Source organism: Nelusetta ayraudi, unplaced genomic scaffold (assembly GCF_046127955.1).
Source record: "Nelusetta ayraudi isolate G7.1 ecotype Tasmania unplaced genomic scaffold, CSIRO-AGI_Nayr_v1 ptg000101l, whole genome shotgun sequence".
Classification (NCBI taxonomy): Eukaryota; Metazoa; Chordata; class Actinopteri; order Tetraodontiformes; family Monacanthidae; genus Nelusetta; species Nelusetta ayraudi.
The window spans coordinates 161,089-233,177 of NW_027466151.1; positions in this window are offsets into that span (position 1 = coordinate 161,089).

Consider the following 72,089-nt stretch of genomic DNA (forward strand, 5'->3'; position numbering starts at 1 on the left):
AACAGACAAAGAGAGAGAGGGAGTGAAGGGGAACAGCGGTGGCAGCTTTTATGCGTCAACAAAATGAGAATAAATTGCGAGGGTAAGCTGCCCTTCACAACTCAGCCCGGGGGGGGGGGGTGGCACTGTGATGAGGAGGTCAGAAGCACCAAAGACAGGAAGTGTCCAACTTCAGGACAGGAAGGAAAAGAGACAGTGACTGAATCCATCAGGCTTTTCACCACCTCCATCAACTGCCGTCTGCTTTTCTGACCAATAAACATCAACCACAACAGCGATGAATAATGATGATAGATGGCCAGCAAAATACATTTTTACTCTCTCTCGCGCATAACCCCCCCCCCCCCCTCCCCACACACACCCCCAACTATGACTTCACATTGAACGAGGATCAATCCTGGAGAGATGGAGAGAAAGAGAAAGAGAAAGAGAGAGAGAGAGAGAGGGAGAGGGAGAGGGAAAAAAAATGGAACGACAAGCTCTTTCATCCCGCAGCCGGCTCGTTATTATGTTTAAATCAAAGACGTGAGACTTAGTTATCTGATATGAGATTAGAAAGTACTGCTGCCCTCAGGTGGAGGGATCATTTACTACAAAAATGATTACGCCCATCATCCGCCGTGTCTTCGCAGCGCGCGGCACGATGAGAGAGCAGCCAGTGTGGCAGACAGGTTGCGCAGCGCCAGTTACGTGCACTCTCGCACGTGCACGCACGCACACACACACACACACACACACACACACACACACACACATTGAGAGGGCAGATCTTTCTTCAAAGCTGCCCCTTCTTCAAAATGGAAAAAAACCTGATATATATATATAACTATATATATATATATGTATATATATATATATAGTTATATATTTACTTACACATACAGACACACGCACACACACACACACACACACACACACACACACACACACAGATATATATATATATATATATACATATATATATATATATTTATTTAAATGCAATACGGGTTTGTTTTTTCTCCAAATCTGCAGGTAAGTGGCTCTAACTACAAAGAGCAGACTTGAGTGGAGGGGGAAATAATATAAAAATAGAACAGAATTAACCTTCAGCCACAGAAGAATGAAAAATGTGACGCAAAAGTGCCATCAAGTAATGTAATCCTTGAAAAACAACAATAAAAAAAAAAAAAAAAAAATCCCCCCCCCCCAGCCCCCCTACCTCCTCTTCAAAATCAGGATGAAACAAAAGCTCTCATTTCAAAGGAGACGCTGACCCTGTAAAATGACACCGCAGCGTCTGGAGTCGCATTTCTATGCCTCATTTCACATTCGCCAGTTAATTTACCACAAATACAAAAAAAGGGAAAAGTCGCAGCTCTTTTTTTAGACTGTTAGCAGACTTCATCTGAGGACGACAAAGAGCACTCGTGCGGCTTGTTTTCACAGCGATCTCCCCTTTCAATCTTAAAATCTTAAAATGACATTTTACTGTGTTTTTTATTATTATTATTGTTCCTAAACAGTCACAAGTTGACTCTAGGGAAAGACGAAGCCGTGCCACCGCTGTCACTTAGCTCTGATATTCCACTTGAAAGCTGTGCAGCAGCAGCAGCAGCGACTCTGGGGTAGCGACTGGAACCCTGTGTTCTACCCTTCAGGTTAAGGCGTCGCACCACGCGCACTCACAAAAACCATGAATTGAGGCAGGAGCTGCATGAGGCCTGGAAACAAGTCGCCAGAGCAGCAATGCCCTAATGAGTGAGAGGGGAAGAGAGGCGGGGACGTGGGGGGGGGGAGATGATGAAATGCTGGAGGTGTTTCAAAGGGGTTGCCATGCCGATGGTGGTGCAGCCACAATGGCCAACATTCCTAATGTTAAGATGCAGTTATGAGCCGGCATCCCTGCTGGGAGATTAAGGGCAAAATAACATGAATACAGAGTGAGATGAGATGCATCAATGACAACACACACACACCCTGTGACCTTGGAGCTACTGGATCCCAATGCTATAAGGTGCGGCTATAAGGTGCGGTATTCGCCCATTAACGTCAAGTTGATGGATCCCATTCCATTTGGGTGCAAACCCCCCCCACAAAAAAAAAAATAAAAAAAAATAAACCAGCTAATAAATTACAGATGAACCTAAACTGTATGTAGACCACAAGAGAAAAGAGATCAAGCTCAAATAAACCTCAGGTTTCCACCACTGTCACTCAGCTCAACTCCTTGCAGAAACTTTAGCGTTGCTATAAATGTAAAACATTTCGGGGTGCAACCCAATAAAAGCCAAACAAAAAGTTTTATTATTGTCAATGCAGCATTTTGCTATGCTAATGTGCAGTGTGAGCCTTGAGTGCACAAAGCAGCAGCTGATTTCTCCAGGGGGACGGGGACGGGGGGGGGTTTAAGTCCAGCAGGTTAGGTCAACCTGCTGGACTTAAACCCAGCAGGTTGATCCTCCGGCACAACACAAAAATTGCTACACAAAGTTTGGAAAAAGCCTTAAATGGAAGCTGCCCCGGGGGCTCAGAAAGGTTTTTGAGGTTGACTTGGCAACAAATAGCATCCTGTCACACCTTCGTGTTGCACCATGTGCCGGTGTTCAGGTGGTGATGGTCCTTCAGGTGGATCATTAACCTGCAGGTGCAAAGCTGCCGTGTCTGCCGTCCGCTGGCCAAACAAACACCAAAGCAACCGTCGGAATTGTCGCACTGCGCCAGAAGACTTTCAGAGACCTCAAGAGGTGTTGGTGAGAAGATACTGCACCATGCTAAATACTGCAAAATATCTTCCAGTCGCTGTGGTACAATGGTGACGGCAAAATGAAAAGCGGCCAAAGAGTTTAGTGCTGTATTAATGGAAAAAAAAAAAAATATATATATATATATATATATATATATATATAAAAAACAAAAATAAAGGGCGGAGTTATTTTCCCAACTCCAAGCCACAGCGTCTGGCGTGATAGAGGCGCACCCAGCGGACGAGCTCTGGGAAGACAACGGTCGCCGGGGCTCCATTAGGTCCACGGCGCGGCCTGCTGAGTGCCGTTGAAAGGGAAATGAAATGAAGCCAAGACTCGTGTGAACTCCCAGCTGAGAGAGTAATTTTCAGTTGAAAAGGGGGGGGACGGCGTCGCTTTCAGATGGGTCCAAATTGATTGAAACAGGAAGTGGACGGACTCGGGGGGGTAATAAATGCCCCCGCCAGGGAGCGTTTCTCGCTCATTCAGCCACGGCTGCATAACAATAGCAGGTATTTATGACACAGAGGACAACAGCGGCGCGGTTAAAAGATTTCTGACTTTTGAGCAACATTAAACAATTACGGGGTCGACCACATGGGGAGAAATGAAGCATCGCTTTCAATTTGTGGCCTGCTGCTTGTACATGTAGACGCTGATTTCCATAATGATTGGGTTGATTGCTAGAATGCTTGAAAAATGAAAAAGAGACAAAGCTTCCATCAGTGTGTGCGTCACACGCTGTCTGCATTCACACCCGCATGTTGCGGGAAAACGGGATTCCGGGCTGCAAGGTACGAGTTAAATCTGAACGACGACATGCAAATACAACCTTTAGCGTCTGTTTGACATTTTTGAGAATAAACTAAAATTGACGTTGTGGCTCATAAAGACCGATCAGGAAAGCCTTTGTTGTCGGCCACAGACCAACGCGGCGACTCCTCTGGCGACTCCACTCTCCGCTGCAGCTTCCTCCTTAGCAGGAAACCAATATGTTTAGGCAATGAATATTTCATTCCGATGCAGAATCCAGACAATACGATTCCCCGGATGCTCTCTCACAGCCACATAAATTAAACTTGATTTCACTCCGTCACTACTGAGACCTTATAAGTGCTCAATTTCACGGCTGATCAGCTCTTGCACTTGTTTAAATCCAATGTAAGCGAATGTGAATATGAGAGAGGGGAGGAAAAGAAAAAAAAAATCTCGCTTTTCGCGGAGAGTGGAAATGCTAATGAGGCCTAGAGTGTGTCCGATGAAAAGGTTAATGGCAACGCTAACTCTCCTGCTGGGTGACATTTTTGGTAATGCAAATGCCGAAATCGCTATACAAAAGATTTGCTGACCTGTAAATCTTTCAGATCAAACACATCGCCGCTGCCATTCAGCAGATTATAAGGTTGTTAAAGTTTTCCTGCCGACTTGTTACGATTAACAGGCATCACGCTGCACTCGCTGCTGGACTTTTGAGCTCTCCAAATGGGTCTCGGCTTAAACTTCCCACTACGAGGCATACATAAAAAAATAACATCTGTGAATTTCAAGTTGATGCTAATTTCTTTCAAAAGTGTTGAGAGGAGCCTGAAATGATCTTCGTCCTGGGATTAAAATGTGCAGGGATGTTGGCTAATCTCGAGCTCACAGAGCAGGAGCGGCAACAATAGGAGGGTCAGTTGTCAACTCGCTTTGAGTTGGATCTGCACTCATTTTGTTTTTCTTCTCCATTTCACACCTTCCCCTACCGCCAGCACTATGAAAAGCAAGACATTTTGAACACTGTAAAGACGTCTGGTTTTATAAAATCTATACATTCAAATCCGACAAAGGTTTTGGTTTGATAAAATGTCAGATTTTTCCTACTATCATGAGCAGCTGTTTCATTCCCCAAAGTTCGCATTAGGGGAAAAAAAGCATTCTACAGGGACATGAGTGCTTGCCGTCATGGTGTACGACCACGTGTTTGCCACTAGGGGAAAATGCTAATTGGAGAGTTCTGCGCCTAAATCCAGAAACACTAATTAATCACCATTCACCATATAGCTAATATCACCTTTATTAACACACTTGCATTAATCTAGAACTAGAACACAGATGACACGTCCAGGTCCACAAGTCGGTTTGTTCACCAGAACACATACACGACGGACATCCTGAGGCCGACACCGGCCTTTCTTTTCCCCAACAGCTGCACAACGCTTTGGAGAGGACGCCTCTCACTCCTGGAGTTGTTTTCAAGGACCACGAAAAGTGAAATCAAATGCTCTCTGACAGAAAGAATTGTAGAAAGTCGGCTTTTCAATGAGTTTAGCACACGGCTGTGTGGTATAAACGGGATATCAGCTCGAGTGCAGTCCACCAACAGTCCGAGCGGCCAAATGATGTGAGAAACTTAAAGTGATCAGGGTTTCAGAACTCGGTCGTCTCCCCGCTGGTGGAGCTTTTCTACGGCAGCAGCTGTGTGAGAGGTGTGCAGCAGATGACGGTCGATGGCGGCACCAGAACACAGAGGTTCCCAATTACCCAGCAGTGGACGCAGAGGGAACGCAGAAACAGGTGGCACCTTTAATTGCTTTCTGTAACCCCGGTAGCATGCAGTTGGAAGGCTTTGTCTTTGTAATTGGTTTATTTATTTTTATTTCATACATACATACACACATATATATATATACACACATCCATGTTTTTTGTTTTTTTGTCGTAATCCTGCAACCAAGAAAACCACAAAACTGTGCACACACACACTTGGAAGGTTAACCGCTCCAGGATTAGCCTCCAACTGTATGGCTTGGTTACATCTAATTAGGCCTGATGTGTGAGGGCAGCGACATCAACTGTAGCGCCTGCAAAATGGCACAAAAGTCCAATAGACTTGGCAGACGTGTACATTTCTTTTGTCTTACATGCTTCTGGCTGTCACGTCAGCAGCTGAAACTAAAGAAGAAATAAAAGAGAAGAAGAAGAATAGCAGGAACAGGAGTACAGATGTCGTCAGTGTCCCTGGCTTAACTTCTTAATCAGTGTTAACCCCTTGTGATAGCTTAGCTGGATAAGCTCCAACCGGGAGTCAAAGCATAAAAAGAAAGTGCCTCAACGTCTATCCCTCTTTTTTTAAGTCTCTTTGGAAGCCGACATCTGTAACTTCTGCTTGGCACAGTGTCGGGAAAAGAAAAGAGCGATCGTGATTTGAGCACGACCCCGATACTTAATGTAAGAGGTGCAGATGAAAAAGATGGCTTTGGCGGCTCCGTGTGCTGATACAGTGCAGACTACAGCACGGGGCTGAAAACGGCAGCAAAGGATAAGCCGTGGCTATGTGTGTGTGTGTGTGCGTGTGTGTGTGTGTGTGTGTGCGTGCCAGTGTTTTTTTGGGAAATTGTGCATCGTGTTTGCGTTTCATCTTCAAGGCCTGTCGGAGGCTTGTGGGAGTCCCGCAGTCGTTTTCAATATCAAGGAGGAAGGACTGGTGGGGATATGCTGATTTACAAGGTTAGAAACAAGTGAGGGGGGGGATGCATATTCATACGCTGAGTTTACAGGAAACAAAGTGGTGAAAACAGCACTTTACGTAACCTCGCTCATTCTCCAGCAGCAGCAGCGGCGGCGGCGGCGGCACCAATACGTCTCGCATTGGCGGTAATAATGTAGGATCCATCTTTCCCTTTGCAAAGCCAATGACGCCATGGTTTATTTGTGCCGAGGCAGATGTACGTGCGTGTGTGTGTGCGTGTTTGTGTGTGCCAGTCCATGTTCGTCTGAAGTCGGACTGCTGGCAGCGATTGCCCTGTTTTCCCATTTCCCCTCTGGCTAATCACTAGAGTCCCAGTAAATCCTTGGTATCACCACAGGATCAAGAGAAGGCCTCCGAGCCCCAGGGAGCCTATTTCCTCCGAGAGGACAGAACACAAACTGGAAAAGCTCCCATATATATAAAAATATGTGTTTGTATTTTTTTTTTTTTGCCAGCCCAGGGATGGTCAAGACTTCAGGGCTGAGAGATGCTGCATGACATGGGCCAGGTCCCTGCATCCTCTCTGACAGAACGACTATCACTGGATGTGCACAAGTGGTTTTGGAGAAAGAAGAAAAAAAATATTAATAATATGTACGTTTCTGGGTATAATGGTTAGAAAAACGGCCTGAGAGAGAGGATCAGATTGTAATGCTTCATCTCAGACCTGCATTATCCGGCAGCGGTGGGCCGCGTTCCAGCTAGTGTGGCTACACAGAATAATTAGTTTGGTTGGAACAGAACCTCTGGGGGCTGGATTAGCTCTTGGAGGGCAGTTTCTCTGGCAGCCACCGCCGATGTTCTGATGAGAGGCCGAGATATACTGTCACGCAGCCGCCGCCGAGACGCCTTTTGAAGGCTTTAAAAGCCTTGAGCGCAGTGACAATTACAGCCTGAATGGCAAAATGCCGTCAAAAGGGAATGAGCAGCTCAGGACTCAGAAGCTGAAGGTCAAACATGGGGGTGGGTGGGCGGGTTTGAAGCTGTGAATGAGGCGGTGGGGGGAAAAAAACAAACAAAAAAAAAAAAAACATGGTCAAGCGAAGAAGAAAAAAACAAAAGAAAACAAAATGCAGCAGCAGCAGCAGCAGCAGCAGCAGCAGCAGCAGCAGCAGCAGCAGCAGCAGCAGCAAAACAAATCTGGCACATGTACTTGCAGCTGTATCGCAGTCTGCAGAGATTACAGTCAAAGGGGCTGCTTGTCTTAATCTGCAAAAGCAAGCTGTTTGGCATGAGTGTGCCGCCGGAGCAGAGAATCCATTTCAAGGAATTAAGGAAATTTGTTCTTGTACAACATCGAGTATAACAAGTGAATTAAAGTGTGCAGCGGCGCAGCTTTAAGTCCGAGACAAGCAACGACAAGATGGGGGGGGAGATAATGGGGTCAGTGTCCTTAAAAGGCAGTCTGCTGAGCGTTGTCCATTAAGTCAGATTGCTTTGGAGCCAGCGAGCAGCTGTTGTCGCAGCTCTCCAGAGCCCCGGGATGTTGTGGTTGAATCAGGGCTCCGCAGACCACAACAGAAGAGTCGGGTGCTTTTGAATTAAAAGCCACTTTTGGATGTTTTTGCCAGTAGACACGGTGAAGGGGTCCGCCACTTCCAGCACCGGCTACCGGTCCCACCAACTCCAGGTCGAGTTCGCGGAACCAGGTGTGACCCGTTCCCAAACAGGAATGCATATGTAACGCTCTACAACATCCAGAGTGAGTTGACGACTCCTGGAGACACACAGTATTGTTCACGTACGTCCCCACGATCCTGATAAACAGCTCGTGTTCAGATGCTTGTTTGAGCCACTTTGCTCTTCTTCCAGCCACACCTGACTGCTGTGAGTGCAAAGACAAGATGAAAGCCGAGGCAGAGCTCATATTGCTGCCGACCCTATCAGGCGATGGAGGACCACTGTGCAATACTGAGACTGAAACCTCCTCCACTCTTCAATCTTCAGCATTTCCTGTTTTCTCCCGCAGACGTCTTAAATGATGCTTTCCTCAGACAGCAGCGGTCCCTCTCATGTGCGTTCAGGAAACCCAACACTCAGAAGAGGAGGGGCGGAAAAATAAGACGGGACTGAAAAGTGTCATTCGTGATTTCCGAGATCAAATGCATTATTTTTCCTGAGGAGGAAACACAGAGTGGAGATCCGCTGCTTTTACAGTAGGAATGTGTCCAGAGAGAGCAAAGAATCATACGGAGCATCAGAGAGAAATCTTAAAGCGTACTGACGGCTGAGAGGCTCTTCCTTCAACGCTCACTAATTGCAGCCAGAGTTTCTGTCACATTGCTTTTTTTGTGAGAAAGATGACTATTTCATGGCGTGCACGGAATGTGCTCTGATGTGAAAAGAGCAAAGTCATACAGTGAAATGATCAAAGCTTGTCTTCATGATTTTTTTTTTAAAATTTGTTTTCAATGAAATATATCAAAGGTGGTTGGACTTAAAAATCAGCAGGGTCGGCCGTCGAGACCAGAGGACGGAGGGCAACATTGATACTTGGCGGTTCATTTACCGCAGCTCTGACCTTACGGTGACCAGTGAAAGTGTGTCATCAGCACTTCCGGTGTGACAAATATTCTTTCTTAAGCAGTCCTGCCAGTGACAGATATGTCTGACAATCATGGCAGAGGAAGAACTACATCACTCTCTCCGCCGGGCTTCCTGAGCGGAAATTACACTTAAATTATTGTGTTTTGTTCTCTGTCTCCCACACTTCCTCTTCCATCCACCTCCATTCTCACCCCCTCCCCCCTCCCACCAGAAGAGTGACACGGTAGAAGGCGGCGGGGTGGCGGCGCCAAATGAAAGGAAGAGGGTAAAAAGAAAATGACTCGACCGATACGAAGCCCCGGGGGGAGTCAATAAGACACAGGTCTGCAAGCGGCCGCTCCTGACAGCAACATGATGCACAGCAGACAGCAGACAAGGTGGCGGACGTAGGATGACTCAGAGGCAGTGGGTGTTAGCGACGGGGTCAGGAGGTTTCGGACTGAGCGTGTGTGTGTGTGTGTGTGTGTGTGTTGACGTGGATTTATACCAGGAGCCTTGTTGTGAATAACTCAGTTTTCAGTCCGTTTTATTTTTCAGGGCGACTGGAACAAAGTCACAGCGTATTTGAAGACACGCTGTCGTGCAGTTCACCACCACTAATCTCCACAGATGGTTAACCGTGCAAATACAAAAACAATAAAAGACAAAAATGCACTTTAAACACGAAAAAAAAAAAAAAACAACCCTCAAAGTCTGACAAACACCACGATGACGGGGTTCACTGGAGCGGCAGCCCGTTGCAGCTTCATCCCTGGTTTACGGCGGCTGCAATGTGCGGGTGAGTGCAGTGAGTTTTGTGCCTACGGTTGTGGTGATTTATCGTCATTTGCCGTCAATCAATCAGGGGCTCTGGCGTAGCTGCAACGATAGGAGAAGAGGAAGCGGTGCCTCTGTCCCCTCTTTTGTCTCTGACAGTGCTGAAGACACTTGTCACTCCACTGCGGGCCGCACGCAATCATCTTGGAGTATCTTGTCATTAGATGTGCTTACATGGACACAAATAACCGCAAAAAGAAAAAAAAAGAAAGAGGACAAGAGGAGAATGAAAATGCCTCGTGTCAAACATGTGAGTGGGAAGATTCTGTTTTGCAGCCCAAACCGCAGCCGTGAACACGTTTATTCCACATTTGGATGCATGCAGGCGCTCTATTTAGCGCCAACGTGGAAACTGGAAACTGACTACCGGCTGCAGTCTGACTGAAGTGTAAGGAAGAACTCACGCAGCCCATACGTGATTCTGTTGGGGCTTTCAATTTTGAATGTACAGGCACATCTCCAGCAATCCCCAATTAGCCGGCCGGACGCAGCCTTCAGCTTTCTAGAAGAACATTACAGCCGCGACTCAGTTTACCGCTCCATTTCATCACACTCACCGCTAACAAGGTTTTAACCGCAGCCGCGCTCTGACACACACGGCCGAATCCCTCCATAGCAGCCCCGCTTCGATGTATAGTCATCATTTGCGGGCAAAGCTTTTGCCAGAAGAGGCAACCGCCATGTTTTCTGGACCCGCAGGGAATTCACTCTGCGTCAATTAAATCAGCGGGAAGAGCGTTTCAAGTCCTGCAGGCTTCCGAGCCGCTGTGAGCCATTTTCTGCATGGCGCACGTTATTCCCAGACACACAAAGGGCGGGAGCCCGGCTCGCCTCGCACGCTCAAGTCTACAGTTTATCGTAGCATATTCACATGGGAGCAAACAGCCAGCGCAGCTCATCACACAAATAATAGAGCTGGGCAAAAGAGTTGTGGAGAAATGAAAAGGTGTGAGACATGAACCGTGGCGACTGCGGCCTCTTTTACTGCGAGCGCTGGAATGACTGAGTCTGAAGTTAAGTCGAGGTTAATTTCCCACTCAGGTGAGTTCTTCTTTGGTGACCTTCCTGGCTGGGAAGGCTGTTTAACCTGGAACAAGGAGCTCTTCAAACGATGGTTGTGTTTCCGCAGTGCACTTCAGCAAAGCTCTTTACTTCCTGTCTTCGGAAAACCTTGACAGTAGCTCATTTGCCCCAGCTGTTTTATCCACTGCGTGTTAGTTTTTTTTCCTTGCAAAGGAATTGAGAAACGTAATGTTGGCAAAGCCGTTCGACAACAGGAATAGCTAACAGCTTCCTTTGCCGATTGAATTGTTCGCCATTACCGCTGCAGGAGGGCACAATAGCCGATGGGTAATCTCATTTGCCAACTTCCAGAGAGGAGCGGATCCATTTTTTCCCTTGTTTCCTTTCATAGTTTGTTTGCAGGAAGCTTGTTCGCTCTGTATGGATTAGAATACCCACAACCAACAACCGGGAAATAGGAATATAAACTCCCTGCAGAAACAAATGCTTCCCTTGCTGCATTGGACTTGCGTACAGGGTCTAAAAATATACAATTGCTTGTTTCTTTTTTAAACTCTAATAATAATATAAGAACACAATGTTCCAAAGCACTTGGCAAATATGTATGTATACAGCAATTGTGTAAAAAAGGAAAAAAACAAAAAGAACAGGAGAGTTTGATTTATGGCCGCGGGGCTAGCATGCAGATAAGTACAGTGAACAGGAAAATATCATTGGCGGAGAGAAGATGAATAGAATAGAGAAAAGATGCATTTCTTCAGCACCATCCTCCTCCATGGCCCTCTAAAGAAACGGCAGGGGCGTCGGTGACAAACACAAGTGAAGTTGAATAATGGCTCCTCGGCTCCGAGCAGCCGAGCATACATCTCCGCTTCATGGATTATTCATGTACTGCATACCTGCCACACTCTTATCAACGTGACATACATCTAACAGAAAAATCACGGCCGTTCCAGGCTAAAAGGAAATGATCAACCCGCCACCCGCGCTGAAAATCCTCACAGATCAATAACACAGCGGCTGCATTTTGGCCGACACCGCTTCAATCAATCAACTGGAATGAAATTGAAGAAACAAACAAAAAAATAAATGTGTGTAAATATGTGTGTATATATATATATATATGTATGTATATATATATATATATATATATATATATATATATATATATATATATATATATATATATATATATATATATATATATACATAGGATGAGACCATGAACATGAACAGTTGCACAATCGAGAAAATAAAAAAGTAACAAAAACAAGATGGAAATAACAGTAAAATGACCTCCTTCTCATTTTCTGTGCTACTTCTTCTTAAATCCGATGCGCTCACACAAGAATTTTACTGCCACGAAGAGACAAAAAAAAAAAAAAATGAAGTAGCTCGTTCTCCTTCTCCAAATAACTTCCCACACGTTGAGTCTGGGTACTGCTGAGTGCTGATCTTTTTCTAAAAAAAAAAAAACAATATATGTACAAGTAAGCAGAAAGTTGTGAGGAGGCCGTACATTAAGTCATGCTGCGTGGAGTTTCTTCTCGCTCAGTCACTGCATTGTAATCAAGCAGAGCCTTCTCTTGCATGAACTTCAGAATACATCACCGCGCAGCAGTCACAGTCACACTCTGTGTTTTTTGCTGCGTTGCATAAAGGCTCTCGGGCCAATTTCAAGGCGTCTCTTGCACACTTTCATGGGAAAGACGTGCAGGCCTGACCCAAGACGCTGCCTTCTGTTCTCCGCTGCCTGGCGAGTGTCAAGCACCTGCAGCATGAAGCCGACACATCAGCTCGACAGGCGACACCGCGCTCTCCCGCCTCGCTTATGAGGAGGACGACGCTGGAGATTGACGTTCATACTTGAGAGCAGACAGTCTCACGAGTCTTCCCACTGGAATCTCACCTCGCCCACCTGACCTCCGACCCAATGTTCTCTTTCTTCTTCTTCCGACGTGTTTACCACCAAAATAAAAAAAGTTTACGGTTGCTTGGAAACTGCAATTACAGAGCTGACACATTTCCACGGGACCTCATTAGTCCTCGTGACCGCATTGGGAATGAAGAAAAACAGAAAGGCTAGAAGGTAAATTGGTGCCTCCGCTGCATCCTTTGGAGTCGGAATGGGCGATAAGCAACACATCCACAGGTGGAGGGTTGCCGCTCGGAATCACGAGTTAAGCCACAAAGGAGGCTGCGGGGGTGGGGTTAAAAAATTGATGGCAACAGCAAACAGGGCAACGGTGGAGGGGAGCTATTACTAATGTATCGACGAAGAAAGAGGGGAAATCAGAGGCAGCAGCGCTCGGCCAGCGAGGACGTTTAATACTTGATGACGTGCGGGCAGCGCACGCCTCCTACGGAACGCCAGGATGTCCGTCAGGGTTCGGCTCGACAACCACAGGGATTAAATTTCATCAGCGCTCCTTTTAATTTCTGGTGGTGTCGCAGCGCTGGGGTTGTATCACAAGCATAAGCGTCTACAAGATGGACAGAAATACAGAGGCGCTGAGCCGCAGAGTACGTGATGTTCACACCCAGCACGGAACACAAAGCAGCCTTTAGTTGGAGAGCATTTAAATCTGCTTTTCTGTAGGCGTCCTACCCGCAATGAGATGCTGTTGCTGCTTATGACGAACCTGAAAGCGCAAGTGAGGGAGAATAAAAGAGACGCGACTTCCCGTCTAACGCCGCCGTTCACTGAGGCGCATTTACAGCCGGTCTGATTCTCAGTCTTTTCATGTCTGACCGTCAGCGTTCCAGACGGCATCTTATCAGACAGCGTCTCGAGCTATGGCTAATCTTACGAGACCATCAGCTGGGGTTGCGGCCACTGTTGGAAATGTTTCATCTTTATATAAAGAAAAAAAAAAAACAAAGGAATACAAAAACAATTATTGTGTTGAACCAAAGTTGTACTTTCTTTGAAGGAAAAAAAAAAGACTCCCTGCAATAACAGTAATAACTTTCAATATAATGCTCTGTCCAGTGAGATATCCCACTTTCCTGGAGATAATAATGTCCAGTTTTTTTTTCTTCTTTTTTTGTGTGACAGGTTTGGATTCAGCTGTGAGGGTTTTTTTCTCCTCTTCCCTCAGCTGATATATATGGGGCTGTTATTATTGCTTTATATTGCCAGGTCCTTCTGTTACTTTGTCCGGCCCCTGCAGATTGTGCGGCCTGCTCTTCCCACTGTAGATGATGCGGATCTGCTGCCCATATTTAATTAAAAGCAACAATTGGTGATACACACAGCTTTATCAGCCCCGATCCTTCTGGACACACTCATTACCTAACAGCAGGCGTGTTGGCCTTGGCTTTCCTGAGACTGTCCTGCAAACAGATGGCCACAGGTTTGGATTATTATTATTATTTTTTTTTTTTAAAAACCCGCCAACTCGCAATGTCATGATGTCCTTTAGGAAATAACCGCTCCTCACCTGCGCCGGTTGAAGCCGGTGAGCATTCTACAGCGACTGAAGCGCGTGGCCTTTTGGACGGAGCTCGGCGTCTGTGGTGTAAAACGGGGCTCTGCTTTATTGTGTACCATGTGACGGGCCGACCAGCAGCAGTGGCACCGGCAACCGCCACATGGCCGCTGTTAGTGCCACGGCAGCTTGAAGTTATTCCCTCGGCTTTTTGTGGAGAGAGTCGTCCTGCCAGCCGCGGTCGACGCTGAAATTCCACAAGCATTTTCATTTTTCGATGCGAGCGCCACGTCTAATTAAACACATTCATCACATCAACTGCAAAAAAACACGCGCGAGCAGAAGTGTGTTTAGATTTTTCACGATGACATATTGCAATCAGCTGTTTGTGTTTGCTATTAAGCTCTGAAAACCGCACGCGCATGAAATAAATCCTCCAGGGGGCAGCGGCTGTTAATAAACTTGGCTGGCGAGCGCGGCAGCACGTAGAGCGTTAAACGCTGACGAGACGCGGTAGTTTTCTTGCACGTCCACAAGTGTAACCGTACAATTTAAGACGCGAGGTGTCGCAGCCGCGGCCGCCTTTGCCAAGCAAGCGGTGCACGGAGAACAAATTAAAAACGACAACGCAAAATAATCTCCGCCGGAGCGTGCACGCCTCCCTCGTCCCATTTTGAAATAATAACAAGAACAATAATACTACAAGCAGCAAATTCATTTCGACACTTTTATGGTGCACTCAGCCCCTCGTTCAGTCACAGAGTCGGAGCGCTAAGTTAGCTCGATTGTTCCCGTCACGCCGTTCATTCACATTCCGCTGAACCGCCCCACGTCTCCCACACTGGCTCCTCGCTCGGGTGTGTGGGGTGACCTATGGCCCCACAAAAATAAATAGTAAATAAATAAAGTAAAGGAGTCAGAGAGAGGGAGTTTGGCTTGAGACGCGTGTGTTTGCCCAGCCTTCATCAGGCGGTTGGGTAGAGTAAATCTGGACGCCTCTTCGGCGCCTTCACTTTGGCTGAAATGCAACGTCACAGGGCAAAGTCCTCTAGCGCTGACCACTGTACAGCACTGAGCAGCGGGATTGTGCACCTGAAGCATGCTAATGATTACAGGGACAAGGGGTGTGTGTGTGTGTGTGTGGCTTGGCTCCTGGACCTCCTCCTGTCTGAATGTTAAAGCGTCCTTGTGCTAAACACCCAACCCTGGCCTTGATCCCGAGCCATTTGGGGTGGCACGTGCCAAGTGCATTCCTAATTACCACACAACCTCGGTCCCGGCTGACAGTGGCACGGAGAGAGCAGCATGAAATGATGAAATGGAACGTAAACCCAAACGAGTCGGTCAAAACTTGAGACTGGCGGCACGGCGCAACCTCACGTGGCGTGAGGGCAGAGTGCAAAAAAAAAAGAACAAAAAAAAAAACAAACCAAAAAACCCGACGCCTGTCTCGTGATGTCCCACTTGATCGCTCGTGCCTCTCACACCAGCTGCGCTGTCAATATAAAATCACCAATCAGCGCGTCCACGGACTGAGCTGCTGTAGAGGTGTGATTTCACAACTACCACCAACTACTATAGAAAACCCCGTGACTTGCCTTTACTAACCTCTACTGACACGCATTTGCTTTTGCTTTCGGCTGAAGTGATCCGCATTAAAAATGTCTTTTTGTCACCCTCGAGTCACGTGACACCTCCATGACAGTCCGCTGCTTGTTTGTTCTGCTCTGAACAAAAATGTCACGTTCTCTGGCCTTGTCCAAGCACGCGCAGGAACGGCACTCATCAGGGGTTAAAATGATCTGCTGACCTCTCCGCCAGCCAGCCGAGGATTCTCACCAGAGCGGCATCGTCATGTGCTGAGACAGACTCCCCCGCTTAAGTGTGTAATACTTGGAGATCTTGACGAAGAAACAGCGACATCAGGTGGATAGATTTCAGATTGCAGCGTCTTTTCTCTTTACCTCCCCCTCCTGAGCTTGGCAGTGAGCTACAGTATCCAAACCTGGATACCTTGTCCGCCTTCCTCTTCACTGGTTTATTTGAAGACATGCGCAGTCATTTTGTCTCATTACAAAACGACTGGATTGGCCAGATCGGCTTTCTTCGAAATATGGTGGCAGTAACTGGGAGCAAGACCTGACAAGAGGAGGACGCTGGATGTTTTATAAGGCATTATTTTCACATAAATTGGGCAGAGTCAGATTATACCAAATTCTCATTACTTGCACATGTCTTCAACATCAGTCTTAATATTAAAATAAACTCCTGTGAGAGGCGTCTGACTGAATGAGGACAGTTGGAATAATTGGAAGATTTCAAAGGGATTCATTTGGCATGAAATGGCATTAAAAAAAACACGCATACGCATGTTATCTGAGAGATAAAGTGACTAAAAATAAATTACCTGCGTCCGTATTTGCTTATAATGGGCATTTGTATTTACACAAATGTGCACAAGGGTGTGGAGGCAACACTATGTATCAACAGCAGCAGCAACAGAACGCGGGTTCTTACACAACAAGGGCACAACTGGCCCTACAAACACTCTTCCTCTGCCTTCTCGGGGCACCCAGGCCAGTGAGGAAGGTCCCACAAAGTCAAATAGGCCCCAAGATAATTGGTCTTGGTCAAGAGAAGAATCCAAAGCTCTTTCCAAGACCGACACAGCGGTGGTGGAAGGTGAGCTCCGGTTGAAAGGTGCCATTAACGCTCATTAAAGATCCAATTTAAGGAAGACGGAAAGAAAAAGAAAAAAAGAAAGACAAAAGAAAGAAGTGAGCTCTTATATCTTTTCAGTTCCGACTGAAATTGATCCGTGACATCTGAGCTGTAATATCACATATTTCCAATATGATACTTCCATCATTTGAGGTGCAGGGTGTTCTGCAGCACTCCCGCCTTCCCAGGCCGTGTGTGTGTGTGTGTGTGTGTGTGTGCGCGCGTCCAGGCTGCCTTGTCGGATATGGCTGCTTTGTGTTTGGGATTTGGTCGGGATTGAGCAGTAATGGGTGGCCGGTGTTGAGGAGCGGCTCTGCTGTCCTGAGGGACTGGCCTGATGAGTGGGGATTGGATTCATCTGCTCTGTCTATCGATTTGTTTTTGCCTCACCGATACCCCACTCCCTCAGATTTGAGGCCTGACTTTTTTTTCTTTCTTTTTTTTTAACTAGTTCTGAAAAACATAATTCTATTGAACGCAATCTCATCCCATCTGCGCCGGCTTTGGACACTTGTACTTGTTTTGATCAGAGTTGTGAGGAAGAATTGTGCTTGTGTCCAACTTAGAAGAGGAGGCAGAGGGAAGGGAAGTGGGGGAGGGGGAAGTCGGTATTATCATTGCGCAGAGATGAAATGCTTTTATGGGAAGAGAGAGAGAGAGACAGAAGGAGAGAGAGAGAGAAGGAAAGAGAGAGAGAGAGAGAGAGAGGGAGAGAGAGAGAGAGAGAGAGAGAGAGAGAGAGACTTGCCTTTGGTTTATTTTATGACTGTTCCCTGGAATTAAGACAGTCATTAATCTTCTCATTCTGTTTCTTGCACAAAGCAGAAATCTTGCAGAAATGAAAACATCTTGTTAGGGGACTGTCAGTCGGAATGGATAAATAGAAGTGCTGCACAAAGGGTTGGTGTCATTAAAATATATGTTTTTGCTTTCTGGGGAGCACAGGGAGAACAACTAGACACCACTTTTTTTCCAAGTCCATTCTACCCTGAACAAGTTAATATTTAGACTGCAGTTCCTTTCAAAGGCAGCTCACTTACTGGAATGTCTGACATACTTTCCCTTCACATGCCAGCTGAATGACCACATTGGACCGACTACTCCAGCCACTTCTCTCCTTTGGGATGGTTTTATTTTGTCTTTTTTTTTTCTTTTTTTTTTTTTTTAACAAAAAACTGCCATAGTTTTTAAAGTCTGTCTGGAAATCAACGACAGATTTATTTTGAACATACAAAATGATCAAGGGATCATCAGTGAGACGCAACATCTGAGCCGAGAGGCCGGCGCTATCTACAAACATTTATAATAAATAATGGAGGTGGCAACATGTGCTGAAAAAACGGCACCCTGTACAACCCCAAACGGATCGTATGTAATTCCTCATCAAACGGCTTTTAGACGGCATAATTAATGAGTCGGCCGCTGATCAGAGGGCAGATTTACACATTTGTCTTATCGCTACACGCCGGAGCAAAATACGGAGCGCAGGCTTATCAAACGGAACGACGCAAAGGGCTCCGATGGCAGCGCACATCCCTCTTAAGGAATGACTTACACCCCCCACCCCCCGGCGGAGGGAGACACTCAAATTCCCAACTTCTCCGACATGTCGGACAAGTGCTCGTCAGTGCGCGGCACATCCATCCTGCTGCTCCGTCTCTCCAGGGAGGACTGAGGCAGTGTGGTCAGTTAGAGGCAGAGCCCTCCCTCCTCCTCCCAGTCAGCGCTGGAGATTTGAGGAGCAGACTAATGACAGGAAGCACAGCGGTGCAGAGTTAGGAGAGGAAGACGAAGACAGGCAGAAAGGGGGAAAAAAACCTTGTGCTGACTTCAAGGCCTGCAGATGTACGGAGGAGGAACGAGGAGCAAAAACACCCTGAAAAAAAAAAAAAAAAAAAGAAAAAATCCCCAGCTCTCTGCAGCTACTGCCAGCAGCATGGGCGGAGGAGTCAATCTTCTTCTTCACCTGCAATGTCGTTATTTAAGGCTGACGCTATAATTACAGCAGGTTCAATTTGGCAGCGGACGGCAAAACAAGCATTTTGTCCAGAGTACGATGCCAATCCAGCGTCAGGATCATTGGGGGGGTTTTGCATGGGGCGGCAAACTGTTTTCAGGTGCGCGGGCCAATTTCCTTCTCATTAGGGCCGCACATCGAGCGCCCGCTCCACTACAAGAGAACAAACAAATGTTGCCTCCTGCACACAGATTATGGGACATGCAGGGGGAAATTCTCAGCGGAAAGCTCACAAAAGGCGTCCTATCGAGTCTTTGTGCCCAGGCGGGAGTTCCGCCGATCAATTAATGAACTGGGCCTCAGCCCGCTGACGCCGTCGGTATGCAAAGCACGAGTCCAGCGAGTCGGGTAATTGACAGCTCAGAGGCCCAGCGGGTGATGTGAGTGATGAGTGTGCCGCCGCCTCTCTGCACTGGCTTGATTTCCACCTGATTTGTATTAGCGAGTTGAGAGCTTTGCTTATTAGAAATTAACCAGAAATAACAATTTAAAAGCAGAAGATAGTGCGAGCGGCTGCTCTCTGAAGGCGAGGCAGAGCTCGTCTTTGTTCTGGATTCAACACTTGAAGTGATCAACAAACAATCACGCACTTCAGATCCCCGTGTGAAAAAAAAGCTTTAATCTTTGTTTCTTGTTTTTTTTAAACGATGTTATCGTCAGCAGCCATACAGCGAGGGAGTTTCAGTTCAACACTCAGTCTGCTGACCTTAAAATAGACGACAGCGACAGCCGTCACTGTGTTAATCGTGCCTGATCTAAGATGAAGAGTTGTTTCAGGCCTCAGATGTCCAAATGATGGCAAAATCGAGGCTCAACCAACAAATATGAGTGAAAAAAAAAAAAAAAAGATTCATTATCAGCAGCGATAGCCAAGCAAAGCATATTTGTCAGTGGACAAGGTGGATTTCTTTCTTTGTGGCGCAAACCAGACGCAGGTAGAGATTTCTGTGGCTCAAAGTAGCAAAAGGTCAAGAACATTTGTGGGCACAAGATATTGAGTTTTCAAGATTCAACTTTTGACAATAAATGTGCGAAACCAAGACATAATTACATCTGAGTTGATGTCAGGCCCTCCAATGAGGGCCTGACTTATTCATATTTCACATTTTAAAGAGGGACAAAGCACAAGTGCCACAGAAATTGTTCATTCAAATTTCGACTTTGCAATGCAAATCCCCTGAATCCTGTCCACAATATTGGAACATTATTAGCACTTTTTAAAACTCTGGAACAAATCTTGAAAGTCTGTCTGAGGTTGCGTTTTAGCAAGGGCCTCTGAAAAACGACTCAAAAGTCAAAACCCAACAACCTCTTGGCCTTCAGGAACGGTGAACTCACAAATAACATTACTGTTGCTGTTACTTTGAAAATCCACAATAACCTTGACTTTCCTGCTGTACGACCTGATGAACAAGTGTATCATCCGAGGCGTTTTCTGCTCACATTAATCGCACAACCAAGTACCGCATCCAAACTCATAGCCAGTGTTGTTTGCATGCGTCTCATTTTTACTGGCCAGGATGACAGGATGAAGGCGGCGGCAGCATCAACAGCAAACAATCAGTCTAATGACTCAGCATGAGACTGAAGGGTGGAGAGAGGCGAGCTGGAACTCTGCATCACACTTTCTGATTATGTATTTTTGAGGCGAAAGCAAACCAGTAATTGGGCCCAAGAAAACATTAGGCCATTAATTATTCCCCTGAAAAGGGCTCTGCTATATCACAGGAAATGGGGGCTGTGGGGTGTGTGCGGGTTGTTTTTTTTTTTTTTGGGGGGGGAGGGGGGCGGCTGAAAATGCAAATCGCCTGGATGCTAACTTCAAATTAGGGATTTTGAATAAATAAAATAAGAAAAAAAAAAATATTTTGCTTTAAGATGACTTTGGCACACATTTGCATGGATATCTGATTTGATTTGCATTCCTGTGATCCATAGAATGTATTATCTCTGGGCAACTCAGCATCCCCTCTTATCTGGAACACACCCAATCAATAGAGAGCAGCTCTGAATATGGATTAAGGATGGTTATCTGAGGAGAGGAACTTACAACAGTTGCAAGAAAAAAAAGAAGGAGAAAAAACCCATCCCCTTTATTCATATTTGGCTTCATTGCACAACCGGCAGCCTCAGTACAAGATTTTTTTTTTTTTAGATTACACTCCCTTTATCAGCAGATCAAGCATTAGTCGATTAAGACCCAACTGCTGTTGAAGTAACAAAGATAATTATGCAGCACATTTACATAAAACAATGTGTTGACCTCATTTTACCTTTTTTTGGGGGAGGAGGGAGGACAAACTACACAAGCAACCGGCAGGGTGGAATAGAAAAGAGAAAGAGGAGAGGAGAGTATTGTAAGTGCGGAATATCTCCGTCGCCCAGAGCTTCGCAGCACAACGCGACGCTTGATAAATGAGCCAAAAGTCAGACGAATCTGAAGCGAGATAGCTTCCATTCTGCCGCCGCAGAGGAAAGAGAGGCGGCGGCGGCGGTGGGGAGGGGGGGGAGAAGGAAGAGGTGTCAGCTTTTTCATCCTCTGACTGATTCCGACTGCCATGGGAGGAAAACTGATGAGTGCTTTTCAGATTTATGATGCTTTGCCGTGCACATTAAATGTAGACTTTGTTCCAGCGGAGACACTTTGAAAAGCTAATCGCACGGCACACCAAAAAATGTGGGGGGGGGGGAAGATGGTCCAACGAGATCACAGCCAGTCAGCCACCACAATTAAAGCAACATATGCAACATATTTCCCCCCTCTAGCAATACCAGGTAGACAGACATTTGATGTACTTTTCTGCTCGTCTCCCTCTGAATGACAGATGGATATTATTTTCGTCCAGCCATGAAGCTGTGAATCTGAGTATCAAAGTTCAACTTCTCCTAATAGGACAAATAAGAGCGACGGCGTCGCTGGAATTCATTTGGAGACAGCAGGAGATGAGTCTGTCTACAAAAAATGTGGCATTCTCAGTCCCAGTCAGTGTGATATGAACCCACGGGTCATATATTCCTCTATTGTCAAAACCTATTCATATCATACATTAAAAAAAATGACACTCAATTTATCCACATTACTTGAAATGGAGCGATTGCTTTTCCAGGCATACGGTAGCCAAGCTGCATTCCAACAGTGGCATTAAAGGCTGGAAATCCACTGTAAAATGGAATCTCCGTGCCATTATCTCTGTGACCTTGAAAAGTTCGGATGACTTTGTGCACCATGGGGAGGGCAGGCAACAAGAACTTTTCAGGGTGTGAATGGAGAAAAAGTTTAACCGAGGAATACATTAAAAAGAAGAAGTACTCCGGGACAGCGGAGATAAAATCTGTTTCATTCTTAGGTACATTTTTTTCTCTCCAAAAAGTAGAACCCCGAGCGTTGCATTACGATGGTTCATTCTGATGCAACCTGGTTTCCATTTGAGTGTAAACAAAATGCACTGGACTGGGACTTTAAGATCGATTCTCAGATCCCGCCTGCTCCCTTTTTTTTTTTTTTATCTCCTCAGTTTATTACCTGCAGCATGATCGCCATCAGCCACGTCTGGCTGTGGACTGAGCTGCAAGTCAATACACACTAGTTTCCACATGCCGACACACTGAAGCAACAGGGGGACAAACTCCTGCTGACCTGCAAAGCAAAGGGAGGCCAACTGATTCAAAATCTGCAAACAAAAAACAAAAGTCAGTCATTTGGATCATGTTGCTGCCATCATCAGGGTCAGAAAACATTGGAAATAGCAATCTGTCCTTGTTACAGTTCAACTAATTACAATTTCTTTTTCAGTTTTGTCTGGATTTTTGCACCAACTGTCTGGTAATTAGAATACTTGACAAAGTAAAAGCACAGGTGCGTGTTTGGGTTATTATGGCCTCAGTTCCAGGTCAAACCTGAACTCCAGAGAAGTGACGTGAAGCTCAGAATATTGTAATTAAGGTAATTTACACAGCAAACCTGCCATTAAATCTGTTGCTCCGTTCTAACACGGGCACAGGTTTCTATATATGGGGCCGCAAATTGGAGCGCCGCCACCTTCAGCCTTATGTGGCTTTATAGACGCAACTCATCATAACACGTCCCATTTATTTAAGGGTCATTTTCTTTTCTTTTTTTTTTTTTTTTAATTTTTCATCTTGCCCTGACATTTATGACCGTGCAGACAGCAAGCACAGGGATTAAAACAGATTGTAATTGCGAGAGCGATGGCGGCTTTTTACGGGTAATTGATTTAAATAAACATTTGGATTAGACGCAGAGGAATAACATTAATTCATGTGCATTAACGTGGAGCGATCTGCCCGTAATTTGTTTTGTGCGCTCGCTGGAGGTAAGTGGCCAATGCGACTGGACATGGCACAGAGGAGAGGGCCTTGTGTGTGTGTGTGTGTGTGTGTGTGTGTATGTGTGTGTTCCATTGGCAATGAATCACTGCGGTTATTTACGTTGTTCATCTATCATCTAATGCAGCCTCAGCGACCGCTCACTCTTGCTTGTATTGATTGGAACAAGCAGGGTTTTAGTCCAGCGGCAACGCAGAATACAGACACTGACAACAGTGCCAATGTCAAACACGGTTCTATCAAAGGGGATCAAAGGCAGGACTGTTGTCTCTTTCAGAAAAAGATGAAATCATTTCAAACTGCTAGTCACACAGGCAGAGACAAGAGTATCTGGATCCTCCCATGACATAAAAACATGTCTTTGCATTGCTACTGTTGATGAACAGAAACTTTCCAACTTATTATTAGAGCCATGTACCCCTCCGCATATAACTTCAATTAATTTCCTTCCCAGGTTGTGCAATAATTTCATTACATGGGTGAAGGGGTGGGAGGACATGATTCCGTATCAGTTCTAAATCTCGGAGGTTAAGCACTTAGGTTACACTCAATTCATTCATTACAGTCAAAGCACGACTGCATTAAAGACCGCTTTTGCTAATAATTGTGCAATTAAACGATCCCATGTGACTGGCATATAATTGAATTGGGAAAAAAAAGAAGTAGAAAAAAAAAAGCCCTGCTGCGACATCAAAGCAGCAGCTCTGACAAGCTCCGACTGGCTCAGGGCGAAAAGCTGCAGACAGGATCGTCTCGCGCTCAGCCAGACAACACGCAGCCGGATGCTGCCACCATTTGCTCAAAGGAGCACTTCTGTAATCACGGCAGAAGAAGAAGGAGCAGAAGCAGAGGAAGACAAGCAATCCCACGTGAAGAGGGCGATGTTGGGAAAAGAGCTGGGAAACACTCTTGAAACATTAGTGCCAAGTAGACAAATGGAGCACTTTTAGCAGGTGACGTCAGGCTAATGCACACCTCCGGAGCTCCGAGCACAGAAATAGCTTTGCCATCTGCAGGAAATAACATTTGCTTTTGGGCATTGGAGCAGGTCCCCTCTGTGTGGCAGCAGTGGTGGGCTGGCGTGCAGCACGGCAGGCAGCAAGAGGGGAAAAAGAAAAGGAAAAAGAAAAATTGCTTCCGCTCCCTTCATCTTTATTATGTTTATTGAATTTGGTTCAAAAGGAGCTGACATCAAAGGTTTGCGCAGAAATTCATAATGTGAGAAGCTCGGGCGTATTTCATTGTACGCCCAGGAAAAGGATTGGCAGAAACAACATTAAACTGAGAGGGATTTTTTTTCCTGTCTTCCTTCCACTTGTGAAAAAGCAGGTGTCTGATGGTGTATACGCAACAGCCACAAAAAAAAAAAGAGCAGCTGAAACCTCGGCGACTGTTCGTTCCTATGCGGCCATCTTTTGGTTCCCTGAGAAGGACCTCTGGCTCTTCTGGTGAACGGGACTTTGGAAGTTAACTTCTGCGACGCGGCAGAGTGCAGCAGCCCCCAATTTATTCCCACGTCTGCTTAGCCTGGAGATTAGGAGACAAATGGACGGTTCAAGGTGGAATAAAGCAGGTAATTGTATCCGTACATCCCTTTGAAAAGCCATTAGGTCTATACTGCACCTCTGCACGGCTCCCATATGGCCGAGTTGGGTGCTTGACTTTGATCTTCAAAGCTGACCTCCCCCTCCGTCCTGATTGATGGATCGGCCCACCGCGTATCCATCAAGCCGAGCCGGGCCCGTGATGAATGAATATGTCCTTTATCAACCGTGCATCACCTCATGAAGTATCGTCCTTTTTCACCCAACCAATTTATCCTTCAGCCAGAGATTGATTAACTATGAGCTCGGTTCAGTCAGCAATTATGACCTCATCGCTAATCAATCTGAACCCACCACCCCCCCAATCTATGCCGGGGGAGAACCTGGCTGAGGTTTTTTTTTTGGGCCCGTGCACGTCCCGGTGGGGTATAACTGTATCCGTTATCTGCAGGCACTTTTTCTCGTTTTGGCTTGGGGATCATGGGAAAGTTTTCTGCCACGGTATCAGCATCACTCTGGGGAAGGGAGTATCGGACGGCTGTGAGAGGCGAAAAAGCAAAGCAGCTACTGTGTGGAATTTTCTAATGAATGTTTAGTGTGTCCTCAGGGCAGCATATTCAGATTTTGTCACTGATGTTTGAGGCAATAAAAACCCAAAAGCATTGTCCAGTAGGACAAAGGACAGCATACAGATTTAGCAGGAGTAAACCACACCGATGAAAACTGATGGATGTATGTTTAAAGTAGCAGCTTTCCGTCTCGGTTGGTCAGGCTTACAATTAATTAACACACCCGAAATATCATTATACTGTCAGACATTGTTGCTCATCATCAACAACCCCCCCAAAAAAAAAAAAAAAAAAAAAAAAAGTATTGCCAAGTTCAGAGAGCGTGATCAAAGAGATTTATTGTCCAAAATGCATCAGGCGGAGCTGCACTTTCCTCAGGAGACACAATTACTTGGCTTCAAGGCCTTTGCAGAGACACACTTATCTTTCTTTAAGTTTAAAGTGGCGCGGGCACAAATCCTTATCGCGTCTTCGCTGCAGACGATTGGCTTGTTTATGAGCACATCTCTTATTCAAAAGCGCGTGAAATGTATGCGGCTCTTGTCGTGCCAGACATGTGGGCGGGTCTGAAGCGGGTCTGTGCAGACGAGCATCCCACGTGCACGTGGACGACGTCTTTGGTTCGCTCTTTTTCACCACCAAAGCTAGCAGACATTTTCATGCGGAGATTGATTGCATCCTGTAAGTGACCCCTAGGGGTTGAGCTCTCTTCCCACTCAAGTTTTCCCGGGGCCAATCTCGGTCCGCAACAGGCACCGCCTCCGCGGATAGCCGGGAGCGTTCCCTGGGGCGTTGGGAAGACAGGGACGCATTATTGCAACCTGGGAATCGCAGCCGGCGCCAAGGCAGAGGTGAAAATTGGCCGGCTGAGCCAAGGCGGCGAGGTGTTAATCTGCACCGGGGACGAAGTCAGAGACGTGTGACACGGCTCACCGTGTGAACAGCACCAGACCCGGAGCAGGTTGTCGAGTGGAGCTCAACCTGAAGACTGCGAGTGTTTGGACGGCTGCTCACATCCTGGCTCTTTATTGTCCTGCGGGTCGTCGTCGTGCTCGTACTGCATTTTCCTGGCGCGGCAGCAGCGGAGAGCTGCGGGCGTCAGCGCCGGTGTATTCTGCAGCACATCTAATCCTGATTCTGTTTGCCAGTCCTGAAGGGCTTTCCTTTCATGGATCACAATATTTGTTTCACAGAAAGGGGATAAGTTACAATTGGATGCAAACAAAAGCAAAAAAAAAAAAAAGGTCCAAGATGGGTTCAGAAATGTGCCACAGGAACTGTTGTTGGCTAATTGGCAGAATCATTTTGACTTGATTTCGTCAGCCGATGAGACGGACTGTTGTTCGAGGGTTTGTTTTGTTTTGGCAGCATCCCAGCAGGCCAACAACTCAGTGAACTCCAGGCTTCTTCCTTTCACCATGCCTATTTTCTTGCAAGTCACTGCACATGCTCGACCCTGATGTAAGAGATCCTCGAGTAAATTGGGAACAATTTCACAGTCCTCCCCTCCCTCCCCCCCATATTTTCTTTTTTTCCCTCCCCAGCAGAAAATATTGTTGGAACAATAACACTGCTTTGCCATGGGAATTGAAAAGATAATTGTATGAGCCTGTGGCATTGCTGTTTCATAAGCTTCATGCTCCATTTCTGATTCCCACCAGAAAGCTGTTTCTCTTTCCCTCCTTTGCACATATTTATTTCTGGCACCAAATTTAAGTCTATATTTATGCATATCTTAAATTGCTCGCTCTCTCCTTTGTCCTTCCGAACTGGAAAATGCGCACCGTTGTTCTCTTTGCGATGAAAGTAAGAAAAAAAAAGGGAAAAGTCAATGGGCATCTTCGCCATTAAGCGCACAACAACATCTTCAAAAAGGGCAGTTTGAAAAGCGAGGGCACACCAAAGCTCGAACACGCTGCTGAATAAATACATTAATTAAAGGGGAATTACGTGCTCGGGGCTCCAGTTGGCGTGCTTTCAAGTGCCAGGGGTCCTCATAAATATACATTTAAAAGACATGTGGCAAGATCAAGAAGTAACCTCTTAACAATGAACTTTTGTATCATCGTCTCAGCCATAAACAGCAGCACTGCAATGGCAGCCTTGTGAGGAGAGCCATCCCTCTCTCCCCTCCTTTAACTTAGTATTAATGAATGTAAATGAATGCTTTGTTTGTTTGAATTTAGAACTCCTCCAAGTCGCAGCACGCAGCCTGTTTTGGATTTTTTCCCCCCCCTCTCCCTCCCAACAACTCCAGGGATGCAGACAGAAATATCAAATGCCAGCGGTCCCTCGACGGAGCAGACCTATTCCACTTTTGTGCAGCAGCCTCATGGGAATCCCTGTGCCACTGATTTTCCGTTGTGTACAACTTGTTAAAGGAACACTGCTCCCTCCCACACACACACACACACACACACACACACAGAAGAGGTGCCCATAAAAAAGTAATCCAATATTTAAGAGGGGAAAGGCCTTTCAGGCAGATCAGTAGTCGTACTGAAGCGGCGCTAAGAAGCCTCGAGTATGTCTGTTTATAACACAGAGCACATCCAGCAGCTGCTGCTCTGGCGAGGCGGTCCAGACTTTAGGTCTGAGATGTTGCTGATGAATCGCAAAAATGAAAAGGAAAAAAAAAAAAGTCTGAATCTTTTCCAGCCAGACTGACTCGACCAGTCGACATGGACTGTGTGCACATGTGCATAATTCCTCCCATCAGTATACAAATTGATCAGGTTAAAGATTCCAAATTATTCCAACGGCAAATAAAGTGGCGTTTGCTTACATGAAGCAGGCCTGCGAGGAGTTGTCTCAGTTTCCAAAGGTACCAGAAGGATAAGAAGCTGTACTTTATCGCCAGTCCTCTCCAGATATTCCTCCTCAGTTCTTCTCCTCGTCCCTCCTCTCCCTGATCTGGGATTTCAGCGTCGATTTGATGTCAACGTACGGAGCGTTGCAAGCAAGCTCCAGTTGTGTCAGCGAAACAGACCACTTAGTTTCTTCTTTCCCATTATGTTTTGCAGCCTGCCGTGAAATCGCTGCTGCAGGACAGACGTGACACTCGCAATTACTGCGGCCCAATCAGGAGGACGTCTGGACAAGGACTGCGCGGTGGAAAATGAACCTGCTATGTGCTGCACTGGACATGTGACTGACATGCACGAGGCATAATCCATCCAATCTGGCGTTCACTAAGATTATTTGTGTGCGTGCAAACAGAACAAATGAGGAGAAAGACGCAGAGTCACACTAAATGGGAACAGGAAGCTGCTGCTAGCTTGATTGCTATCGACAGTGGCTATTGTGTGGATGGTCAGTCGGATGAGAAGGGCAACACTCTTTTCTCTTCCCCTCCTGATTGGCTTCTGACACTATCGAGTTAAAACCCACCCACCGCATTGCACATGAAATGTCGCCTCTCTTGCAACAGCAGGAAACCTGCCGTTTCCCTCCTGGCTCCACTTGTGCAGGGATTAGCCTGCAGTAAATATGATCTACAAAGGGTTCATCCAATCACATTTGAGGGTCCTCCACTTGCCAAACATGTTTTCCTCTATGGGCCTGTTCCCAGATGGACATGTAAATGCATGGATCAGGTAAAGGAGAGGGTCTGCAGACAGCTGCCGTGACGCATCACTCTGCTTAGCAAGAGTGACTTCAAAAAAAACAAACAAACAATAAAACTAAAATCTTGGCTTGTAGAGCAAATGGCAGTGAGTGGAGATGCTTACACTAAATAAGTCCAGTTATGCTTGACATTATTGATGGATGGCACCGAGGTGAACGTAATGGCACTGAAGTTCAGTGCAGAGGCGGCTCCTTGTTTTTAGGTTACTCAGCAAAAAAAGTAGAAATGTTAACGTGATTAGAAAGTGCAAAGAAAATGAGGGGCGAAAAAACAACAACAACAACAACAAAAAAACAATTCCCCAGCCGATTAAAGGATGAGGTGATGACATTCATCTTGCCACACAGAATGTCAACACGTGCGCTGGCTTGGAGCTGCTGAGTGTTGTTGTTGCTGTTGCCATCTCATTGGCCACCTGTGGACGGATGAGTCACGTGAACAGCTGCAGGTCTGTCAGGTTAATGTTGTATTACCATCACTGGCGTCTTCACACCAGCCTTCGTCTCATCCACAGCACTGGTGGAAATCAGCAACATGTGACTAATGTTATTACAAGAGTGAGGGCACTTCATCTGCTGCAAAGAAGGAGGAGGAGTTGGGGTAGTTTTCCTTCACTCCTGATTGAACATTCTGAATAATTGTCCTGGTTGATGCTGCACGGGGCCAGTGAGTTCATCCAGCTCGGCGTTCCTTTGCTTTGCCATCATCGCAACACCACCAAAGGGCGACAGAGTGTTTTTCAGAGGGTCGTCCCTGCAGGCCCACGGCGACGGTGCCCTTCATTATTCCGCCAAGCCTTCCTGCTTCCGCTTCTGCGCCGCAGTCTGGCGTGGCACACGGCAGCTTTGCAAAGCGAAGCCCTTCGCCCAGGTGTTTCCTCCAGTCCATCTGCTTCCTCTGTGGCCTGGAGCCTCCTCAACCCAGTCAGTCGTTCGTCGCCAGCCGCTGCTGCGGTTAGCGGCAGAAACTACGTCCACATGCACAAAACATTTTCCTATGAGAAGGGGCTTTCAGGAGTTTGCGCGGCGTTTTTTCTAATGATGTCATAATTTGGTGGGACGTTCCTGCCGCCCGCCGTGACAATTAGCCTCGCCGCCGTCAAGGTGGTCCACTTGAGCAGGAAGTGGCAAGAACGGCCACCTACACTTCGCTGCACACCACCGCCGCCGTCAACCTGCCAAAAAGCAGCACGTGTGCGTCGGCTCATTTTCATCCAGTCCAGACTCCCACCCCCGCGCGCACACACACACACACACACACACACACACACACACACACACACACACACACACACACCCTCACTACAAGGCTGCAGATGACTTTTGTCAGCCGTCAGCTGCTGCGTGGCAGATGTCACTGCATTTGTTGTCACCATGATTTATTGGTTGGGAATGACCAGCGCCGCGGGGAAGAAAGGCATCAAAAAAGGAAAAAGGGAAAAAAGGAGAAGAGGAGCAGAGTGTAGGCCAACCCTTCCGACAACTTTAATCTCTTCTCCCCCAGGATGCTGCGTTTTGCTCCTGGTTATTGTTTGGCCATCTGCTGCACTCGCAGCCGCTCCGACGGCAGCGCTGAGCAAATACAGACTCCATGCCAAATGGCGCCACCTTCCTCTCACCCCCCTAATTTGCCTCCGATGGCTTCCTTTCGGTTTCGACGGTGACGCCAGTTGGTTTGGGGACCAAGCTCAAGGTTCAGAGGTTCAACCTGACACGGTTTCACGGCTCACTGTCTGTGGCTGGTGAGACCAAGGATAAAAACATTTGAAAGTTTTATATGTTGCTTTATTCTTTTCTAATTTGTTTTTACCTCATGAATGTAATACTCACGGTCCTTCTGGCTGTGGGAATCAGTGTAGCAGCAGTGAGAAATCAAAACACCATTCATTCCTAGCATTAAAATGCCCTTTTGATTCTTGGAAAACTGGCAAGAACACAGGCACATTATAAACCACGCACTTCTCTGTCTGTTGTTGTCAACATGTGTTTGTTGCTGTGCCAAAAAAAAAAAAGAAAATTAAAATCTACTTTAGATGAGATAAAACTACATAATTAGCAATTGTAATTGTTTTTTGGGAGCAGCAAGGTTCATCTACAATTTATTTAAACGTCCTAATTATGTACATAATCTTTGTTGTTCTTATTCTGGTGTTCCTGCGTGGAAAACACTGTGATATAAAAACAAAAGGGCGCCCAGACAAAAGGGACAGTTGTGAGTCTACGAGTTCCTCACGGCTGAATAACAGCGTGAGATTGTAAAGCTGAACGCCGGTCAAATCATGTCCAAAACAGGTTGTCACAAAGAACCGAAAGATTCTTGAACCGAGTGACTCACTCGCCGACTAGAACACCATGTTTTTGCAACTGTAATACAGCAAATACCTTCAGAATGGCCAATTATATGAGCCGCTGTGTTCAATGCTGCGAGAAAAGACGAATCGATGTGGGCCAATCAGGCCGGCGCCTCCGCCCCCTGCTCCTCTCACGCCAGGAACGCCGACTTCTAACGACTTTAGCACGGAAGAAACCGCCGTCCACAATCAAAATCACACAAAGACATTGTCCAAGCTGCCGCTGCCGCTGCCGCCGCCGCCGCTGCTGCACAAGAATGAATTGTGATTTGGGAACATTCCACCGACGCCTCGACCTTGGAGGCTGACCTTGCCACAGCTATTCTCTGCTGATGCTCGCCGGAGATAAAAGCTACTGGCCCTCCGCACCCGCCTCACTCTTCCCCCTCCCCCACCCCCAACAACTCCGCCCCTCCCTCCCTTCACGCCAAGGACGCACGCATCATCGCTTTACTGGCCTATCTGCCCAGGTGATGCATGGCTCCTATAGCCAGTCAGGCCCAGGCAGTATTTATAACAAAGTGTGCCGTGCAACAGCCAACTCATCACAGCCAAGGCCTCGGGATCCGCTCGCTGTGCACCGGCACGGCTTCCTCCACCTATACCTTGCGAATGATTTGTAAATTTCATGTTTTCTTCTGCTTTTTCTTCTCTGGATGAAAAAGTCCTAATGAGACGTCAAGGGAAGCTAAATTAGAGAGAACCTCAACGAGTTTTAACAATACAGTGAAAGCCATTGTGTGTGTGTGTTTGTGTGTGTGTGTCGGGAAGGAGGGGGTTACATACATGCTGCTTATTGACAGGCAGCCTCCACCCAGGAATAGTGCAAGGAGACACGACGCGTGTCTGAATTAGCTTGCTGCAGCGTCTGCATTATTGAGGGGGATGACGGCAGAGTGAAGGGGAAGTGAGAAGCTCAACTTCGTTCAAACGTCTTCTCAGACGTCGGAGTGCAGCGTGGAACAACACCAGGCCGAGGTGTTAATTCATCACCGTCGTGCAGTTTCATTAATGGCTCCATGAATCGGACCATTCAGTGTTCTTTCCTCCGAGGCAGACGATACCTGAACGAGCTCACATTGCCGTTTGATTTGCACACGCAAACTGTGACAATTTGCAGGTTTTATTTAGGCCATTTTGCACCGAGCAGAGTGGGAAAACGGGTCAGTTGTGTCCAATTTCAATTTAACGACCCGTCAGCAGAAAAACACGCAGCGAGTGCACGTTGGCAAAGCAGAAAACTGGCGGCGAGATACTCGACAAACTTTAAGGTCCTGCCGTCAAGGGAGGGCGCTGCGTGACTGGAGGCGGGGGAGCCGCATGGAGAGGCAGAGCGAGCGCTTTAAAATTCATATCAGCAGGAGACAAAGCACTGACAGGTGTTTATGTAAATGATCGGCCGACGGATTCATCTCCCTCACGGAGGAAACAGCAGTCTGGCATAAACGGGAAGCATGTGGATGGGAACGACGGCGAGCTGCACCGCTCGCCACAGCTGGGACGGATAATTATCGAGGACTGTCTTTTGTTTGATGTGGTGAACATATGGAACGTTCCTCACAATGGAATCATTCGGCAAAAAGGCTGCGATTGGAGGGGTGACTGCATTTACACTGCGGCGATGCGCACGTTTTCACATCCATTAGGCAGAGGATGATTAGAATGTGGCCGTAGAAAACAGCCGGACTCTCTGGCACGTTTTATAATCAAGACTGAAATATAGTCAACATGGTCTGCGTGGTAGAAGAAGAAACTTTCAGCCTCATTTGAAAAAAAAAAAATGGTTGTTAAATGCACATTTTTGCATTCACATTAGCAATCAATTAATGGAGTAATTCATTATGTATGGGATTGTTTCATGTTCAAGTTATTTCGCACTGAGGCACTAAAAACAGAGAGAAGTTGAGCCAGACTTTGAAAGAGACGAGAAGTTTCACGTTGTGTAATTATTTCTATCGCTTCGACTACCACTCTGGTTCGTGATATATAAAAAAAATGCTGTTTCCTCAATTTGAACTTCTCTCTTTCCAAAAAAAAAAACAGAAAACATTTGTTAACCCAGATCCATCCATTAATGACATCAATTAACACAGAGCTTGATCCGTTTTCAAAGCCCAGTCACGAGGGAACCAGGCGACGGCGGCGCGCGCGGCTCGACGTCCGATCAGCGACTCGTCCACTTTGATCGCGAGCTGTCGCTGCTCTGCGAGCCTCGTTTTGTTTCCTGCCATTCAACTGCCACCAAACAGCCAAAGAGGAAAACATGTGAGAGCACTTCAGGAGGGGAGAGGGGGGGAAATTCAAAGGAAAACTGCACAATGAGATGAGTGCCTGGTGTAGAGACGCCTTGATGAAGGGGATACTAACTTACACAACCACGCCCACAGCGGTAAACGCAGGAATCAATGCTAACTCTTTTTCTTTTTTTAAGGCCTGTTTGCGTACTTTGTCTACAGGGGCAGGTGTCTTATTTCTGAGTCCTTGATATTCCAGTGGAGCCCCCTATTTTTAGTCCGTGCGCTGCCTTCTTCCAGCTCCGAGCCAGCCTGATGAATAATTTCATTGTTTTGTGGACTGAATGACGGGTGACATTGTCTCTATGTATGTACCGATATTAACCTGCTGCAGGATTCCTGCCAGGCAGCAGCAGACCTGCAGCTCATGTATACTTCATAGCACTGCAGTGTTGCATAGAACTATTGCAAAAGTACATTGGTAGCAATGACATCTTGCTGTAGAAAAAAAATCAGGATCCCCTGCAAATTTCTTTTGCGACAAACTCATAATTAGCGGCAAGTTGTGGCAAGTTCTGCTTCTCCTTCGTCTCTTTATCGGCCTCGTGTCTGTCAATGGAATGGAAGCTTATTGGCTGAGGAGTCCATACAGAAGGCAAAGCTAAACTTTGGCTAAATTATGTTAAAGTGTTAAAAAGTACAGGGAAAAAAAGTGCTAAATTGTTTGACTTTTTTCTCTCTCACACTGGATTTTCTGCTTTTCGGAGAAATGTGAGTGACATGAACTCACTGGACCCGCAGAAAATCAAAACGCTGACCCGTACATCTTCCAGTCCATGCCCTTGTTTGTATCTTTGCCGCTTAGAAATTTTCAAGCAAAAATGAGGCAGATGGATGGGCGGCCCAAAGACACAGTAGAAACATTATTAGGACGAACGCAGTGATCTGCAAGCACGAGTGGCGAGTCTGAGATTCTTTCAAGAAACAGAAACCTTTCCCAGTCAAAGGAACTGAAGTGACACAGGCAGGACTGAATGAACCGTAGAGCCACGCTGGCGCCGCCATCCATTCTGACAGAGAGGGCAAAGCTTTCAAACTGGACTGGACTCAGTCACATCAGTGTGGAAGGGGAAAGCGCTTCCCTGCCGCCGAGGCTCTAATCAAATCACCATGTGTGATTTTCAGAGTCGTCGGTGCCCACCGAGTCATTACGGCCAATAAACTGGCGGAATATTGCGGCTGCGTCTCCGCACCGAGCTCCCCCGGCGCCGTCCTTTTGCTCCGGCGCTCATCTGTGATCTTGTTTTGTCTCTCAGCGCCGGGCTAATTTTGCACTTGGATGTAGCTTCAACTCGCCAGAGAACGCTCCTCGCTTTGCATAATGTGCTTTCAGGGGCTGCCGTCGTAGCAGCCGCCGCCATCGTCGGGAGGTGGAAGTGGATTTTCTCCCAGAGTGACACGTTGCAAATGAAGTGCCCTCGCTCGCATTCGCAAACAAAATGCTCTCGGCCTTGTGGCGGCGTACGAAGGTTGAACACTCGATTGCACAGGTAGCGTAAACAAAACTGGGAGGCCGTTTAGCCTCGGAAGTGGATATGCAAAGATATCATGATGCCCCACGGTAGGAACAAACTGGCGACACCAATTTCCTTTTATCGCGGAGAGGCCCGAGCCGACGCATCGACCGGGCGGCGGACGACACTCGCTATGGATTTAAGAGCAGCGCCGAGCTGAGTGGAAGTGGTAAAAGTCTCCCAGTCAAAGGCTAAAAGCGGATATCAGCGAGTTAAGGAGGAGCACACAGCTGCCGGTTGACCTCTGTGCCGGCCGGGTGCCGTCGCACGGACTTTAGATCGATCCGGCGTTGGCCATTTAACTCCTGGCCTCTCCGTCTCACACCGCTGAGGAGGCGAGGTGGTGTGGAAGGACACCTCTGACTCCCACAATCCTCGCAAAAACTAGTTCCACCCAGCTCCACTGAGAGAAACATCTCCTTTGTCGTTTCACCGACTGTGCCAGTAAAAATTATATGTAGATATATATATAGATGAAGTTGGCCTCACAAAAGTGTTAGAATTGAGCACACAACAAGTGTCTCTGTGTGTGTGTGTGGCATTTTTGTTTTTTGCCTTTACTTCAAACATTTCCATATTTGTACAACCAGACACTTTCTCACTGGCCGCTTTATTTGCCAGTTGAAAAAAGAAACCAACAGCTGCACAAATACCAAGCGGCAAACACCGTGAGCAGGCGTCGCGAACCCTCGCACACCGTCCCCAGAAAGTGGATCCTGTTAATAAAGTGAATTATTCAGCGACAATATTTTTTGTGCCCATAGAGTGGCGACGCACGGCTGTTAGCCAAACAGCTGGCGGTGTCGTATTCACAAAAGAAGAGGAGAAAGGATCAAAACATTAGCATTCAAGCTAACAGTCAGATTTAACGTCTGTTTGGAGTAGTCGTTCATAGATACATAGATGGCAGAAGCAGAAGAAGAAAAGATATTACACAGCTATAAAACAGCTATTAGACATAATTATCAGTCTGTACTCGAGTCACGAGAAGTGCAAACATCCTTTGGGACAGTCTAACTCTAACGTGTGTACCGATAACAAAAAAAAGAAAGAAAAAAATGACGTTAATAAAATCATGGTTGGATTTTGGCGGCAGCACAAAAAAGGCAGAAAATCAGAGGCATCACAATCATTAATTATGTTGTGTTTGGACTAAACACAAGCAGGGTTCTTCTAATTTTGGTTCCTTCCTGGAGTCTGTCAGTTGCTTGGCTGCACGGCCATGCCGCCGAGATTGCAGAGGAAATTAAAATTAAAAAATAGTCATAAATAATAAATAAAAACTCCAGTCTGCCAAGAAATATTCTGTATAAATATTCTGTCACCGGACCCCCAGTTGAACTCAATTCTGGATGGAATAAGACCAAAGAATTAGTGAGGAACTGCTGATTCTATTCTATTCTATTTATTTATTAAATTTACAGACACATGCACCAGTTTCTCCCTCGTCAGCATCTGGAAAAGATGTAATATGTCTCTTGTTGGTCTTAAAGTAAGAAGCGTGTTTGACCGGATAGGCCAAAGCTGGCAGAGTCAGACTTGGTGGTGAGGATTTCCTGTGTGTCTTTATTGAACACTTTACTTTGCCCACAGGGAACATTTTGGAATTCCATAAATGCCTTTGCCTCAAGGTCCTCCAAACTCACAGCTGGGAGATATTGTGCTGCTGCTTCTGCTTCTGTTGCTGCTGCTGCTGCTGCTGCTGCTGCTGCTGCTGCTGCTGCTGCTGCTGGTTCCCACAGAATAAAGACTAAAAGAAAAAAGCTTCAAGTGAGAAAAGAACCGATATAACAGGACTGCAAATTTCAGGCCCAAGTTGCAACAGGAGGTGAAAGCTCGCTCCGGTCGGCTTCTCGCTGCAGCACTTGACTTGCACTTGCGTCACCGCCTTTCTTCACTCGCATGCTGTACAATAACAACAGCATTTAATCCAATTATGCAGATGAAATCGATTCTTAAAGGACGTTCAAGGGAATGTCAGCGGCGGGGTGGCAAATAAAGCGGCTTAATTGAGTATTAAAGAGTGTAAGAAGTAATTGTCATCTCGGCACACATAAATGGTAAGTTGTGACACGCCACCCGCTTATTTATGTCCGGCGACAGACTGCGCGCTAAAAATGAGCCGCGCCATCTGCGCGGCGCTGACAAAAAAAGTTGTCACGTCGCGGCTGATAAAAGGAGGGAGGAGATATTGTACTGACAACGGCGACAGCCAAAGAAGGAGCCCGGCTGTTGTTTTCCAAAGAGAGGGAGAATAAATAAGTGAATGAATAAATATAGATACAGTCTTCAAGCAGGGTGGGTGGTGGGGAGTCAGCAGAGGGCAGGATGGAAGAGATTGTTCTGAGAGACGCCCCTTGGCCGACTATCAATCATTCATCCCTCACAGGCCACCTCCAGAGAGAGCCGAGGCTACCAGCAAAACAGCAACCCGAGCCTGCTGCTGCTGCTGCTGCTGCTGCCGCTGCTGCTGCTGCTGCTGCTGCTGCTGCTGCTGCACTCTCACTGATCATCCCGCCGACCGCCCGCCAGTCGGCGGCGCGGCGCTCGCAAACAGCCACTTTATTAGGAAATAAACAGCCCCCCCAGAGGGATTTATGTGTTATATTACATTAATAACACCTCCGTCCCGTGGGTGGTGGAAGCTTGACAGCGTTCCGGTCCCAGGTTGTCCCCGCAGAGCGGCTGCTCTTTTGGGCCGCGGCGCCCAGCGGGGGGAAGTCAGCCAGCGGGAGTTGTGGCTATCACCGTCAGCCACACAAAGTGGGCGGATTACCTAATGTTTGCCCAACTTTATTCTTTCATGTGTCCCCCCCCCTCGACACACACACACACACACACACCCATGACAAAACACCTCTTACATGGTGCACTTCTCCACCGATGTTCTTTTGATGTTGGCACTACCTTGATTTTTTACACCCTGAAACGTGATGAATGCCAAAGACTTTTGCTTTATTGCTGACATGAAAGATATGTATACCTCCTGTCTAGCACTTTAAATTCTACTACTATATTAAAGTTGCGCGCATTTATTTTTTTCTTAATGTTATTTCCTTTCAATTGTTGCCAGCATAACCACCACATAATTTGCATAATACATTAAAATGTATGTTTAAATTAAGGTGAAGGACCGGTTTTATGTGCCTGTCCCCCCCCCACGGCTTCCAGTCGCCATTTTCAGGAAACTGAGGCCATATTTAATATGATCATGTGACAGAAGTGATAAAGAGAACCTCGATTGCACTTGACTGGAGTTTATATAACGTAATGTGGAATTTGGGCCCAGGCACACTCACTGGAACACGGAGAAATGAATGGAGAAACAAATGTACAGCGGTCCTTGGCGTCTGTGTAATAGAGATGTGCAATATAAGGAGCACTTCAGAGTTGGCAGATGCGTAGCATCGGCAGCGGCACTTTAATGAAGCACTTTAGCACTTTAATATTCAAGCACTCACACTTTAACCATCCCGGTGTGTCATAAGCAACGTGCTTTCTATGTGTGCGTATCCACCCACCTGCCAACGGACTGGAGATGAAAATTAGTTGATGCCTCCTGTCCCATACATTTTCATTTAAATTTTTATAAACAAACAAACAAAAAAAAGGCTGGTCCAGTCACGAAATCTGGAAAAACAAAAACTGGAAAAACAAAAACCCTTTCAGACTTATACAAATAAGCTACTGAATAAAAGAAAGAAAGTCATTTTGATTCATTTCCGTGCTTGTACAACAATAAAAATGAATACACAGCAATGGCTTAGACATTGAAGTCCAAGAAACTCGACTAGTGTCTCAGATATACGAAGACTCAGTGGCAGGCACGAGCACGGACGTGATTTTCCGTGAACAAATCAAACAACGGCTGCATCAAATCCACGGCTGATTAAATAATAATTAGCGTAGGCCCTCGAGTGTCAGCAGGAGGCCGCTTTCTTTTTTTTTTTTTAACTTCTGAAGCCACTTTCTCCATCACAACTTCTGTGTAGGTGGTCGGGGTTTGGAAAACAAAGCTTTTATATGCTAATTCCCAGTGACTTCCAAGTGTGCGCTTTGCATCACCATGCACTCCTCCAGAGTGAGTGTCTGACTGATAGTCGGGAACGTGATGGAAATTCATGGGCAACATGTTGTTTCAGGCTATAATTTACAAAAAAAAAACTAAACTCTTAATCAACAGGATGATAAATAAAAAGGCTTTGATGTGAGTCTTGTGTTTTCAAACTCTATTGGGTTTATCGGGGGCACTTTTTGGTTGTTATTGTTGACTGGCACAGCATTAGGCTCATATTTACGGTGGCAGTTACAAAAGAAACTGCGGCATAAAAGGCACATTGATGATAATTCAACACCTTAATCTAATGCGAGCCGCCTGCTCGCTAATCACTTTGTCAAAGCCAAGCCAAGGTTTTCATTCCGGATGGAGGGAAGCCTTCTGGTGAGACGTGTTGCGTCTTTCTTTCTCTTATTGGCTGGCTACTCTTTTTTTCTTTTCTGTTTTTTTTTTTTCCTTCCTAACAGAGACAACGAGTAGGAAGATTCTGCCAAGGCTTAGAGGGCATTGGCAGCGTCCGCGGGAGGAAGAGTCATAGCAGTGGAGACACGGCTTCATTTTAGCAGCTCTGGCACCTTCCTCCCCTCTGTAACGGTGCCAAGAAGGTGGCAGGATGAGATACAAACTTACAGCATTTCATCAATATTTAATTGATTGGTCTACGGTCAGGTCAGGATTTAGTTCGAGCGGTGGGCAAGCGGCCCGCGCATTATGGATTCTGCTTATTTCCTCAACACTGCTTTGTTGTAAGTACAACACAGGTCCTGCAGAGGACAATTTCTATTCTTCCATTTAACATAAACAACAATAATAAAAACACACTCTGAGTGAGGGTCCAACTAATAATGTGGCATTATTAGTTCAGCAGGCTGTAGGGTCTTATTTGGAGTATTTTGGAATAATGTGGGACCTTTAATGCACAGGCTGCAAGGTTCAGGACGCTGCTCTTTAGAATAATGTCTCACATTTGAAGATGCTCTTTTTTTTTGGTGCACATTCACGTTAGGATTGTTTGTATTCATGAGCAGGGTTGTTTTACACTATAGAGGCTCTGGGCGGCGTGCAAACTGAGCCTGGAAAGCTTTTATTTATTATTTACTGGGGCTTGGCTCGGGGGTGTTTGGGGTGACGATGTGTTTGACTCCAGAGTGGCCTGCCAGGGGTCAGCTGCTTTACAGGAATTGGATTTTCTCAGCCGCAGCGCTTTGAGTGCATGATCGATATTTCAAGCACGCAATGCCACTTCAGCTTAGACTCGTGTGCCGGCGAGTCAAATATGTACGTATGCATATATAGCGCATGTGTGCACGGCAGCTCCTCCCCCGCCTCATGTGATGTCCCAATTATTTGCTCACAGTTTCATGCATGCAACTTCGTGAAGTCAACGGCCGTGATTAGGAATTCCATGAAAATATGATGAAGCGTTTGGGGAACTGACGGCTTCTCCCTGTTGAATTTGGTGAATCAACCATTTAGACCAACAATCAGATTAATCATCTTTGACTGTCGCAGCCTTGGAAAGAGATGAATGCTTCCACTCAGCCAACGCTGGATGTATGTTTACTGTGTTGTCTAGATAAATGCACCGTTGATGAAGCGTTAGAGGCTCCGAAACTGTATCTCAGAGTTCCAGTTGTGTCGAGCAGCAGCAGCAGACGTCACAGCAACCTCCGTGTGCCTCGCTCACCTCCTGTTGCACCCATAGAGTAACTGCGATGCTGGTGAGCTCCATCTGATTACCTCGCAAAGAAACCTCTGACACGGAATTCCACATTTTAAGCCAGGGCTGATCCGAGAATCCACCTGTTGACGGTGTTTTTTTGTGACTGCACTACATTACACTCTGTCTCAGGTTGGCTGGAAACAAGATCATGTATAAGCAAAGTGACAGACAGTGCACATTTCCATTTCCGTTTAGTCTGAAAAGTATTTTTAATATTCCACATCATCTTCAATTATGCTAATAATGTCTCCTTTACTTATTCCAGCAGTGTGATGTGAGGGTTTATTTCTATTTTTTTTTTCCTCTCTGAGATAAATCAATAGTTTTCAAGGCGCCACTGCAAAGAGCCTGCAGCTAAACGTCTTTCGGGGTCGGAGATCAGTGATTACTGAAACTTCTGTTGACGCCGATCTAATCACGCATCTCTACATGCTCATCAAACACTGACACATCCTCCTTGTGCTCACTCCTACACCGGGGGTTTATTTATAGGGCACGTCGGAACACGACGCACGCCGATCGAGATTGTGAAAATTGAGATAAAGGGAGCAGAAAGTAAGTCAATAAAGAAGCAAATGATGGACGGACGCAACATCATGCCGTTGAATCTGGCGCCGACAGTTTGTTTACGGCTCGTCAAACTCTGCTGCCGCGCATCATTTAACAGGGGCCTGCAGGAGTGATGACATCACTCCAGTTACAGGGGTCGTGAATATTACCAATCATCATTTGAGAGAATGAAATCAGAAATTTGTTTTAGTTGCATGAACATCAGCAGGCACAACTGTCCAGGGAGCAAAGAAAACCCACAAATCAAACCTTTTGCAAGGCTCACACAAGATACGAGACACACGGCCCAAGTGCGCTTCCTTCTCCTCTACCCACATTCACCAGATCATTCGCTGGCCTTTACGCCCGTGCCTCAAAACATTTATATACTGTGTGTGTGCCTCGGCGACTTTGAGAGAATAATTGTGCGTCTCCACACGACGATGTGGGCAGCCGTTCCGTCTTTCAACGACGAGACTCCTCTCCCTTAAAGCCATCGAGCCGTGTTTTTCTGACGCTTTGGGAATGAAATACACATAATGGCTAATGACGGGTCAATGCAGAAATAATGCGCTAACTGTAATTAAGTAGGTGGACAGAGTCGGCGCTGGTTGCTGTTTGAAGTCCATAAGCACCTAATCGCTGTGCGACAGAAAGCGGGAGGTATCTAGGCAACTGCAAAAAAGAAGAAGGAGACAAATAAATAAATAAATAACTAAGAATAAAATAAAAGGGAAAATGGCTGCGACAGTGGGGTTTTCAGCGGCTCCACGCAGCCGTTTGCAAATTGGACTTTCTGCTTTTGTGCTACATTATGACTCAGGCTCTGCTCTATTAATGTGGAAAAGAATTTAGTTCGGAACCACCTGGAAAATTGTGCAAACACAAGAAAGTCCTGCAAATCATAAAATGCCCCTTAATCCAAGAAATTCTTGAGCAGTTTCCTGCTAATCTTACTTGAATTAGTCACCCATTACGCAAAGTAACTGCTGTTTTCTTTCATGACTTGGAAAGGTGGTAAACGGTGGTATAAATTGAAGTAACTTTCCAGTTTTTCATAACAATGAAGAACGGAAAGTACTGTTTCAAAAAAAAAAAAAAAGATTCAAGTGGCTCCCTCTGTTCTCACCAGACTCACCAAGGGACTTATCAAACCCAATCCTCGGCTAAGTCCAAATGAAAAACTCCGGGTAGACCTGTAATTTATGCAGGCTGCAGAAATACTCAGACAAGTGTACGCAAACTAGAATCGGCTCACTGGGGCTGTGCAACACGGGCCTGAATACACTAAGAGCAGCGGAAGGGAAGCCTGCGAGGAGTTGTTTTAAAAACTGGCAACCTTCATCTCCACTCAGGCCTCTTTTTCCAAGGCAACTTCCCTCATGAGAGGGGATTTTTTTTTTGTTGCTTTTTCTGCTTCGAAAATCGACCCGTCATGTCCTCAGATGTATTCAGTATCTTTCATAGAAAATACAATCATACTTTTTATACGGGAGAGGGATAACTTTACATTATCCAATCTTAAATCTTAATCCCCAGTGATATTATTGTTCTGAGCAGAACACTGCCATGGCACTGTATAGCTTTTTTGCAGTCGGAAAGGAAAATTAAGAGCAGCGAAGAAACGGAGAAGCATCGGCCTCTCATTTCCCCAGAGTTCAATGAGTGGATGACACGTCCATAAAGTGCACTGGAAGTAAGATATGAAGTGACAGCGCAATATTTAACCTTTATTAACCGACGGTCCCCATGTAGGAAAATAAAGATAGCATAGAGGTCCAACATCCGTCCGTTTAATTTGTTTGATTTTGTCCCGCTCACTTTTGACACTTCTGGGATTAGCAAATACATATTGACACGTTCATATTATACTATTGGTTCTGCTTTCCCCTCCCCGCTGATTAGTTGAGCCACCGCATTATCTCGGTCAATATTACCCTAATAATTACTGAAGTGGCTCCGCTGCGTGAGGAGGTTTTAAATGAAGCGTTTCGGGGTCGCGGCGCTTCCCAGTCCTGCATCCTTCACACTAAAGCCACATATCACTAATCTAGATTATCGCCTTCACGGCCCCTGCCACATTCCTCCTCATAAACCGAGCCAGCGTGACCCGGCGCTCGGCGTAAATACGCAGAATAAATGTGTGTGTGTGTGTGTTTTTTCTTTCCCCGACCCTCGTATCTGCGCCGCAGCTAAACGTGACAGATGACAGCGATTTGCCGCAGGACATGATCGCTCACTTCTGCCAATTCAGAGAATTTTATCTCACTCCAGCGGGAGCGCTCGACGAAGAACAATTGGACAATCAGGTATTCGGCATGACAGTAATGTAGTGCAGCCTGCTGACAGCATAAAAACCCTGCAGCTTGACTATGCAAGAGGTGGAGGATTGGAGTTAAACAAGTTTATTCTCCAACAAGCAGGATTTTTTTTTTCATAAACATGGATCTTAATAAATGTACATCTGCACTTAGCAGCACATTAATTAGCATCTCCTCACAGCCTGCTTGCAGGTGGACGAGAGAAAAAATATTGAAATCATAATGCCAGCTTGCACATGGATTAAGACTGGCACTGTTCATTTTTACACCGGCAAATTATATATATATATACATGTATATATATATATATTTTTTTTTTTTTTTTCTTAGTATATGATACCAGCAGGTATCTGGAACAGTGATACCCGATGCTGAAAAATAAAATGAGATAATGTGTGACCTTGTGAACGTCGCCCCCGCTCCTATTCCTGTGTGGCTGTTTGGCAGCTGTCAGTCTTAATGCAGCCGCCTGCAAGAGGCCCAGCTGCTCGCCTTGTGCTTATTTATGGGATCGGAATGGAGCCGCTCCCTGCTCACCTGTTCCCCTGTGCTCATTGTTAGTGGCTAATGTGATTGGATGGATTCAATAATGGACTATGATGTATTATTTATTGGGTTGGGTTAAGCACAACTTATTGAGTGGAGTGTGCCGGGCTTCCTGTGCTGCCACTCCTCCATTGATTTCAGATATATATGTACTTTTTTTTTTTTTTTTTTTTTGCTACACTGATATGAGTCGAAGCCGTTCGGTAAAAGACAAGATGGAGAAACTAATGACAGCCTTCAGGTCATCCACTAACTTTCCCCCCCCCCCCTCTGAAATTCTGGGACCGGAGATTATTAGTTTCGCCACATTGGCGGCGACTGCCAAGTGCAATGTCTGGAGGCCGGTACAATTAACATACAGCTCCATCTAGCCTCTGGCCTCCGAATAAGTAGAAAGCAATTATAATAGCTGGAGCCTGGTGAGAGAGAAAGGGAATGACAGAGCCATCTTGGAAATGATATTGAAGCAGTCGGGGGACAAAAAACAACGGGGACATTTAAAAGAAATTATTGAAAAATGGGCATCACAGGGGAAACCTGTACCCAATTTTTCTTTTTCTTTTTTTTCCTCCCCTCTTGCACTAGCCAGCAGCATTCTCCACAGTGACAACCATGTGTTATGAAGAGTCATTTTAAAACCTCACAGCTACAAAACAGAAAAGAAGTTGTTTCAGTTCTTTCATTCTTCTCATCTGTGACAGCGGCAACTATTTTGTTTTTTCTTCTCGAGGATTTTTCCCTGTGCGTTTGACGACACCGTGAAAGAGTGGGGATGATTTTGATCTGTAGCAGGTTCGATGAATTTTTTTTTTTAATTGCATTTTGCTTGCAAAAGGTTTATAGAAATGGTATTTGCAATAGGCAGCATTCTGCCGGATCCCTCACCTCACCACCAGAGCAGAGCTTCTAGACAGATGTGACCTCACTGGGTGCAAATAGGAGAGTGTAAAATCCTGCTATATTCTGTGTGCTCTTTGTCACCAAACAAATTGGTGTCTTTCCATCAGCGGGCACATCTCCAGTGACAGCTCATTTGTGAGTCATGCAGCGTGACATCAGGTGAAGATCAGATAGTCAAGACACCTGGCCTCTTTCTGCATCTCTCATTACGCACAACTGGACCATATGTGGCCAAACCAGGTTCACCTGCACCGAAAGCAACGTCTGAATCCTGAAAACCACTCTGTGATTCTTCCTGAGCACCACAGCGACCCCAACTGGTGTGGAATCAGAGCCTGTAACTTCACTCTTTGGAGTGAGCAACTTTCCTACTGAGGCGCTGAAGCTAGCAGGTGAAACGTTGCCGTAATTATACAGTTCTACACTTGGCCAGCAGGGGCGCTGTGCCAATTTCAGTGCTACGGTGACGCACACTCTAAGTTCCATCCGTTTTTAATGACCACATTTTTCATAGTCGTTGGCCCAGGCAAATTCAACCACAAGGAGCACAGTTTTGTCATCGTTATTCCAACGGCTTGCGTTCACAAAACCCTGATTTAAATATTGCAAATCCGGATGCAAACAAAAGCTTGAAAAGTTTGAAACTAGTGGGGGAGAAAACATGGATTTTTTTTCAATCCAGCAGACTAAAGTGTTCAGACCCACCCAGAGGGGCTCCGATGGGGATTGGAACCATTTTAACATGATGGACCACAGCGGAGTGGCAGGGTGCTGTGGAGGTGGCCATGCTGAGAAAAGTGAGTCACTGCGCCAAACTGATAGCACTTCAAACAGTGAGGAACGACGCCAGGGCTTGTTTTGTCCGCTTAAAGGTTGCCAACGCACTCTGGAACACAATGCGGCTCATTTCCTGTAGGAAACTTGCCAGAATTGCTTGACGTCTTATTAGGCCTCAAGATGTCTTGTTCTGGAATGTTGTGAGAGGACCGGCTAATTTAATTGGCTTTCAGGCGGCGTGTGTGTGTGTGTGTGTGTGTGTGTGTGTGTGTGTGTGTGTGTGTGTGTGTCTCTTGTGTGAGGCTGGTGGGGAGTGCAATGAGGGAGGAAGCTGACAACTGTAGAGGGGCTGAGTGGCTTAACGATGAAAGAGAAGGCTTAAAAGTGACGCCTAAGCGCTACTGACTTGTTTTTGATTCGGCTTAATGTGCTGTGATGAACTTTGGCCATGGGCAGCACTGACACGCGGACGCCAACACTTCCCTCCTGCACCGCCATCGTCACATCACAACCGTCCCAGGAAAGGTCAGAGTGTACATTCATTTTAAAGGGAAAAAAAAAAGAAAAAGACAAGAATGAATTCAACTGGAGCAAATTGGAGTGAAACAAAAAAGGCCAGAGACTTTTAATCTCTTGCGTTTCACAGGTGTCAAACACTTGAAGACTTTAAAAGCCATTTCAAAAAGTCATGCAGATTTGATGGACTCATTATATGATCCCTCCATTTTGGCTTGGTGTCCTTTCTCTCCTCTCAGAGACTCTGTCAATTCAACATGTTGAAGTAGTCTGAGGTCTTGTCTTGTGCACCAACACACCAACGCAAAACAGCTGCATATGCATAGAGCGGTGTTATGCAACAAATACATTGTTTACGTTCCGGCGCTGCGTCAATCCAGAAAGCTCAATGAATTCAGTAAATTCTGTCAGGCTTTGAATGGACGGCTGCACAGCTGCATTTATCGGCCGTCTTTGATTAAAACACACTAATGAAAATGCACCTAATGTGTTGGAGCCATATGAGAGCCCTTGTGGGCAAATTACACCGAGATCCGCAAACAAGTAAACACGAGCATGGGTGTAATCACATGCGCTTGAACTGCAGAGGAGGCTAAGACTAACGCTAGTGGCTGCATGTAGTCACCGTCTAGAATGCTTGCCCAATCCCAGAGGCCAAAGTCATATTTTAGTTGAAGGATGCAAATTTCACAGTGTTGTATTCATTGTCATAATTTAGAGAAAATAAAATCACCCTATAATTTCTTTTCCTGGCCTGATTGTCATTCAAGAGTAAACAAATTCATGATAATTTGTCCCTTCATGAAGGGTTGCCACAAAACAGTTGTTGAAAAAAAATTTTCTTTTTATTTTAATTCTTTATTTTAACAAGGTTCTCTCGGTTTTGTCAGGTATTTGTTTGTTTGAAGCTTTTCCTCCATCAGCACCTCCTTTACTTCCTTGAGCGTGTTTTCCGCCTGCACCGCAAGGCTCTGAAGCCCCAGCAAACTCCCGCTGGAAGTGTACAAGAGAGACCAGAGCATCTTGATAATGTGAGCATGAGGAAATGCTCACAGCGGAGGCGCCGAAAAGGTCACCTTGACAGAGGAGAATTAGAAAATGACAGAAATGTCAGGAGGCATTTTTATTAAAATGCCAATATTTTGCTATATCAGTCTAAGCAGGTCATCAAGATAAGACCTTTATACTGTTTTGCCTTTCTGTCAAACTCTGCCATTTTCTTGGAGGGGGATCGTAGACACCGGTTCTATTTTAAAGAGGGAGGACTACTTGGAATCTTTTCACCTTACGTTCTCGTCTTCCATCATCCCATCGTCCCGCTGCTTTTAATTCTTCATTGGCTACCTGTCTCCCGCAGAGACACACAGTCTCAGCGTGAGACGTGCATGAGTAAAACTGGATACTGCACGCCATCGACTGCCACAGAATCAAACTGTCTAAATGACAAATCCAATCAAACGTCCCCGTACACAATTTAACTTCCAGTTTAATGCAATTTTGTGTCGCTATATGAGCTGCACTGTTTACCAAATAAGATATTCATACATTTTATTTTCATGCAGGTACGCGGACAAATTGATGGAATATGTGTCATATCGCCGGCTGACATCTGCTCATATTCATCAGCCTCCCAGCCCATGCACTGCCTCCTTCATTAGAACAGCGGCACAAAACTCTATCAAAACTCCATACCCCCCAGCACCTGAGCTAAATTGGATTTTAAATAAATGTCGAAGTGAGTTTTTATATTAACATTTAAACCAATGTAAGTTTTGGTATATGTGTTATTTATTTATTTATTTGTTTTTGCACAGCGTGAGGCAGGTAATATCACATCAGCTCGGCCAAATAGCACAGCGAGGTGACGGTGGCAGATCCATCTTTATAAAGCTCCTCAGAGCGGACCGTTTTCAGCGGGTCAGAGTCCGTGTGACAGGCCTTTTTGAGGAGAAAGAGGCGGGGCTACAGCCCGGGATTAGCGGTGACGCAAACAGGAAGCTGCTGCCAGCTTGGAAACAATGTCTTATGGTGGCGTAGACGCCAGTTTGAGCACAACCGGACCAGATTTTCTATTAGGAAAAGCAAAGAACCAAAGCTTCCTTTCTGTGAACATTGAAAAGGGGTGAACTAGGCAAACATTCTATATGCCCTGTCAGGTAAGTGGGACAGCCAGTCGGTCACCGTTTATTGACTCTTCAAGGTCACATCTTGTGTAAAACTTGCGTAATCAATGTTTCCCAACAGCCATCCCCGTCGGTGAACTCTGGTAGAAATGAGAACAATCTGTCCTCTGACCTCTTCGGCTCGATCCACTTTTCACAAAACAAGGTGGCACGGCAACACATCAACCAGAGTCTGTGATAAAACAAGTACGATACGGGATAGTTGAGGACTTGGCCCCCCAGTCTAATAAAAGCCTTTATTATTACATCTGGACACCCACCAATCACGGCGGTGGGGGCCGCCGACGCCACAACTCAGCGGCGACAGGTCAGCAGATGCTTTGCGAGCGTCTCCCTGAACGTTGCTCTGGAGACCGGAGCTCCAGCCTTGGACTAAATCAAATTGTCGCCCTCCAGCCTCCTGGTTTCACCCTGAAACCGTCCTGGAGGCGAGCGGCTCCAACTACCTGCAGCCGGGCTGTCAGACTGAGCGCTGACAGTGCAGGGACGCTATTAAGCTCATCCATACAAAGTGCCAGCGCACATGTCCTGCCCCCCCACCCCCCCCCACCCCGCCTCCACTGCTGCTGGGAAAACAATGTCAGACAAATGCATACTGAGAATAACAAATAGATAACAAAAAGGCCAAAGGGGCACTGCTAGTCTATCACACGCCGTCGGTTGGAGCAGTGATATGTTGCCACGGACGTTGTTGCGATAAAAAAACAAAAACGGACAGGAGCGCACGGCAGCAACAGCAGCTGCGTGTCACCTCTGAATGTGTTGATTCAGCTTTATTAATCACAATGAAACTACTTTTTTTAATTAAAGCTGAGAGGTTATTTTCCTTTTCTTGTGCTGTTTTTCGTTTTTTGTTTTTTTTTTTGTCAACTGCCTCCACAAAAGCAGGGAAGGAAAAAAAAAGGAAGAAAACAATGATTAATTATCCTGAAAACGAAGTCGTTGCGTTCACACAAGCTAAAATAAATCAAAATTATGCACTGCGTTATTTTTAAAGGTCTCATTATTGAACAACGCTAAACTTTGGAGAAATTTTACATCTTTGAGTTTCAGTGCAATATTTTCCCATAAATGATTATAATACAATTAACTATGATGTGAGGCTTTAATACAGTTTGCCTTGCCTTTTGCTCAGAGAACTTGGGAAAACTTCTAAACATCTGTTTTCTTCACGACTGGAAGAAGAAGTGTACGATTCAGTTCAGAGTGCAACATATTGAGCACGCAGGGGTTTTTGCCTCTTTTGTCGACACGCATTTACATCCCGCCCTGGAATATAATGCCTGCACAAAGGCACCGTACTGATTCTCCTGCGTTGGGCTATAACCAGCTTGTCTTCAGACTTGTGTGGGTCCTGTGTCGTCTCTAAAGGTCAAACCAATCAGACAATTTAACGGTTTTATTTCATGTTTAGCCACCGTAGCCGAGGCCGACTCCCTGTCCTCGGTGTAGGTGTGAGGATTGCACAAATTACCTTTTGATGTTTGGGCCCTCTGATCCGAAGGCAATTACTCGCTAAAACTGTGGAATAATTAGAAGGTATTAAAGTACAGTAAGTAATGAGAGTAGGGAATTGCGTTTGGAACACACTAATTACTTCACTCATTTTTCTTTTCTTTTTCAGATTAAAGAATGTAATACCTTTTATTTCTATTTTTTTTAATTCCCCAAAAAGAAAAACCTTTCTCTGATTAAAGTCAGGCAGGGGAAGCGCAGAAGTGTAATCAATATTTGAGGTTAGCGGCCTGTTTGGTTTTGCCCTGGTCTGCTGCTTAACTGTGTTATTTTCCGAAGGAGAACCTGTGACCTGATAGATTGGATGGCCAGGCTGCCGCCATGATGGCCACCTGCTCTGCTCTCTCAAGAAAATCTTCTTTTTCCAAAGTCTACAGTGCCACAACTGAAAAAACGGTGATTGGAACACATTGATGAAATTCCTTGCGTTCCTTTCAATCTGCACGTCAAACATCCAGCATGGTCTTTTCCTCTAGAGTAGCTAACAAGGTTCCCTCCTGCCTGTGCTTGTATACTGTGAGTATATTTGGATTGGATTGTGGGCCTGTTCACACTGGATTTCTTTGTTACATGCTCATTAAGTTAGCAGAAATGTCTATTTCTTTTGAAAGAATTGATTGCGATAGTGATTATCATGTTGTCAACCATTCAAGGCTGACTGTTTTGATGATGGCATTGTAAAGAAACACCTCATCCAATCAGAGTCAAGGCGCACAATAGAAATTGCGTAACAGCGCCCCCTAATACAACAGCCCCAACGACAACAGCAACTGCTCAACAAGCTCATTGTCTGTGTTTCTCTGCACTGAGCCGGTAGTCAAATGGGACCCAAACTATTAAAACACCAATCCAGCTCACACAGTGCGTAAATACACGGAGAGCTGTCCGTGGTCCTGTTTCAGCTCTGCTGTGTGGAGGCAAAGCTCTGCCCTTCCCTCATTTTCTTTATGCCGCGTTTCCTGTTATTGTTTCTGTCACAAACAATCAAGGGCCGCCGCCACTGTTACGTCGTGAACTGAAATGTTCACATCTGAACATTCTCCGTTTTATTATGTTGTTTATTCGCAAATGTTGTGAGGAAATGCAGAGACCGCAAACTGTAATATTTTCATACTTTATCACATTGGCCATATTTCTGCATATTACTGACGGTTTATCACAAATCACAAGTCGACTTCAGACGCCTCCTCTGTTCACTCTCTGCCATTACATGATATATAACCACCTTAGTCAGGCATGGCTACAGGTTTAGAGTGACAATCAGTTCCGGCCTGTATATTCTTAAGTATTTTACAAACAACTCTAAATTACCATTTTGTTTCCTCTTTGAAGCAACTTTTTTCAAGTAAAGCTTTGTTTTTGTCCTTTTCTGCAGGACAACAACTTGATTTTAAGCCATCCTGAGATACTTAAAGGACTAAAACGACGGCACTTGCATCACGATTAAGTCCTGACTTTGAAATCTGCCATGACATTTGGAAGCTAGAACAGACATTTGTAAGCAACCGCACGTCTGCAGAAACCTTTGTGCTTCAAACTCTCCTACAGCATCGACAACAGAGGCATCACTTCCCGTCCACAGCATCATTTTTTTTTTTTTTTCATGGCAGACAAAAGAGCAGCCAGCTTTTACAACATTATGTGATAAATAACGAACTGAGGCGATATTGCAGTGATATTTTCCCATGGAAAGCGTCACTTTAAATTCTCTATGCAGCTTTTATGTGCGTGCAGGTGTGACACCACAGAAGAGGGAGAATAAAGGCGGGGGGGAAGGAGGAAGCGCTTTATGAGCAGCTTCCTGCACATAATTGCACAAGCACTGTTATTGTAAACACGCTCTATCAGCTCTTTCAGCCTGAAACAAACAGAGGAGAAGAACGGGAACCTTTACCTGCGCGCTGTTTTCTCTCGCCACATACCTTTATAATGAAGACCAATTAAAGAGTACAGGCTGCAAAACCGGCTCGGCGGTGGCAGGATGAATACATTCTGACATGCCTCATAGCGCCGGGATAATTAGGTGGGCTGGATGCGAGAGAGGGGCTGCTCGCCGTGTCGGCTGCGAGCAAGGAATTGGCACCGACCTTTTGGAAAGTGGAGAAAAAGATTGGCAACAGTCGCTGGAGAGAATGTTTCCCACAGGGCAAAATAGCTACGGGCGTCGAGAGCCACTGGAAAGAGGCGTTTGAAGAGGAATGGTGATACTACAGAGGAGTCCTGTCGGCCTGCTGGCACAGTCTCTTACAGTAAATGACACCGCCGCCAGAGATTCCACCTCACTCCTCTGCATTTAGAAATATAGATGTGTAAAAAAAAAAAAAAAAGGAGCAGAGCAGAGCAGAGCAGAGAGGTGAAGCCGGTTAAGCAGTCGACTGCTGAATCAAGGAAAGCTCTGCTAGAATAAAAAACTAGAAGACTCATCTTGAAGTGCAGTCCCGTAATAGGAGACGAGACTTGTGGGAAAATATTTTGTGAGCATTGAGGAGACTGAGGCTGGTAACAATCACGCTCCAGAGATGTGGTCATACGAACATGCAACAAATGACTGTGTGCTAAGCAGGGAATGTGCTAAAGCAGATGGTGGGACGCGGAGACTTGACCGTGCCTGATTAGACCACATAGCAAGGTCCCCAAGATGGATTATACACCATTTCATCACACACACGGCAAATGTGACCCTTCATTATATGCCTTCTCCACATTAAATTTAATATTACATCCTGTTAATTTGTGGACGGAGCATATTAAATGAAACCTTGAAACCATGAAGTATGGAGGGTTGGGACCGGGGAGAAATGGCTGCCTTTAATTTGGCAAGCCAGTGGCCTGTCGGTGGAATAGATTGGAACTCCGAGTCGGTGTTGGGTGCGTAATTGTGTTCCCCCCATGCATGTAGGAAACCATTGAAAGGATCAGCTGAATAATATATGTGTTTATCATTGTTAATTATACATGCTATGTATCATGCCGTTATTTTTCTTTCTGTTTAATTTTTTTTCTCATGCGGATTCAAACAAATTATTGCCTTGCTTGTCAAGAATCGTCTTCCAATAGTACAGCAGTGCAAAACAGAAATAAGAAATGGACATATTGCTCTGCGTGCTTACCATTTTCTTTTGGTTAAAATCAAGATTTTCTATTCACAGGGTTTTTTTTTTTTTTATAGCCCAAACCACAAAATAACCTCAAGAATTAAGCTGTTTCTTCAAATATGGGACAAATTTGTGAATCAAATCCAAGTCAGACTGATGCAAATTAAATGGAAACCTTTTAGACTGGCAAACACTTCCTCGAGAGAGTGTTGCCTTCAGAAAAAAGAAGAGAAGAAATAGAGCTATTTAAAGAGAAGTTCTGCGATGTGCCAAAACCACTCAGGCCAACAAAACCAAAATATTTCCAGCCATTTGAATTATGCATAAACTGGAACTTCCCAAATAGGACTGCAGGTTTCCATGCCTATACAGAACCAAACTAGACTGTTGGTACATGCAATAGTAGCACAACAAGCTGTTTATTTCTCTGCATACATAGTTAACATTAACTGCTGGCTGCAGAATCTACACTCTTATTTGGATAGAGAATAACAATCCGAAAAAAAAAAAAAAGCTTGGCAAATTTCAGTATTTTCCACGGAATGGTATTTGTTATCTGCACTAAACTGTTTATGAAATAGGCGCGGCTGACTGACCACTTCTCTCTTTTTCCCTCCCGCTTTTTTAATTAACGAGAAGCGGCTGTTTATTAAATAACACTGCGGGTTATCATCTTCCCCTTTTCAGATATTTAGTCTTTGTTTCAGCGGCGGCCGAGAATCACCGCTGGAGAGTGACAGCCACTTTGTCAAGCGCTCTGCTCACCCCCCACCCCAACTACCCCCCAACCCTCCAGCCGGCGGTCAGGGTTGTCTTTTTGCATTGCAGACTTGGCACACACGAGGAATGGCAGAGCCACTGGAAGCCGCTCATGTGTGCGAGTGTGTGTGAGGGGCGGGCTACAGTAAATGTTAGATTCCGAACGGGACGGTCGCTGTTACTGTCAGATAAGCCGAGCGGCTGAAAAAAAAAAAGTGGTGTGCTTGCGAGCTGCTGGGAAATCGGCTGCACGGCGTCGAGGTGAAAACCGAGTCAGGGTGGGAGGGGCAAAAGCTGACTGGTGAGCAGCAGAATCGCGTGCGTCAGATGTGGTGGCGGCTTTAAAAACACGATTTTTGAGATCACAATTTGAGCTGTAGCCCCTGACTTTCTGTTTCGCCAGCTGCCTCAGAAAGGGACAACGAGGCGGAAGCAAAAGCCACTTCCAATGAAGTCGTCACTGTGTGCACCACCACACAGTTTGTTGTGCCTGCGCAAGAGTGCACAGGCCTGGAGTCTCTTGACTGCTCAGCAGATGCCCTATTCTTGAGTGGAGGCGGTAAACATCGGCAGCATTATCAAAGGCCTCAGCTTGCCCCGGCTCTCCATCAAGTCTCCACTCGGCTAATGCCTGCATCTGTAATGTCCCAGAGGCTGCCTTATCTCCCCCGGCCACTTGGATTCATTGCCAACCTCCTGTTCATGGCAAAGCTCTGATCTGAAGACAAGCCAGCCGCGTGCCAAGGTGGGCAGAGGAAAAAAGTGACGCTCGGCCACCAGCACTCATCCCTCCCACACGCTAGTCAGCAGCCTGCCAGCCAGCCAGCCAGCCAGCCAGCCAGCCAGCCAGCCAGCCAGCGGCTGCCCGGCAAACGCCTCAACAGTGGGAACCGGTGCAAGGCTCTTTACTAGATTACCCTGCGCTCCCAATTTGTTTTCTTTATTTCTGCACATTGTTCCTTTTGGGGTTTTTTTTGGCTCCATTTTTGGTTGTTGTCCCTGAAACATTGGCTGAGCTGTGGAATAGCAAGGAACCAAAAAGGAAGCAAAATGCCCCAAATATAGGGTACATATAATCACTGGGAGTCGTGTTTCCGTTAAATGCAATGAAAAGTTGTGATCTCAGGCGAAATGAGATAATGTATACTGGAGCGTTTCCAATGAACTGGGGCCAAACAAGTGGGCTGCAAAGCGGTTGGATGGCGCCATAGGCAGGCTGCTTGTAAGCTGTGGCACACAGCTGCTGCCTTGCATTGAAAATAGCAGGAGTGATCTTCTAAGAAGATCTAAGAACAGCCTTGTTTTCTCACAGCTCGACACTTGCCTTTTTCAAAAAAATATTCAGCAGGTATGATATTATCTGTGTGTGTGAAAAGCTTCTTGTGTTTCAGCCAGCCTTGTCTTGCTGCTAAACCTGCCGAGGGCACCCAATGCACAAGGATGACTCTGGATAAATGAATAAGTCAAGAGGAAAACAAAACATTTTTTTTTTTTTAAATTAGGACTGCCGACAAGTCCAAAGTAAAGTCTGTAGAGCTGATATGTTTCACACACTAATCAAGTGTCTCACCGCGTGCACTTCAGGTGGGCTGAGGAACCATGAGTGTGGAGGAACAAGTAGAGCAAGTTCAAAACACAATTTTAGTTTAGAAAAATAATAATACATAACTTGAGGATATTACTCGCTATTGTGACAGAGACTCCTCAAATAGCCTTCTGAACAACTGGACCTGATTGACAGCCATCCATCCATATTCTATCTCAGCACTATGTGCACTCGGGGTGCACGCTTGTTTGGACACTTCGAGAGACACTCGACTTTAATACCATACGTGTCTTACACAAAGGATAAAAAATAGAGATGGATACTTGACATGCTAACAAAATTGACACAAAGCCTCTTGCCTCCTTCTGATACATGCACGCACACCTGTGCCCACAGAGGCATTACTTAATGTCAAGGCTTCAGTGGTTCTCAGCACGCAGCACACATCTCACTCTGGAAGAGTGGGGTGGGAGGATGGGGGGGGGGTCGGGGGTGGCTGGCACAGATCTCGGTGCAGTGGAGCCACAGGGTTCTTCCTAGAGAGGTACAGGGGTCAACCGAGCTGCTCTCCACGTGCAGCCTTTTCTGTTTCATGTTGGAAAAATCAAGGATGAAGAGCGCTCAATTATTCAGCGTGCAAGCTTTTGTGATGAATTCTATTTGCTAACCTAGATACTGTGAAATGAGGCAAAAAAAAAATCTAATTTTATAAATAAACAGAGGAGACAGCGAGAGAGAGCAAAAGAGAGACAGAGAGAGCCGAGGCTTGAAAAATCCTTCCCTTTTAAATTGCCCTTCTCAAATATTACATCAATGTACAGTTATTGACTTGCATGCAAAGTGAATGTCATTCCGCATCCAATCTGGTGGTCTTTTGATAGCTGGAGGGTTCCATCATTTATTCATACACTGGCATGAACACAGTCGTCTGCGCTGATTTACGGGTGCGGTGCGGAAGAGGCCTTGATGTTTTTTCAAGTCATCAGGCCCAATGTAAGGTCTGTTAAAGTGTATCGTGGACATCCAACTAGACGGTACATAGAGATGGACGGATAACTCATCATCCAGATCCACCGTCCTGTTTAATTAAGATTACAGCCTCCTGTGACGAGGGAGTCGGGTTCAACTTGTTACACAGATAGATAAAAAAATAAAAAAATAAAAAAATGGGGGAAAAAAGGAGGTCTCGGCAGCGAGGTTGTGCCTTAACAAGCCGTGTGGTCAGGCGTGCAGAGCAGCGCAGCACGTCTGATCAAGCTCACCGTAATTGGCCTCCATCCTCTGAACCATTAACCTTAAAACAGCGTGATGGATGCACTGCAAATACGGATCGGCCGCCGCTCCATCTGAGGCGAAAAGGGAGGAGGGGCGACGGCGCGTTTGGCGCAGAGTCGAGTCGATTTGATCCGCAACCCAATGAGCCTTAATAGATTCCAGTGTCCTTCAAAATGCTGCTGGCACGACACAAGGGTTTTCTTAACTTTCAGCTTCCTGGCGGTACCCTGTACATGACCTTTTCTCATCACCATCCTCATCATCATCATCATCATCATCATCATCATCATGGAAGATTTAGCAGCAACTAATGGCCACAAAGTGTACTGCAATCAATGTTAATGTTCATCCGTTTCCGGATGTCATATCTCTCCCAAAGCAGTCGTGATGTCAGGATTAAATCCCCAAACCTTGAGCAGATTCATGAACTGGCGTATGTTAGTAAAATGGCTGCTGTTTCATGCTCGTAGATTAAAAAAAAAATGGAAATATGTCTCTAAGGCTCAACCAAGAGAGATGACAGAAAAAAAAAATAATCTTAGATGATTCATAATTACCATTGGACGCTCAATAATACAATTATTATTGCCATGTAACTGAAGTTGTTTATTCAGAGAAAGAAAGATCCCTCACAGAGAAAAGGTTTTGCTTAACCTAAAGTTAGAATTTACAGCTTCTGACATCACAATTAGACAGTAAAAGGGAGGAGAAAAGGAAAGGTTGACAAAAGAAAGGGTAATGTCACGGGTGGGTATGGGGGCGCCAGATGAGAAAAGAGAGAAAGACAAAGAAAGTTGGAGAGCGGGAAGACAAAGAGGCTGAACAAGGAGGGCGATTAGGAAACATGGGGGGGGGGGGCGTAAGGAAGTGAAAACAGAAGGAATTGAAGAAGAGGCAAGATCTTTGAGGGAGAACAAGAGGCTGAAGAAGAAGAAGAAGAAGAAGAAGAAGAAGAAGAAGATAAAGAACAATGAGCAACGAGTAACTGGCTGCTGCCTCATCATGTGATGTCGACAACAGAAGCAGAGCAAGTTGCCGCTGGGGTTGCCGCATTTTCAGAAGAAAACGCCACCAGTAATTAACAATGCATCCTCTACAAGAGGAGAGAAAAAAAAATGAGGCAGACGCGATTAACAGAACACACCAGAACAGAGCACAGCGGCTTTGTTTTGTTTTTTATTTGCCTGCCTCTGCTCGACTCCCAGCGCTGACGCTTGACATCACACGCGCATCATCGTCCGTATGGCAGCGGCGCGGCGTATCAATGAGGCATCGGTCAGAGACGGAGCGGTGCCAGAAATTGGACACCGTCAGCAAGCCGGAAGGGTTTCGGAAAAAAAAAAAGGAAGATGAACAAGTCGGCGAGGATATGTCCAATGAGCCGTGCTCGCCGGTCATTTATTCCTCGCTTCCACTGACAACTGCACACTCTTGGAAATGCATTTGGACACATTTGGACAGATAGCGCGATTGCAGGGCGCGAGGGTTACGTCCACACTGTTTATAGCGCTAAACGTTTCACTGCTCACACTTTGGAGACAAATAGTGTCTCACAGCTTTTAACCCCTCCCACTCACATAACACAATGTTTTCACCACATTAGACTCATTTAGCTAGCACGTGTGTCTGAAAAGGAGGCTGGCAAGCTCGCCCGCTTCTCAAATCAAACATGAATAAGAAAATTCACACTGTTGCACATGATTTTCTCAAAGGCTCCTTTAAACAGCTGAATTACAAAGATGTGGTTTTCAGTCAGGCAACAGGTTCGGAAATACAAAACTTAACACTACAGCCAGGGTCTAGTTTTGACTGAAAACAAGACGCAGGGCAACAATGAAACACTTTTAATTGTGATGACAGAAAGAAGAGCTGTGCACAATTAAACAATGAAGAACAACACCTAGTAAGACATGTTAATAAAGAAATCCCTCCTGATTTGTGAAACATTCAATCTGGCGTGTCAGGTTTGCTCCTCTCCCCACGACAACGACAAAAAAATGTGAGAAAAACAACTCTCGACTGACTGCAGCATCGCTGTGACTTTGCCTTCTTGTGAATAAGCTGGGAGCTAAAAATGTGAGCTGATAATTAAGTGTCCCCGACTCTCCTTTTTTTTTCTCCCACTCCCCGGTCTGCTCTCACAAAGCAAAACAGTCCTCACAGGGAAGAGGGGAGAAAAAAAGACACACACACACGCAGACACACACACACACACACACACACACACTTGTGCAGAGATTAAAGGTTACTTATTTCATGCATGGAGTCTTTGCTGACTTTAAACAGCTTCAGTGTGTCACACTTAAGAGAAAAGCATCAGCGATATAGCTGCGGGTCAAAGAGATTAGTGTCTTTAGGAAAACATTTGCAGAGGGACACCAGGAATGACGAGGGAGCAATAAACAAGTGGCGTTTCCAGCGTAACTGGCCATTACCAATACATACCCGAGCGTGAATGTGGAGCTAAGTACCTCCCCTGACGGTCGTCTCTCTGATGGCTCCTGCTTTGTGAATCCTCCATTATTAAAAAATAGGGATGGTAGCGCCGCACAATAGAAACGTTGGCGGGCTCTTTCGCGTTAAAATAAAAAGTAGAAAAATAGTGTGTGGCGTGCATATGTGTGTGTCTTCGGAGCGGTGCTTTTAATCAGTGTTATGGATAGTTTTAATTTGGCAATGCTTAATATTCCCGGGCCAATTACACTCGGATAGTGTTTGAGCTGCAGAATTGAATTCTTAAACTAAATTATTGCCACCTCGGTGTGCACCGGCAGCGCAGATGATTCACAGTTGAAAAATAACCCCGGTGTTTGCTGCCCAATCAGGATGGAAACGCTTTTGCCTCATGGAGTTTTCACATTATGCAGAGGAAAGTGGCTGATGTGAACCTCAAGGACTATTTTAAGCAGTGTCTGTGTGTGAGTGTGTGATGGTGATACTTTGGGCAAACTAATGTTGTTTTAGTGAGCTGTACAAAGCAGGGCGGTGGGGTGCGGGATCAATACCCCTTCAAGCACTTTGCTGGTGCACAATATGCTGCGGCTAAATGTAATCAAGGGTTTGGGCCTTCAGTGTCATGACATTAAAGCCACCAACCAGAGAGCCTCACCAAGGGCTGCTGCCTCTTTTCCCTTGTGAAGATGCAGATGGCAGAATTATCTTAGAAATTGGGTCCATAAATGATTAGCGCTGTTGATTTAGTTTGTTCAGCTTTAAGAAAGCCAAAACCAGGGGAACGTGTCTTGCAAAAACAAACACACAAACAAAAAAAACAATCTTTTAAAACAATGAGGACTTGAAATCAGAATGTATTGTGTTTGCCTCTACAAACACAAAGCCTGAACACTCTTAATGAAGCCAATGTCAGCACACTGAACCCTTACGCTAGTCTTCTCTTTCCTTTCTGGCAGGTTACTGATACTCTCGATTTAGAAGCCTTCAAAAGGGGAGAAGAAGAAGATAAAGAAGTGGAGCGCAGTTTACGGTGCGTGTTGTGTGGTTGTAATTGGAGAAATAATTGAAAAGAGGCCGACACTATGTGGTGACAAGCGATGATGAAGCTAGCTGCCATCAGCGTGGACAGCAGTAGCGGCAGCGGCGGCGCAGCACTCTGACGTGTTTGGCCAAGCGAAGTGACAGCCGATGGATAAAACATTGCACCGCTGCAGCCCTTCATTAGAGGACCTGTCTGCCAACGCCGCTCGCCTACCTGTAATGTACGCTGACGGTTGACACAGGACGCTCCCGGTTGGACGTCGCCCTCTGAAAAATTAACGGCTCTCTTGCTGTCGCTTAATTAGCAAGGATGCAGCGGAATGGCCCATTATTCACTGGTGCCTTCCACCAAATATCATCACCAGGCACAAAAAAACGAGGAGCCAAATGCATCAGTGCGGGGAAAAACGTCAAAGACGTTTGGCACTCCTTTGGTATGCCTTGTGCATTCTCATTGAGCAGAGTCCACATTATCATGACGCTCTTCAGGGAGCCACCAGGCTGCATCATTAAAAGGGAAACTGATGTTATTGATTTAAGCCAAACACGTTTTCTGTGCCTTGTCGTGATACAGTAGGACACATTTATTTGCCTTCCTTCAAAAACGATTTAGCGCGCGCTTGCTCTCTGCCTTAGTCTTTAATTCCATCCTCGACATTCCCAGGCATCCATCAAATGTGCCCTGGGGAGCAGAGGCCTGATATCAGGTTGAATTTCAAGTGTGGCTAAATCTCTTTAAACATCCCAACAGGTGTCTCCGAAGAAAAAGGCTTTTACAACAACAGAATCCCACTCTGGGGAGGCGGTGGAAAGGAGACCAGGTGCAGGCGTTTGCTCTGTTTTCTCCCGTAATCTAAACTGATTCTGCGAAAGGCTAATAGATGGCATCCGATTTGCATATAAATTATTGTCAAGTCTCTGGTGATCTATGGTGATCTCTCAATCTAATTTAGCAGGGACGAAACGGCAGGGGAGGAGCCGAGATACAGTTGTGTGAGAGGGGTTGGAAAAGACACTGAACAGAAGGGTGAAGATAAGGCAGGAAAAAAATTTGGCGTTTTCATACGTTTGAAGGGATTTCATACATTTTTTTGGTCTTGGAATAAATGAATTGGTCTTTGCATTCCTCCTAACATTGCTGTCTCTGGATCCGTGTGATAGCTGCTTTTGCAGCTTCACATGGGAGCATACAAATTCTGTACATTTCATTGGTTTGTTTTTGTCACAAATTCTGTTTGTGTTTTCATTCTGCACAACATTCACATCAAACATTGAAAATGACTTCCACGTGCTTCAGGAAAAAGGACTCTGGACTTCAGAGTTAGTCCACGGAAGAACCTTCTGTGCCATTGTTTAATTGAACACCTGGAACACTCCCTCGCTTCCACATTTTTCTTTTTTTTTTTAATGTCGGATTGTTTTTTTGTGGTAAGTCTCACACACACCTTTCCTCAAAACTTCTTACCCAGCACTGCCCTCCTCTGTGCTTACATCACCACTTTGGTCCCCGCTGGGAATCCCAAAGGAACAGGGACCACAATGGTGATGGTTGGAACCATGTTGGCGCCAGTGGAAACGACTACAAACTGGGGAGAGCCAAGCAGAGGCGCGCCCACAGAAAGACGCCCTATGAGATTTGAACACTCCAGCAACATCAAGTGGCAACATTTCAGCAGCTTGCACACGGCTTGGCTGTCGAGTGGATGGCAAAATGGAGTTTTTGCGTGAATCCGCTGCGAAACAATAAGTGACATTGCAGGAGTGTTGAACAGAGGCGGCTGTTATCAGCGCGAAGACCTCGGGGTGATCACAGCAGAACCGCAGGTGTCAGGGAAAAGTATTACAGCTCTTATGTAAATAATGTCATTTTGCATGGGATTCCTGCATGCAATTGTGGTATGATTATGGGGTGTGTGTGTTTGAAAAGGGTTTCCATACAGGAGTTCATGTTTATTCAAGCAGCGTGAACTATGTTTTTAGTGGAACCGAGCGCCAGGGAAATGATGAACATCGAGGGAGCTGGTAAATATACATGTTCAACGTTCAAATGCCAATGGCATAAAGAGTCTCAAATGTTTACGAGCACACACCTTTAAGGTAATCTGGCACCTTTGAACAGTGTAGTATGGCTGAGAAAACATCCCAGTCTCCTCGCTAACCGATTGCTGAAATCATCTTGCCACGCTGCATCATCGCAAGGATTCAGTGGCGTCCTGGGTAGCTTGTTTACAGTGGCAGTGTGCAAGGTCATAACTCACATAAAGTGGCGGAAGATGGCATGAGCTGACTAGTGATGGGTCCGGGAAGACAGAACAGCCGAACAGCTTGTTCTGGAGGGATCAGTCGGTTTCTCTTGCAAAGACGCCTCTGGATGTGATTTAGCAATTTATGAGGAAAATTGAAAATAAATAAATAAATAAATAAATGAATGAATGAATAAATAAATTAATTAATTAATTAATTAATTAATTAATAAATACAGAGATCGGAAGGTCAGAAAACTACATTTGGGTTGGATATACCGAGTCTTTCAGAGCATTATTTTTTGGACCGCAGACCTCACAACGCAAGCCATAATGGATCCAGCCGGCAATCTGTCTCTCCTGGAAATGACACCTTTAAAAGTGCTGATCAGCTTGTTTCCATAATGATGTGCCGTTAATGGCGGCCAAGCGACGGTGCTCCGTAGCGTTTGCATTTGGCCGAGCGGATGATACATGGCCATATTTTAAGAGGTGTGCTGTCGATTTTCCCGTTAGAAGCCCCTCGTTTATGTTTATTTAAATATTGAGGATCTTTCAGAGCGGGGATACATGAGTGAGAACGATGTTGCCTCTGCCGCTGCTGAAAGCACATTGTCAATTATTTTGCTGGCTTTCATTAACAGGCACTTCGACAAAAATCAATTAGGGCTATTTTATTCCGGCACGTCTAAAAGTAGCCTGACAGCAACATGTTCAGAAAGAAATATACGGCGCGCGTGAGCATGTTTTCTGCTGGATAAAATGTGGTTTAAATGGGGGCAATTATCTGAGGATTAGTAAATAAAATTTTGCTGAATGCTTTTTGGGAAATTAACAAGGCTGGTATGCTCAGAAAGTGCCTGTTATATAAAAAAAAACCAACATGAAAGGACAGTTTATTATTAATAAAAAAAAAAGGCTGAAATACCTCAAACATTAAAACCGGCTGTGGCTTATTTACATCACATTATTGCCACATATTTCTCCATAAATTTCCCCCTCTATAATTCATTCTGCGTTGATGCCGAAAGCTCCTCTGTTGCCGGCATAAAACAATGTTTTATTTTTGTCTATGCGTTCCTCACTCCATTAATTTATGCAATTTATTTTCTAATGAGTCAATTAGATTTAGATTACAAAAGGGCTGGCAAGTTTAATTAATCTATAAAGGATAATTGCCCTGCATCGTTTGAAACTTTCCCCACTGTGTTAGACAAAAGCACCAGAGCAGACATCTGCCTACAAATATTTCAATCAATCAATCAATCAATCAATCAATCAATTTTTATTTGATAAAACCAATGGTGTGATGCTTTAAGCTGCTGAGCTGAATGTGTACATGTCTTATTGTATTGAAGCTACATTTTGTTTTGATTCTTTTTGACACAGCACTGCCACCAACACTGTCCCTTGTCAGAACCACCAGACCTCATTATGGGCTCAGCAGACCAGGATCAACAGGATCAATTTGTCGGTTCAGATGACATCAGCTCCATCGGTGACCAGGTCGACTCCCAGTCTACATTCCCTTTCGGCAGCCCGGAAGTGTAAGAGCAGACACCAGCTCCACCATTCTAGTCAGCAACTCGACTGACACTGCCGGTGGTCTATCCGACTCCCGATACACATTTCCAGTTCACGATTCGGCTGACAGCAGTCCTGTCAGCGTTCCGCCCAACACCAGCTCCACGACCCAAGCCAGTGGCTCGGCTGATATCAGCTCCATCAGCGGTCCTGTAAAAGTCCCGGAGGGTTTTACGCTCTTTCGCCGGCCTCCTTCAAGACCCTCGGAGGGGTTTCGACACCGCTTTAACCTGGATTCTATTTCGACGTTGCCTTGAACTCGTTAGCTTCTACCCACTGGGTCATTTTCTGCTGTGTTTGATGATTGAAATGAATAGCTTTTTGTTCCTGCATCCCAGTATATGTGTCTGCTTTTGGGTCCTGCCACCAACATCCTCCCTTCATTAGTATGGTTGACGAGATCCGCTTAAAGATTCATAAATTCCACCTATTCAGGCATCGTATCCTGCGGCCTAACAGCTCGCACACTGGGGCCATTATGTTGCCAACAAATGGAAATGGACGGCTCCTGCTGACTGCATTATTTTTTTTTGACAGATGGTCTTTAGATTATTGAAGTTTTTCGATGACAGGGAACATATGGGTGGTCAGCAATCCCCAGCTCGTTCTTGAGGGAGCGATTTCCCATCTGAATTCAATGCTCTGACAGGATGTAGATACAGGCAGAATGAGATAGACGCCCTGAAGAGGCTGTCCTTATACGTCATCGCCATGTCAATCAATAACTATGTTCCTGCCGTGAAAATGTTCACCTTGTGTTCATACAAATGCAGGGATTCTGCAGCATTGTGACGTGCTGCATCGGGGGGGGGGGCATCTGAAAACTTTGCAGGAAAATCTGTTTCATTTTGCGCCGAAACAACTCCTCGTGGTTCAGGACAATCACGCCCATTCAAATTAGCGGCCTGCATAAATCATTGAGGTACAAATCTGTGGTTGCACAACTCTACACAATCATCATCTGCAAAGGCCATGTTCATTTTGTGTGGCTGTTAGACAAGGGCCGAGGCAAACTATTCAAAAGAAAGCTTTCCGATAACCGTAAAACAGAAAGCTCAGCTGATGTTGCGATGTTAACCACAAACTTTTTCGGCAGCAGCAGTAAATTAGCCCGGTGTCGCAAGAGCCTTCACTTCATCAGTGACCTGCTGTTGGGTTAGCTTGAGAGGGCAAAGTGAAGCCAACCTGCTGCCGCCGTGACACCACTGATTGGCAGGGCAGCGGCACTGGTAAGTTCCGCTCCTCATGTAAAATGCCCAATCATTAATTATGAATCAACCTTGATGAGATGTTTTATTTTTAGAGACTCTTACAAGTCTCTATGAAGAGAGACCTTTTCTTTCTTTTCTTTCTTTTCTTTTGGAGTATACAGTCGGCTCAATATTCATTACACGCTTGTTATGACGAGGTGACAACGACGGTACTTCATTTTTTTTTTAATTTACCGCTTAATTCTCTTGTCATTTCTTTTTCTTATTTGTTTTTTTTTTCCACAGGAAGCGACACAGCAGAGTTCATCAAGTGGCAACAAGGAAAAAAACAAACAAATTCGACAGTTTCGTGGTGCTGCACTTAAAAAAAGACGAAGAAGTTTGATCGTGCGGCTTATAAAAATACAAGGTTTTAAAAACTATTGAGGGAACAGTGAAAACATCAGCATTTTCATATTTCATTATTTTAATTAAACAACTGCATGCCTTACCTTGCACAGTCACTCAAAATGTGCAAAGGTCTAAAAAACAAATACTGCTAAGACTGGGATTTTATTTTATTTTTTTCAAACCATCCATCATGCAATCACCACGAGGCACTGACCTGTGCTCTTTCCCAACCTCAGTCCTGTCTTCATGGTTGCAATTGAATAAAAGAAAAGGACCACATGATCATCTTGAGGCTGATAATTAAATTACCTATAAAGTCAAACCAACGCGGAGACTGACATGCTTAAGAAAAGAAAGGCATATTGCTCCACTCCGGAGACCTCATGCACAAAACCAGCATGCAGCCACCAGCAGATTTTACTGTGAGGTATCTGACACATTAGGTAGGTTTATGGTCAGTTTATCAATAATTCATGAAGAGCAGTAAATGACACCGACTGATGATATGTGCGTAAATACAAAGCTTGGACGGAAAAGGCTGGGCAACGTCCACTCCAGCAAGTGACTTCACATGACACGCTCGCAAAATGCAGTCAAGTCTGACTGGCCAGTGTGGACACAACGCCATACTGACAATCTGCACAAGTGACTCCAACCAATAAAAATTCAATTAAGGCAGGGCTAGCACTGCAGCATGTAAATCAGCCTGCCTGGCACTTCCATCATGCCTCCTCCATTACGCCAGTCCCCACGAGTCGCTTTATAACAATCTCTTTCCTGTAAGGTTGCCAGAGAGTACAATCTATCATCCTACATCTGAGAGCATTTTGGTCCCTTTCCCCTCCTTGTGTTGCCCTTTTTAATAATATTAATTAAGGCGTATGGGTGCAATAGAGGCCACATTTGACTCTTCAGGCAGGAATATTGAGCCTTAACAGCTTTGGTCATTAAATATGTCGCCTCGCATTACGCTTTCCTCATAACATACCTGCGTTTCAAATGAGTAGTTTACAAACTGAATTCTTTATGAGACAAGGGGCTTGGCCATTAATTGCCTGGGTTGCTTCGGCCGCTCACCACTAGGGCGGCTTAAAGGTTCAATCACATGGCGAGCTGCCACAGGAAGCAGTCGCTCTGACTTAAAGGCCTCAAATTGTTCCTGAGTGGACTTTGCAGGATGGAAGACCAACAACAAATTGTACCACTCCATTAAATATATGGCCCTTAATTCCAAAGTTTTGTCATTAAGCAGTATTGACAGTTCAAAAAAAAATAAATAATAATAATAAAAAGTCAAATTTAGCTAATAAGCACCTTAATGGTAGAGGGAAATAAAATCATCAGCCGCACAACATATCAGCCGCCCTATGAATGGGCAGGGTGATAATAGCTACCGACACCGTGAATGAGGATAGATGTGCCAATCAAGACACACTGACTCGCAGTGATTGATGACTGTCATTTCTCCATCCTCCAGAGGAGAAAAATGGACCGGAGGGGTCAAACCAAGCCGAAGCAACCTCACACTGCAAAATACACTCCATCCATAACACCACATTTTTGTTTTTTCATTATCAAAGATGTGATTGAATTACTGAAAGGATCCTTCAAAAATACAGCACAACATAAACATGTTTTCTCAGCTGCTTTATCTGAAAATATCATAATGAGAAGGTTCCGTTTGCAGCATTACAGTATGAGGCAAAATTGGTTTAGATCACATATTAGGGCAGATGAAAAAAGTAGATTAACAGTGAAGAGATTTATCTTTTATCCTTTGTAAAATCTTCCTGCGTGATGCCTTGCTGTTTATATCTAAATATGTTTTTACACAGTTGGCTTGTGTTTTTTTTTTTACTTGTCATTTGTGTTTTCTCCCAGTTCATAGATTTTCACTTAGCAACAGCTGAATGCTGGCAGGTCTAGACTCTGCAACAATAATGCCCATTGTATTGTGAAATAGAGCAGTTGTGTTCACCTGATGCTTGCATTCTTACTACTCTCTTAACTTTCAATTTCCCAGCCACTGATGGACATTGTCATAACTGCTGCAAAGGATTCGCAACAACCATCAGAGGACAAAAAAAAAAAAAAAGCTTTACAAGAGATTTTAATTCCACTCGCCCCTGTGCTGTCCAAGGTTATGAGCGATAAGCCACATATGACGGATTAAAAGAACTAGTTAGAAGGACAACTCCGCTGCAGTTAGCGGTATCAGCCTGCTTGTTCCGGGTTCACGCTGCGACGCCCAGCTTATGGGATTATGGCCGCCAAGTTCAGTGGCAGCTAATCAGAAGCAACCCATTGATACTTTTAATATCCCACTGTGCTTGTTAAAAACATTGTTGGGAAGTGCCACTGCAAATGTGGATTAAGCGACGCGAGGCTTTTAAGTTTTTGGAGACAATGTCTTCAAACAGGCGTTATTTTGTTTTGGACTTTTTCTTTTTTTTTTAAAGGCGTGATCCAGACGTGGAGCGCAGCGAAATAGAGATTTGTGTCACAGCCTTCCGTAGAAATGTTATAAAAAGAAAAGAAACTATTACTTGCCTTGAATAAATAGGACCCTGTGTGACTTTGGCACCTAAAATAAGAGCTGCATGTGTAGAAAATTACACATAAAGGCAGAACAATCTGTAAGAGGCTGATAATTGCAGGTTTGGGCTACTGGGACGACTACTGTACGTTTCAACTGGAAACAACAATGGCCAGCATGGTGGCAATTTATTATTCCAGGACTTCCTTTGTAGCAAAATAATTATTATTTTTCAGTCATTAGCCAAGACAATCAGTCCTCTGCAGTTGTTGCTGCAATTAATTTCTGATTTCTTTTTGTCCAGCCTGAGGTCTAAGCATCTGATTGCTTGAGGAGAGCGAAACATTCCCAGATAGTGTGATATAACAGGATACAGTTGCTACAAACAGAACCACAAGTCTAAAAATACACATTGTTGTTTCCAAACGGAGGAAGAGAAGAAAGACTGTGCTTCTACTTCCGAGAAGTACATCATTTCTAATCACTGACTCAAATATTCATTCATTTAATGTGTTCTTGGTAGATTGCAACGTCTTTTGAAAGCGGTGCACCGTTATGTACTCCTGCTGTTGCTGGAGTTTCAGTGAGATGTGATAAGCCGTTAAGTCAACGATCAGACGAATGCAGATACAGAGGACGACACAACCCAGCGTGTCTAAATATCCAGCAACATTAGATTCCATCTGTCCAGCAAAATCAGACTCTTCAGACCCATGAAACAATATTGTTGCAGGCCCTGTCGGACGACAGGGAGAGCAGGGAGAGTTACTAATATAAATCCTTAATGCTTCTTGCCCTCAGTGACATTCAGTTTTTTCAGAACTGAAATAATCTCAGGCATAATATGCAAATGAGTCACTGCAGTGGCCTAAAAAAAAATCATATTCTAATTCCATCTCTTCATTGAATTAAGTTGTGACTCTGTCCCTCTGAACTCATTCACCATTCAAGCAGGTAGACAGTCTACACAATTTAGCACAACAATGCATTCATTGTTTATCAATAAATATGACACAAGTGATTTAGGTGGAGAAGACACCCAGGTAACCCCTCCTGCCCCCCCCACCCCAACTTTTCTGGGTTTGCCTTGAAAAACTACAACAAGAGGCAGGAGAGTCAAGTGCAGTATGTTCCCGTCATGCGTTGTTGCGCTCTTATTAGTCGCAGTAATAATCAAAGATGTAGGTGTTGTCAGCGCTGCTGTCTGGCAGGGCAGCGGCACAGGAGTGGAGGCAGTGTGAGGCTGATGTAAAAATAAAAGAGCCAAAGTGCTGAGATTAATGTCAGCCGAGGCAGAGGACTTTCAAAGGGAAATGACAAGCTTTTCTTCCCCTTTAATCTCACGCACGACGTTCAAACCTACAACCTGAACTGTGACTCCGGTTCGAACGCAACTGCTTCAAAAGTGACGGCTGTCAGAATTTTCTTGTCAAAGGGCAGGATGACCTAAAATCAGCACTATTTTTCTTCCATTTTTTCACCATCAATGGAGTGTCGGCCTATCTGATGTTCATCCCCGACACTGCTGATTGCTTAAGCAGATGGAAAACCGTCCCAGAATCCACCTCCATCCTCCAGCACTAGTTCTTATTATTATCAACTACATTACACAACCCAGCCGTTTTAGCTGTTAAAGGTGCTCTATTGTTCAAAATTCCCTTTTCAAAAATTGACAAGTCAAACTACCAACTGCAGCCAGGTGTTGGCTCTGCCCTCTAAGACCGCCTTGCTTTCCCCCCCCCCACTTCCAAAAACGAGGACGGTCCAACTCAAACCCAGTTCTTTGGCTGGGTGCTGTAAACAGAGGGCTAAATCTGCAGCTGCTAACGAAACCAAGACAGGAGGTGAGGTAGAGGACTTTGAAAACGACAAAGCCCGCTCCGTTTGTTTTCCGCCGCTTCCTTTAATCACGTGTGCGTCACTCAAAGCACGGGTGCAACCTGAACTCTGATCGCAGCTCAGTGAAAATAACAGAAAGGCTTCAAAAAGCTGTCAAGAGTTTGGCTGTCAAAGGTCACGAGACAAGAGCAGCTGTGAAGGTGTCATCAGAAATGCAAGAGAACAAGATTTGTAGTTTTTCTCCCTGAGGAGGCAACTTAGTACTTTTGTTTAAAAGAAAAAAAAAAAAGCCATCAAATGTCCCAAAAATCGGACATCTTGCTGCCTTCAGAAGTGCTTGTTGTTTCTATTAATGTAAGACAGGAGTCAGAAGTGCACTGACTCCCCTGTCACGTTGCCACTTGCACTCCTATGGATGTTACATCACGTCCTGTCGTAGCTTCATACCATCTCTGCGAGCGCGACGGCTTTGTGATCATCCTTGGTTTTCAGATTTCTCACTATTTACACGTCTCTACTGCAGGGCATTTTATTCAATAAATAGCCAATAACCTACTGACTGAAAGCTTTTTGGTAAGAAAACAAAACAAAAAAAACTCACTTAAAATGTTGAGAGCATCTCATGTTTGTCACTTTGCCTAACAAAAATAAATAAATAAATAAAATACATATAAATATATATATATATGTGTGTTTTTGTAATTCAAACGCCATTTCTGGAACTGTTCCAGTGACTCACTGAGCCTCAAGGCTTCCAGACTTCCTTTTGGGGAACAGAGCCAACATTTAAAACAGTCTAATCAGGGAAATGACGAACCTGAAGTCTCTGTTTTGTGCAAGCTCTGTCTCTGGTGCACAAAAGTTGCTTTGCATTTACCGAAAGTGCTTTTGTGCTCAGCTGAGGTCTGTTAGACTGATTAGTCTATTTCTGAGTCTATTCAGCAATGTTTCTATACAACAAGTTTATCATTTCTTTATAGATAAATTGAGAAAGTGGGTTTGTACGACCTTGGTTCCTTCCTGCAATAGTTTTTGCTCTTTTATCTCAGGGTGACTTGACATCGCCACCAACTGTATGTCCTCACTTCTTTTGGCATCAACAAAGTCTTGGATCTCATCAAGCGATCAATGTTGACTGGCTGTCATGATGCACATTTGCCCCAAATTCACTTCATCGCCGTTGTGTCTCCAATATACCTGTAAATTGTGTTCCTTACGCCACGGTTTGTGTCCACAGCGCGTCCTTTGAGTTTTCCCACATCCTCACTTGTCTTGCTATTGACATCCTGTACAATTTCATGGTGACACAATGAAATTGACATGCAGCTTAAATGTCTACTTCCCATAACTCTTCACGCAGTTCATATCCTGAATAAACAACAGATCCAGAAATACAGAAATCCCAAGACTGCGACGTATGGACAAACTGTGTCTGTGTTATTTTTGGTTAAAAATATGTATTTGGGCCAACAAACTCATTATGTTTTTTTTTTTCCTTTTTTATGGCTGACTGTATATGACAAGGAGAAGTCACAGGAAGCTGCACAGTGGGCGTAGCCGCTCCAGCCAATACACTGCAATTGCTCCGTTGCACAGAGAATTTACAACGCACGCTGACAAACTCATCAGCCAGCGAGCCTCGGATCCCCACATAACTCAAGTTCTCAGGCGCCAAGCCACATTTTGACGAGAGTGCTTTGTTTTTCTTCCATGCAACGGCTCTGTGAAACAATCAGTTCCTCAACCCAGTTTGGCAGTCCCTGGGGTTCCGTGGTTAGATGCAGTGGGTTCTGAGCCCACACCAACACAGCAGGTCAGTCCCGACCCTCACCTTGGTTCTTGGTTGACTGTGAATATTCCCTTATGAAACTAAACCCCCCAGTCAAACTATCCCACACAGCCGTTGTGCAACTCATGAATCTCTGTCTTCTGGAGCAGTTTGTAGGATGTAATGTTTGTTCGCTCTTGAAAGCCAAACAAAAATCAAAGGT